Source organism: Stegodyphus dumicola, chromosome 2 (assembly GCF_044657685.1).
Source record: "Stegodyphus dumicola isolate Sdum_Otavi_A_Nest chromosome 2, ASM4465768v1".
In the NCBI taxonomy this organism is placed as follows: domain Eukaryota; kingdom Metazoa; phylum Arthropoda; class Arachnida; order Araneae; family Eresidae; genus Stegodyphus; species Stegodyphus dumicola.
In genome coordinates, this window is record NC_140769.1 from 89017393 (window position 1) to 89089481 (window position 72089).

Genomic DNA, 72089 nt, shown 5'->3' on the forward strand with positions numbered 1-72089 from the left:
CACGTCTCTCTCTTTACCCAATCTCATGATATTCTTTAAGAATTTCTTAGCCATTTGGCAAAGAACGGGACTATAGTTGAAGAATGTATGAATTTGGGAACATGTCACCCATGGCAAATCTAAAATCTTGGAAGTGGATACTGGAAAGCCCCGCTCTGATTATAATTCTGAGTTCTAGCATGGGACATTTTTTAAATCAATAAGCTAAACTATTCCGCGTTTCACTTCAGATCCGTGTGGGCTGTGGAAGAGGCAACACGTCTCTCTCTTTACCCAATCTCATGATATTCTTTAAGAATTTCTTAGCCATTTGTCAAAGAAGGGGACTATAATTGAAGAATTTATGAATTTGGGAACATGTCACCCATGGCAAATCTAAAATCTTGGAAGTGGATACTGGAAAGCCCCGCTCTGATTATAATTCTGAGTTCTAGCATGGGACATTTTTTAAATCAATAAGCTAAACTATTCCGCGTTTCACTTCAGATTCGTGTGGGCTGTGGAAGAGGCAACACGTCTCTCTCTTTACCCAATCTCATGATATTCTTTAAGAATTTCTTAGCCATTTGTCAAAGAAGGGGACTATAATTGAAGAATTTATGAATTTGGGAACATGTCACCCATGGCAAATCTAAAATCTTGGAAGTGGATACTGGAAAGCGCCGCTCTGATTATAATTCTGAGTTCTAGCATGGGACATTTTTTAAATCAATAAGCTAAACTATTCCGCGTTTCACTTCAGATCCGTGTGGGCTGTGGAAGAGGCAACACGTCTCTCTCTTTACCCAATCTCATGATATTCTTTAAGAATTTCTTAGCCATTTGTCAAAGAAGGGGACTATAATTGAAGAATTTATGAATTTGGGAACATGTCACCCATGGCAAATCTAAAATCTTGGAAGTGGATACTGGAAAGCCCCGCTCTGATTATAATTCTGAGTTCTAGCATGGGACATTTTTTAAATCAATAAGCTAAACTATTCCGCGTTTCACTTCAGATCCGTGTGGGCTGTGGAAGAGGAAACACGTCTCTCTCTTTACCCAATCTCATGATATTCTTTAAGAATTTCTTAGCCATTTGTCAAAGAAGGGGACTATAATTGAAGAATTTATGGATTTGGGAACATGTAACCCATGGCAAATCTAAAATCTTGGAAGTGGATACTGGAAAGCGCCGCTCTGATTATAATTCTGAGTTCTAGCATGGGACATTTTTTAAATCAATAAGCTAAACTATTCCGCGTTTCACTTCAGATCCGTGTGGGCTGTGGAAGAGGCAACACGTCTCTCTCTTTACCCAATCTCATGATATTCTTTAAGAATTTCTTAGCCATTTGTCAAAGAAGGGGACTATAATTGAAGAATTTATGAATTTGGGAACATGTCACCCATGGCAAATCTAAAATCTTGGAAGTGGATACTGGAAAGCGCCGCTCTGATTATAATTCTGAGTTCTAGCATGGGACATTTTTTAAATCAATAAGCTAAACTATTCCGCGTTTCACTTCGGATCCGTGTGGGCTGTGGAAGAGGCAACACGTCTCTCTCTTTACCCAATCTCATGATATTCTTTAAGAATTTCTTAGCCATTTGTCAAAGAAGGGGACTATAATTGAAGAATTTATGAATTTGGGAACATGTCACCCATGGCAAATCTAAAATCTTGGAAGTGGATACTGGAAAGCGCCGCTCTGATTTTAATTCTGAGTTCTAGCATGGGACATTTTTTAAATCAATAAGCTAAACTATTCCGCGTTTCACTTCAGATCCGCGTGGGCTGTGGAAGAGGCAACACGTCTCTCTCTTTACCCAATCTCATGATATTCTTTAAGAATTTCTTAGCCATTTGTCAAAGAAGGGGACTATAATTGAAGAATTTATGAATTTGGGAACATGTCACCCATGGCAAATCTAAAATCTCTGAAGTGGATACTGGAAAGCCCCGCTCTGATTATAATTCTGAGTTCTAGCATGAGATATTTTTTAAATCAATAAGCTAAACTATTCCGCGTTTCACTTCAGATCCGTGTGGGCTGTGGAAGAGGCAACACGTCTCTCTCTTTACCCAATCTCATGATATTCTTTAAGAATTTCTTAGCCATTTGTCAAAAAAGGGGACTATAATTGAAGAATTTATGAATTTGGAAACATGTCACCCATGGCAAATCTAAAATCTTGGAAGTGGATACTGGAAAGCCCCGCTCTGATTATAATTCTGAGTTCTAGCATGGGACATTTTTTAAATCAATAAGCTAAACTATTCCGCGTTTCACTTCAGATCCGTGTGGGCTGTGGAAGAGGCAACACGTCTCTCTCTTTACCCAATCTCATGATATTCTTTAAGAATTTCTTAGCCATTTGTCAAAGAAGGGGACTATAATTGAAGAATTTATGAATTTGGGAACATGTCACCCATGGCAAATCTAAAATCTTGGAAGTGGATACTGGAAAGCCCCGCTCTGATTATAATTCTGAGTTCTAGCATGGGACATTTTTTAAATCAATAAGCTAAACTATTCCGCGTTTCACTTCAGATCCGTGTGGGCTGTGGAAGAGGCAACACGTCTCTCTCTTTACCCAATCTCATGATATTCTTTAAGAATTTCTTAGCCATTTGTCAAAGAAGGGGACTATAATTGAAGAATTTATGAATTTGGGAACATGTCACCCATGGCAAATCTAAAATCTTGGAAGTGGATACTGGAAAGCGCCGCTCTGATTATAATTCTGAGTTCTAGCATGGGACATTTTTTAAATCAATAAGCTAAACTATTCCGCGTTTCACTTCAGATCCGTGTGGGCTGTGGAAGAGGCAACACGTCTCTCTCTTTACCCAATCTCATGATATTCTTTAAGAATTTCTTAGCCATTTGTCAAAGAAGGGGACTATAATTGAAGAATTTATGAATTTGGGAACATGTCACCCATGGCAAATCTAAAATCTTGGAAGTGGATACTGGAAAGCCCCGCTCTGATTATAATTCTGAGTTCTAGCATGGGACATTTTTTAAATCAATAAGCTAAACTATTCCGCGTTTCACTTCAGATCCGTGTGGGCTGTGGAAGAGGCAACACGTCTCTCTCTTTACCCAATCTCATGATATTCTTTAAGAATTTCTTAGCCATTTGTCAAAGAAGGGGACTATAATTGAAGAATTTATGAATTTGGGAACATGTCACCCATCGCAAATCTAAAATCTTGGAAGTGGATACTGGAAAGCACCACTCTGATTATAATTCTGAGTTCTAGCATGGGACATTTTTTAAATCAATAAGCTAAACTATTCCGCGTTTCACTTCAGATCCGTGTGGGCTGTGGAAGAGGCAACACGTCTCTCTCTTTACCCAATCTCATGATATTCTTTAAGAATTTCTTAGCCATTTGTCAAAGAAGGGGACTATAATTGAAGAATTTATGGATTTGGGAACATGTAACCCATGGCAAATCTAAAATCTTGGAAGTGGATACTGGAAAGCGCCGCTCTGATTATAATTCTGAGTTCTAGCATGGGACATTTTTTAAATCAATAAGCTAAACTATTCCGCGTTTCACTTCGGATCCGTGTGGGCTGTGGAAGAGGCAACACGTCTCTCTCTTTACCCAATCTCATGATATTCTTTAAGAATTTCTTAGCCATTTGTCAAAGAAGGGGACTATAATTGAAGAATTTATGAATTTGGGAACATGTCACCCATGGCAATCTAAAATCTTGGAAGTGGATACTGGAAAGCGCCGCTCTGATTATAATTCTGAATTCTAGCATGGGACATTTTTTAAATCAATAAGCTAAACTATTCCGCGTTTCACTTCAGATCCGTGTGGGCTGTGGAAGAGGCAACACGTCTCTCTCTTTACCCAATCTCATGATATTCTTTAAGAATTTCTTAGCCATTTGTCAAAGAAGGGGACTATAATTGAAGAATTTATGAATTTGGGAACATGTCACCCATGGCAAATCTAAAATCTCTGAAGAGGATACTGGAAAGCCCCGCTCTGATTATAATTCTGAGTTCTAGCATGGGACATTTTTTAAATCAATAAGCTAAACTATTCCGCGTTTCACTTCAGATCCGTGTGGGCTGTGGAAGAGGCAACACGTCTCTCTCTTTACCCAATCTCATGATATTCTTTAAGAATTTCTTAGCCATTTGTCAAAGAAGGGGACTATAATTGAAGAATTTATGAATTTGGGAACATGTCACCCATGGCAAATCTAAAACCTCTGAAGTGGATACTGGAAAGCCCCGCTCTGATTATAATTCTGAGTTCTAGCATGGGACATTTTTTTAAATCAATAAGCTAAACTATTCCGCGTTTCACTTCGGATCCGTGTGGGCTGTGGAAGAGGCAACACGTCTCTCTGTTTACCCAATCTCATGATATTCTTTAAGAATTTCTTAGCCATTTGGCAAAGAACGGGACTATAGTTGAAGAATGTATGAATTTGGGAACATGTCACCCATGGCAAATCTAAAATCTTGGAAGTGGATACTGGAAAGCGCCGCTCTGATTATAATTCTGAGTTCTAGCATGGGACATTTTTTAAATCAATAAGCTAAACTATTCCGCGTTTCACTTCAGATCCGTGTGGGCTGTGGAAGAGGCAACACGTCTCTCTCTTTACCCAATCTCATGATATTCTTTAAGAATTTCTTAGCCATTTGTCAAAGAAGGGGACTATAATTGAAGAATTTATGAATTTGGGAACATGTCACCCATCGCAAATCTAAAATCTTGGAAGTGGATACTGGAAAGCGCCGCTCTGATTATAATTCTGAGTTCTAGCATGGGACATTTTTTAAATCAATAAGCTAAACTATTCCGCGTTTCACTTCAGATCCGTGTGAGCTGTGGAAGAGGCAACACGTCTCTCTCTTTACCCAATCTCATGATATTCTTTAAGAATTTCTTAGCCATTTGTCAAAGAAGGGGACTATAATTGAAGAATTTATGAATTTGGGAACATGTCACCCATGGCAAATCTAAAATCTCTGAAGTGGATACTGGAAAGCCCCGCTCTGATTATAATTCTGAGTTCTAGCATGAGATATTTTTTAAATCAATAAGCTAAACTATTCCGCGTTTCACTTCAGATCCGTGTGGGCTGTGGAAGAGGCAACACGTCTCTCTCTTTACCCAATCTCATGATATTCTTTAAGAATTTCTTAGCCATTTGTCAAAGAAGGGGACTATAATTGAAGAATTTATGAATTTGGGAACATGTCACCCATGGCAAATCTAAAATCTTGGAAGTGGATACTGGAAAGCCCCGCTCTGATTATAATTCTGAGTTCTAGCATGGGACATTTTTTAAATCAATAAGCTAAACTATTCCGCGTTTCACTTCAGATCCGTGTGGGCTGTGGAAGAGGCAACACGTCTCTCTCTTTACCCAATCTCATGATATTCTTTAAGAATTTCTTAGCCATTTGTCAAAGAAGGGGACTATAATTGAAGAATTTATGAATTTGGGAACATGTCACCCATCGCAAATCTAAAATCTTGGAAGTGGATACTGGAAAGCGCCGCTCTGATTATAATTCTGAGTTCTAGCATGGGACATTTTTTAAATCAATAAGCTAAACTATTCCGCGTTTCACTTCAGATCCGTGTGGGCTGTGGAAGAGGCAACACGTCTCTCTCTTTACCCAATCTCATGAGATTCTTTAAGAATTTCTTAGCCATTTGTCAAAGAAGGGGACTATAATTGAAGAATTTATGAATTTGGGAACATGTCACCCATGGCAAATCTAAAATCTTGGAAGTGGATACTGGAAAGCGCCGCTCTGATTATAATTCTGAGTTCTAGCATGGGACATTTTTAAATCAATAAGCTAAACTATTCCGCGTTTCACTTCGGATCCGTGTGGGCTGTGGAAGAGGCAACACGTCTCTCTCTTTACCCAATCTCATGATATTCTTTAAGAATTTCTTAGCCATTTGGCAAAGAACGGGACTATAGTTGAAGAATGTATGAATTTGGGAACATGTCACCCATGGCAAATCTAAAATCTTGGAAGTGGATACTTTAAAGCCCCGCTCTGATTATAATTCTGAGTTCTAGCATGGGACATTTTTTAAATCAATAAGCTAAACTATTCCGCGTTTCACTTCAGATCCGTGTGGGCTGTGGAAGAGGCAACACGTCTCTCTCTTTACCCAATCTCATGATATTCTTTAAGAATTTCTTAGCCATTTGTCAAAGAAGGGGACTATAATTGAAGAATTTATGAATTTGGGAACATGTCACCCATGGCAAATCTAAAATCTTGGAAGTGGATACTGGAAAGCCCCGCTCTGATTATAATTCTGAGTTCTAGCATGGGACATTTTTTAAATCAATAAGCTAAACTATTCCGCGTTTCACTTCAGATTCGTGTGGGCTGTGGAAGAGGCAACACGTCTCTCTCTTTACCCAATCTCATGATATTCTTTAAGAATTTCTTAGCCATTTGTCAAAGAAGGGGACTATAATTGAAGAATTTATGAATTTGGGAACATGTCACCCATGGCAAATCTAAAATCTTGGAAGTGGATACTGGAAAGCGCCGCTCTGATTATAATTCTGAGTTCTAGCATGGGACATTTTTTAAATCAATAAGCTAAACTATTCCGCGTTTCACTTCAGATCCGTGTGGGCTGTGGAAGAGGCAACACGTCTCTCTCTTTACCCAATCTCATGATATTCTTTAAGAATTTCTTAGCCATTTGTCAAAGAAGGGGACTATAATTGAAGAATTTATGAATTTGGGAACATGTCACCCATGGCAAATCTAAAATCTTGGAAGTGGATACTGGAAAGCCCCGCTCTGATTATAATTCTGAGTTCTAGCATGGGACATTTTTTAAATCAATAAGCTAAACTATTCCGCGTTTCACTTCAGATCCGTGTGGGCTGTGGAAGAGGCAACACGTCTCTCTCTTTACCCAATCTCATGATATTCTTTAAGAATTTCTTAGCCATTTGTCAAAGAAGGGGACTATAATTGAAGAATTTATGAATTTGGGAACATGTCACCCATGGCAAATCTAAAATCTTGGAAGTGGATACTGGAAAGCCCCGCTCTGATTATAATTCTGAGTTCTAGCATGGGACATTTTTTAAATCAATAAGCTAAACTATTCCGCGTTTCACTTCAGATCCGTGTGGGCTGTGGAAGAGGCAACACGTCTCTCTCTTTACCCAATCTCATGATATTCTTTAAGAATTTCTTAGCCATTTGTCAAAGAAGGGGACTATAATTGAAGAATTTATGAATTTGGGAACATGTCACCCATGGCAAATCTAAAATCTTGGAAGTGGATACTGGAAAGCGCCGCTCTGATTATAATTCTGAGTTCTAGCATGGGACATTTTTTAAATCAATAAGCTAAACTATTCCGCGTTTCACTTCAGATCCGTGTGGGCTGTGGAAGAGGCAACACGTCTCTCTCTTTACCCAATCTCATGATATTCTTTAAGAATTTCTTAGCCATTTGTCAAAGAAGGGGACTATAATTGAAGAATTTATGAATTTGGGAACATGTCACCCATGGCAAATCTAAAATCTTGGAAGTGGATACTGGAAAGCCCCGCTCTGATTATAATTCTGAGTTCTAGCATGGGACATTTTTTAAATCAATAAGCTAAACTATTCCGCGTTTCACTTCAGATCCGTGTGGGCTGTGGAAGAGGCAACACGTCTCTCTCTTTACCCAATCTCATGATATTCTTTAAGAATTTCTTAGCCATTTGTCAAAGAAGGGGACTATAATTGAAGAATTTATGAATTTGGGAACATGTCACCCATGGCAAATCTAAAATCTTGGAAGTGGATACTGGAAAGCCCCGCTCTGATTATAATTCTGAGTTCTAGCATGGGACATTTTTTAAATCAATAAGCTAAACTATTCCGCGTTTCACTTCAGATCCGTGTGGGCTGTGGAAGAGGCAACACGTCTCTCTCTTTACCCAATCTCATGATATTCTTTAAGAATTTCTTAGCCATTTGTCAAAGAAGGGGACTATAATTGAAGAATTTATGAATTTGGGAACATGTCACCCATGGCAAATCTAAAATCTTGGAAGTGGATACTGGAAAGCGCCGCTCTGATTATAATTCTGAGTTCTAGCATGGGACATTTTTTAAATCAATAAGCTAAACTATTCCGCGTTTCACTTCAGATCCGTGTGGGCTGTGGAAGAGGCAACACGTCTCTCTCTTTACCCAATCTCATGATATTCTTTAAGAATTTCTTAGCCATTTGTCAAAGAAGGGGACTATAATTGAAGAATTTATGAATTTGGGAACATGTCACCCATGGCAAATCTAAAATCTCTGAAGTGGATACTGGAAAGCCCCGCTCTGATTATAATTCTGAGTTCTAGCATGGGACATTTTTTAAATCAATAAGCTAAACTATTCCGCGTTTCACTTCAGATCCGTGTGGGCTGTGGAAGAGGCAACACGTCTCTCTCTTTACCCAATCTCATGATATTCTTTAAGAATTTCTTAGCCATTTGTCAAAGAAGGGGACTATAATTGAAGAATTTATGGATTTGGGAACATGTCACCCATGGCAAATCTAAAATCTTGGAAGTGGATACTGGAAAGCCCCGCTCTGATTATAATTCTGAGTTCTAGCATGGGACATTTTTTAAATCAATAAGCTAAACTATTCCGCGTTTCACTTCAGATCCGTGTGGGCTGTGGAAGAGGCAACACGTCTCTCTCTTTACCCAATCTCATGATATTCTTTAAGAATTTCTTAGCCATTTGTCAAAGAAGGGGACTATAATTGAAGAATTTATGAATTTGGGAACATGTCACCCATGGCAAATCTAAAATCTTGGAAGTGGATACTGGAAAGCACCACTCTGATTATAATTCTGAGTTCTAGCATGGGACATTTTTTAAATCAATAAGCTAAACTATTCCGCGTTTCACTTCAGATCCGTGTGGGCTGTGGAAGAGGCAACACGTCTCTCTCTTTACCCAATCTCATGATATTCTTCAAGAATTTCTTAGCCATTTGTCAAAGAAGGGGACTATAATTGAAGAATTTATGGATTTGGGAACATGTAACCCATGGCAAATCTAAAATCTTGGAAGTGGATACTGGAAAGCGCCGCTCTGATTATAATTCTGAGTTCTAGCATGGGACATTTTTTAAATCAATAAGCTAAACTATTCCGCGTTTCACTTCAGATTCGTGTGGGCTGTGGAAGAGGCAACACGTCTCTCTCTTTACCCAATCTCATGATATTCTTTAAGAATTTCTTAGCCATTTGTCAAAGAAGGGGACTATAATTGAAGAATTTATGAATTTGGGAACATGTCACCCATGGCAAATCTAAAATCTTGGAAGTGGATACTGGAAAGCCCCGCTCTGATTATAATTCTGAGTTCTAGCATGGGACATTTTTTAAATCAATAAGCTAAACTATTCCGCGTTTCACTTCAGATTCGTGTGGGCTGTGGAAGAGGCAACACGTCTCTCTCTTTACCCAATCTCATGATATTCTTTAAGAATTTCTTAGCCATTTGTCAAAGAAGGGGACTATAATTGAAGAATTTATGAATTTGGGAACATGTCACCCATGGCAAATCTAAAATCTTGGAAGTGGATACTGGAAAGCCCCGCTCTGATTATAATTCTGAGTTCTAGCATGGGACATTTTTTAAATCAATAAGCTAAACTATTCCGCGTTTCACTTCAGATCCGTGTGGGCTGTGGAAGAGGCAACACGTCTCTCTCTTTACCCAATCTCATGATATTCTTTAAGAATTTCTTAGCCATTTGTCAAAGAAGGGGACTATAATTGAAGAATTTATGAATTTGGGAACATGTCACCCATGGCAAATCTAAAATCTTGGAAGTGGATACTGGAAAGCCCCGCTCTGATTATAATTCTGAGTTCTAGCATGGGACATTTTTTAAATCAATAAGCTAAACTATTCCGCGTTTCACTTCAGATCCGTGTGGGCTGTGGAAGAGGCAACACGTCTCTCTCTTTACCCAATCTCATGATATTCTTTAAGAATTTCTTAGCCATTTGTCAAAGAAGGGGACTATAATTGAAGAATTTATGAATTTGGGAACATGTCACCCATGGCAAATCTAAAATCTTGGAAGTGGATACTGGAAAGCGCCGCTCTGATTATAATTCTGAGTTCTAGCATGGGACATTTTTTAAATCAATAAGCTAAACTATTCCGCGTTTCACTTCAGATCCGTGTGGGCTGTGGAAGAGGCAACACGTCTCTCTCTTTACCCAATCTCATGATATTCTTTAAGAATTTCTTAGCCATTTGTCAAAGAAGGGGACTATAATTGAAGAATTTATGAATTTGGGAACATGTCACCCATGGCAAATCTAAAATCTTGGAAGTGGATACTGGAAAGCCCCGCTCTGATTATAATTCTGAGTTCTAGCATGGGACATTTTTTAAATCAATAAGCTAAACTATTCCGCGTTTCACTTCAGATCCGTGTGGGCTGTGGAAGAGGCAACACGTCTCTCTCTTTACCCAATCTCATGATATTCTTTAAGAATTTCTTAGCCATTTGTCAAAGAAGGGGACTATAATTGAAGAATTTATGAATTTGGGAACATGTCACCCATCGCAAATCTAAAATCTTGGAAGTGGATACTGGAAAGCACCACTCTGATTATAATTCTGAGTTCTAGCATGGGACATTTTTTAAATCAATAAGCTAAACTATTCCGCGTTTCACTTCAGATCCGTGTGGGCTGTGGAAGAGGCAACACGTCTCTCTCTTTACCCAATCTCATGATATTCTTTAAGAATTTCTTAGCCATTTGTCAAAGAAGGGGACTATAATTGAAGAATTTATGGATTTGGGAACATGTAACCCATGGCAAATCTAAAATCTTGGAAGTGGATACTGGAAAGCGCCGCTCTGATTATAATTCTGAGTTCTAGCATGGGACATTTTTTAAATCAATAAGCTAAACTATTCCGCGTTTCACTTCGGATCCGTGTGGGCTGTGGAAGAGGCAACACGTCTCTCTCTTTACCCAATCTCATGATATTCTTTAAGAATTTCTTAGCCATTTGTCAAAGAAGGGGACTATAATTGAAGAATTTATGAATTTGGGAACATGTCACCCATGGCAAATCTAAAACCTCTGAAGTGGATACTGGAAAGCCCCGCTCTGATTATAATTCTGAGTTCTAGCATGGGACATTTTTTAAATCAATAAGCTAAACTATTCCGCGTTTCACTTCGGATCCGTGTGGGCTGTGGAAGAGGCAACACGTCTCTCTGTTTACCCAATCTCATGATATTCTTTAAGAATTTCTTAGCCATTTGGCAAAGAACGGGACTATAGTTGAAGAATGTATGAATTTGGGAACATGTCACCCATGGCAAATCTAAAATCTTGGAAGTGGATACTGGAAAGCGCCGCTCTGATTATAATTCTGAGTTCTAGCATGGGACATTTTTTAAATCAATAAGCTAAACTATTCCGCGTTTCACTTCAGATCCGTGTGGGCTGTGGAAGAGGCAACACGTCTCTCTCTTTACCCAATCTCATGATATTCTTTAAGAATTTCTTAGCCATTTGTCAAAGAAGGGGACTATAATTGAAGAATTTATGAATTTGGGAACATGTCACCCATTGCAAATCTAAAATCTTGGAAGTGGATACTGGAAAGCGCCGCTCTGATTATAATTCTGAGTTCTAGCATGGGACATTTTTTAAATCAATAAGCTAAACTATTCCGCGTTTCACTTCAGATCCGTGTGGGCTGTGGAAGAGGCAACACGTCTCTCTCTTTACCCAATCTCATGATATTCTTTAAGAATTTCTTAGCCATTTGTCAAAGAAGGGGACTATAATTGAAGAATTTATGAATTTGTGAACATGTCACCCATGGCAAATCTAAAATCTTGGAAGTGGATACTGGAAAGCCCCGCTCTGATTATAATTCTGAGTTCTAGCATGGGACATTTTTTAAATCAATAAGCTAAACTATTCCGCGTTTCACTTCAGATCCGTGTGGGCTGTGGAAGAGGCAACACGTCTCTCTCTTTACCCAATCTCATGATATTCTTTAAGAATTTCTTAGCCATTTGTCAAAGAAGGGGACTATAATTGAAGAATTTATGACATTGGGAACATGTCACCCATCGCAAATCTAAAATCTTGGAATTGGATACTGGAAAGCACCACTCTGATTATAATTCTGAGTTCTAGCATGGGACATTTTTTAAATCAATAAGCTAAACTATTCCGCGTTTCACTTCAGATCCGTGTGGGCTGTGGAAGAGGCAACACGTCTCTCTCTTTACCCAATCTCATGATATTCTTTAAGAATTTCTTAGCCATTTGTCAAAGAAGGGGACTATAATTGAAGAATTTATGGATTTGGGAACATGTAACCCATGGCAAATCTAAAATCTTGGAAGTGGATACTGGAAAGCGCCGCTCTGATTATAATTCTGAGTTCTAGCATGGGACATTTTTTAAATCAATAAGCTAAACTATTCCGCGTTTCACTTCGGATCCGTGTGGGCTGTGGAAGAGGCAACACGTCTCTCTCTTTACCCAATCTCATGATATTCTTTAAGAATTTCTTAGCCATTTGTCAAAGAAGGGGACTATAATTGAAGAATTTATGAATTTGGGAACATGTCACCCATGGCAATCTAAAATCTTGGAAGTGGATACTGGAAAGCGCCGCTCTGATTATAATTCTGAATTCTAGCATGGGACATTTTTTAAATCAATAAGCTAAACTATTCCGCGTTTCACTTCAGATCCGTGTGAGCTGTGGAAGAGGGAACACGTCTCTCTCTTTACCCAATCTCATGATATTCTTTAAGAATTTCTTAGCCATTTGTCAAAGAAGGGGACTATAATTGAAGAATTTATGAATTTGGGAACATGTCACCCATGGCAAATCTAAAATCTCTGAAGTGGATACTGGAAAGCCCCGCTCTGATTATAATTCTGAGTTCTAGCATGGGACATTTTTTAAATCAATAAGCTAAACTATTCCGCGTTTCACTTCAGATCCGTGTGGGCTGTGGAAGAGGCAACACGTCTCTCTCTTTACCCAATCTCATGATATTCTTTAAGAATTTCTTAGCCATTTGTCAAAGAAGGGGACTATAATTGAAGAATTTATGAATTTGGGAACATGTCACCCATGGCAAATCTAAAATCTCTGAAGTGGATACTGGAAAGCCCCGCTCTGATTATAATTCTGAGTTCTAGCATGGGACATTTTTTAAATCAATAAGCTAAACTATTCCGCGTTTCACTTCGGATCCGTGTGGGCTGTGGAAGAGGCAACACGTCTCTCTCTTTACCCAATCTCATGATATTCTTTAAGAATTTCTTAGCCATTTGGCAAAGAACGGGACTATAGTTGAAGAATGTATGAATTTGGGAACATGTCACCCATGGCAAATCTAAAATCTTGGAAGTGGATACTGGAAAGCGCCGCTCTGATTATAATTCTGAGTTCTAGCATGGGACATTTTTTAAATCAATAAGCTAAACTATTCCGCGTTTCACTTCAGATCCGTGTGGGCTGTGGAAGAGGCAACACGTCTCTCTCTTTACCCAATCTCATGATATTCTTTAAGAATTTCTTAGCCATTTGTCAAAGAAGGGGACTATAATTGAAGAATTTATGAATTTGGAAACATGTCACCCATGGCAAATCTAAAATCTTGGAAGTGGATACTGGAAAGCCCCGCTCTGATTATAATTCTGAGTTCTAGCATGGGATATTTTTTAAATCAATAAGCTAAACTATTCCGCGTTTCACTTCAGATCCGTGTGGGCTGTGGAAGAGGCAACACGTCTCTCTCTTTACCCAATCTCATGATATTCTTTAAAAATTTCTTAGCCATTTGTCAAAGAAGGGGACTATAATTGAAGAATTTATGAATTTGGGAACATGTCACCCATGGCAAATCTAAAATCTTGGAAGTGGATACTGGAAAGCCCCGCTCTGATTATAATTCTGAGTTCTAGCATGGGACATTTTTTAAATCAATAAGCTAAACTATTCCGCGTTTCACTTCGGATCCGTGTGGGCTGTGGAAGAGGCAACACGTCTCTCTCTTTACCCAATCTCATGATATTTTTTAAGAATTTCTTAGGCATTTGTCAAAGAAGGGACTATAATTGAAGAATTTATGAATTTGGGAACATGTCACCCATGGCAAATCTAAAATCTTGGAAGTGGATACTGGAAAGCCCCGCTCTGATTATAATTCTGAGTTCTAGCATGGGACATTTTTTAAATCAATAAGCTAAACTATTCCGCGTTTCACTTCAGATCCGTGTGGGCTGTGGAAGAGGCAACACGTCTCTCTCTTTACCCAATCTCATGATATTCTTTAAGAATTTCTTAGCCATTTGTCAAAGAAGGGGACTATAATTGAAGAATTTATGAATTTGGGAACATGTCACCCATGGCAAATTTAAAATCTTGGAAGTGGATACTGGAAAGCGCCGCTCTGATTATAATTCTGAGTTCTAGCATGGGACATTTTTTAAATCAATAAGCTAAACTATTCCGCGTTTCACTTCAGATCCGTGTGGGCTGTGGAAGAGGCAACACGTCTCTCTCTTTACCCAATCTCATGATATTCTTTAAGAATTTCTTAGCCATTTGTAAAAGAAGGGGACTGTAATTGAAGAATTTATGAATTTGGGAACATGTCACCCATGGCAAATCTAAAATCTTGGAAGTGGATACTGGAAAGCGCCGCTCTGATTACAATTCTGAGTTCTAGCATGGGACATTTTTTAAATAAATAAGCTAAACTATTCCGCGTTTCACTTCAGATCCGTGTGGGCTGTGGAAGAGGCAACACGTCTCTCTCTTTACCCATTCTCATGATATTCTTTAAGAATTTCTTAGCCATTTGTCAAAGAAGGGGACTATAATTGAAGAATTTATGAATTTGGGAACATGTCACCCATGGCAAATCTAAAATCTTGGAAGTGGATACTGGAAAGCGCCGCTCTGATTATAATTCTGAGTTCTAGCATGGGACATTTTTTAAATCAATAAGCTAAACTATTCCGCGTTTCACTTCAGATCCGTGTGGGCTGTGGAAGAGGCAACACGTCTCTCTCTTTACCCAATCTCATGATATTCTTTAAGAATTTCTTAGCCATTTGTCAAAGAAGGGGACTATAATTGAAGAATTTATGAATTTGGGAACATGTCACCCATGGCAAATCTAAAATCTTGGAAGTGGATACTGGAAAGCCCCGCTCTGATTATAATTCTGAGTTCTAGCATGGGACATTTTTTAAATCAATAAGCTAAACTATTCCGCGTTTCACTTCAGATCCGTGTGGGCTGTGGAAGAGGCAACACGTCTCTCTCTTTACCCAATCTCATGATATTCTTTAAGAATTTCTTAGCCATTTGTCAAAGAAGGGGACTATAATTGAAGAATTTATGAATTTGGGAACATGTCACCCATCGCAAATCTAAAATCTTGGAAGTGGATACTGGAAAGCACCACTCTGATTATAATTCTGAGTTCTAGCATGGGACATTTTTTAAATCAATAAGCTAAACTATTCCGCGTTTCACTTCAAATCCGTGTGGGCTGTGGAAGAGGCAACACGTCTCTCTCTTTACCCAATCTCATGATATTCTTTAAGAATTTCTTAGCCATTTGTCAAAGAAGGGGACTATAATTGAAGAATTTATGGATTTGGGAACATGTAACCCATGGCAAATCTAAAATCTTGGAAGTGGATACTGGAAAGCGCCGCTCTGATTATAATTCTGAGTTCTAGCATGGGACATTTTTTAAATCAATAAGCTAAACTATTCCGCGTTTCACTTCGGATCCGTGTGGGCTGTGGAAGAGGCAACACGTCTCTCTCTTTACCCAATCTCATGATATTCTTTAAGAATTTCTTAGCCATTTGTCAAAGAAGGGGACTATAATTGAAGAATTTATGAATTTGGGAACATGTCACCCATGGCAATCTAAAATCTTGGAAGTGGATACTGGAAAGCGCCGCTCTGATTATAATTCTGAATTCTAGCATGGGACATTTTTTAAATCAATAAGCTAAACTATTCCGCGTTTCACTTCAGATCCGTGTGGGCTGTGGAAGAGGCAACACGTCTCTCTCTTTACCCAATCTCATGATATTCTTTAAGAATTTCTTAGCCATTTGTCAAAGAAGGGGACTATAATTGAAGAATTTATGAATTTGGGAACATGTCACCCATGGCAAATCTAAAACCTCTGAAGTGGATACTGGAAAGCCCCGCTCTGATTATAATTCTGAGTTCTAGCATGGGACATTTTTTAAATCAATAAGCTAAACTATTCCGCGTTTCACTTCGGATCCGTGTGGGCTGTGGAAGAGGCAACACGTCTCTCTGTTTACCCAATCTCATGATATTCTTTAAGAATTTCTTAGCCATTTGGCAAAGAACGGGACTATAGTTGAAGAATGTATGAATTTGGGAACATGTCACCCATGGCAAATCTAAAATCTTGGAAGTGGATACTGGAAAGCGCCGCTCTGATTATAATTCTGAGTTCTAGCATGGGACATTTTTTAAATCAATAAGCTAAACTATTCCGCGTTTCACTTCAGATCCGTGTGGGCTGTGGAAGAGGCAACACGTCTCTCTCTTTACCCAATCTCATGATATTCTTTAAGAATTTCTTAGCCATTTGTCAAAGAAGGGGACTATAATTGAAGAATTTATGAATTTGGGAACATGTCACCCATTGCAAATCTAAAATCTTGGAAGTGGATACTGGAAAGCGCCGCTCTGATTATAATTCTGAGTTCTAGCATGGGACATTTTTTAAATCAATAAGCTAAACTATTCCGCGTTTCACTTCAGATCCGTGTGGGCTGTGGAAGAGGCAACACGTCTCTCTCTTTACCCAATCTCATGATATTCTTTAAGAATTTCTTAGCCATTTGTCAAAGAAGGGGACTATAATTGAAGAATTTATGAATTTGGGAACATGTCACCCATGGCAAATCTAAAATCTTGGAAGTGGATACTGGAAAGCCCCGCTCTGATTATAATTCTGAGTTCTAGCATGGGACATTTTTTAAATCAATAAGCTAAACTATTCCGCGTTTCACTTCAGATCCGTGTGGGCTGTGGAAGAGGCAACACGTCTCTCTCTTTACCCAATCTCATGATATTCTTTAAGAATTTCTTAGCCATTTGTCAAAGAAGGGGACTATAATTGAAGAATTTATGAATTTGGGAACATGTCACCCATCGCAAATCTAAAATCTTGGAATTGGATACTGGAAAGCACCACTCTGATTATAATTCTGAGTTCTAGCATGGGACATTTTTTAAATCAATAAGCTAAACTATTCCGCGTTTCACTTCAGATCCGTGTGGGCTGTGGAAGAGGCAACACGTCTCTCTCTTTACCCAATCTCATGATATTCTTTAAGAATTTCTTAGCCATTTGTCAAAGAAGGGGACTATAATTGAAGAATTTATGGATTTGGGAACATGTAACCCATGGCAAATCTAAAATCTTGGAAGTGGATACTGGAAAGCGCCGCTCTGATTATAATTCTGAGTTCTAGCATGGGACATTTTTTAAATCAATAAGCTAAACTATTCCGCGTTTCACTTCGGATCCGTGTGGGCTGTGGAAGAGGCAACACGTCTCTCTCTTTACCCAATCTCATGATATTCTTTAAGAATTTCTTAGCCATTTGTCAAAGAAGGGGACTATAATTGAAGAATTTATGAATTTGGGAACATGTCACCCATGGCAATCTAAAATCTTGGAAGTGGATACTGGAAAGCGCCGCTCTGATTATAATTCTGAATTCTAGCATGGGACATTTTTTAAATCAATAAGCTAAACTATTCCGCGTTTCACTTCAGATCCGTGTGAGCTGTGGAAGAGGGAACACGTCTCTCTCTTTACCCAATCTCATGATATTCTTTAAGAATTTCTTAGCCATTTGTCAAAGAAGGGGACTATAATTGAAGAATTTATGAATTTGGGAACATGTCACCCATGGCAAATCTAAAATCTCTGAAGTGGATACTGGAAAGCCCCGCTCTGATTATAATTCTGAGTTCTAGCATGGGACATTTTTTAAATCAATAAGCTAAACTATTCCGCGTTTCACTTCAGATCCGTGTGGGCTGTGGAAGAGGCAACACGTCTCTCTCTTTACCCAATCTCATGATATTCTTTAAGAATTTCTTAGCCATTTGTCAAAGAAGGGGACTATAATTGAAGAATTTATGAATTTGGGAACATGTCACCCATGGCAAATCTAAAATCTCTGAAGTGGATACTGGAAAGCCCCGCTCTGATTATAATTCTGAGTTCTAGCATGGGACATTTTTTAAATCAATAAGCTAAACTATTCCGCGTTTCACTTCGGATCCGTGTGGGCTGTGGAAGAGGCAACACGTCTCTCTCTTTACCCAATCTCATGATATACTTTAAGAATTTCTTAGCCATTTGGCAAAGAACGGGACTATAGTTGAAGAATGTATGAATTTGGGAACATGTCACCCATGGCAAATCTAAAATCTTGGAAGTGGATACTGGAAAGCGCCGCTCTGATTATAATTCTGAGTTCTAGCATGGGACATTTTTTAAATCAATAAGCTAAACTATTCCGCGTTTCACTTCAGATCCGTGTGGGCTGTGGAAGAGGCAACACGTCTCTCTCTTTACCCAATCTCATGATATTCTTTAAGAATTTCTTAGCCATTTGTAAAAGAAGGGGACTATAATTGAAGAATTTATGGATTTGGGAACATGTAACCCATGGCAAATCTAAAATCTTGGAAGTGGATACTGGAAAGCGCCGCTCTGATTATAATTCTGAGTTCTAGCATGGGACATTTTTTAAATCAATAAGCTAAACTATTCCGCGTTTCACTTCGGATCCGTGTGGGCTGTGGAAGAGGCAACACGTCTCTCTCTTTACCCAATCTCATGATATTCTTTAAGAATTTCTTAGCCATTTGTCAAAGAAGGGGACTATAATTGAAGAATTTATGAATTTGGGAACATGTCACCCATGGCAATCTAAAATCTTGGAAGTGGATACTGGAAAGCGCCGCTCTGATTATAATTCTGAATTCTAGCATGGGACATTTTTTAAATCAATAAGCTAAACTATTCCGCGTTTCACTTCAGATCCGTGTGAGCTGTGGAAGAGGGAACACGTCTCTCTCTTTACCCAATCTCATGATATTCTTTAAGAATTTCTTAGCCATTTGTCAAAGAAGGGGACTATAATTGAAGAATTTATGAATTTGGGAACATGTCACCCATGGCAAATCTAAAATCTCTGAAGTGGATACTGGAAAGCCCCGCTCTGATTATAATTCTGAGTTCTAGCATGGGACATTTTTTAAATCAATAAGCTAAACTATTCCGCGTTTCACTTCAGATCCGTGTGGGCTGTGGAAGAGGCAACACGTCTCTCTCTTTACCCAATCTCATGATATTCTTTAAGAATTTCTTAGCCATTTGTCAAAGAAGGGGACTATAATTGAAGAATTTATGAATTTGGGAACATGTCACCCATGGCAAATCTAAAATCTCTGAAGTGGATACTGGAAAGCCCCGCTCTGATTATAATTCTGAGTTCTAGCATGGGACATTTTTTAAATCAATAAGCTAAACTATTCCGCGTTTCACTTCGGATCCGTGTGGGCTGTGGAAGAGGCAACACGTCTCTCTCTTTACCCAATCTCATGATATACTTTAAGAATTTCTTAGCCATTTGGCAAAGAACGGGACTATAGTTGAAGAATGTATGAATTTGGGAACATGTCACCCATGGCAAATCTAAAATCTTGGAAGTGGATACTGGAAAGCGCCGCTCTGATTATAATTCTGAGTTCTAGCATGGGACATTTTTTAAATCAATAAGCTAAACTATTCCGCGTTTCACTTCAGATCCGTGTGGGCTGTGGAAGAGGCAACACGTCTCTCTCTTTACCCAATCTCATGATATTCTTTAAGAATTTCTTAGCCATTTGTCAAAGAAGGGGACTATAATTGAAGAATTTATGAATTTGGAAACATGTCACCCATGGCAAATCTAAAATCTTGGAAGTGGATACTGGAAAGCCCCGCTCTGATTATAATTCTGAGTTCTAGCATGGGACATTTTTTAAATCAATAAGCTAAACTATTCCGCGTTTCACTTCAGATCCGTGTGGGCTGTGGAAGAGGCAACACGTCTCTCTCTTTACCCAATCTCATGATATTCTTTAAAAATTTCTTAGCCATTTGTCAAAGAAGGGGACTATAATTGAAGAATTTATGAATTTGGGAACATGTCACCCATGGCAAATCTAAAATCTTGGAAGTGGATACTGGAAAGCCCCGCTCTGATTATAATTCTGAGTTCTAGCATGGGACATTTTTTAAATCAATAAGCTAAACTATTCCGCGTTTCACTTCGGATCCGTGTGGGCTGTGGAAGAGGCAACACGTCTCTCTCTTTACCCAATCTCATGATATTTTTTAAGAATTTCTTAGGCATTTGTCAAAGAAGGGACTATAATTGAAGAATTTATGAATTTGGGAACATGTCACCCATGGCAAATCTAAAATCTTGGAAGTGGATACTGGAAAGCCCCGCTCTGATTATAATTCTGAGTTCTAGCATGGGACATTTTTTAAATCAATAAGCTAAACTATTCCGCGTTTCACTTCAGATCCGTGTGGGCTGTGGAAGAGGCAACACGTCTCTCTCTTTACCCAATCTCATGATATTCTTTAAGAATTTCTTAGCCATTTGTCAAAGAAGGGGACTATAATTGAAGAATTTATGAATTTGGGAACATGTCACCCATGGCAAATTTAAAATCTTGGAAGTGGATACTGGAAAGCGCCGCTCTGATTATAATTCTGAGTTCTAGCATGGGACATTTTTTAAATCAATAAGCTAAACTATTCCGCGTTTCACTTCAGATCCGTGTGGGCTGTGGAAGAGGCAACACGTCTCTCTCTTTACCCAATCTCATGATATTCTTTAAGAATTTCTTAGCCATTTGTAAAAGAAGGGGACTGTAATTGAAGAATTTATGAATTTGGGAACATGTCACCCATGGCAAATCTAAAATCTTGGAAGTGGATACTGGAAAGCGCCGCTCTGATTACAATTCTGAGTTCTAGCATGGGACATTTTTTAAATAAATAAGCTAAACTATTCCGCGTTTCACTTCAGATCCGTGTGGGCTGTGGAAGAGGCAACACGTCTCTCTCTTTACCCATTCTCATGATATTCTTTAAGAATTTCTTAGCCATTTGTCAAAGAAGGGGACTATAATTGAAGAATTTATGAATTTGGGAACATGTCACCCATGGCAAATCTAAAATCTCTGAAGTGGATACTGGAAAGCCCCGCTCTGATTATAATTCTGAGTTCTAGCATGGGACATTTTTTAAATCAATAAGCTAAACTATTCCGCGTTTCACTTCAGATCCGTGTGGGCTGTGGAAGAGGCAACACGTCTCTCTCTTTACCCAATCTCATGATATTCTTTAAGAATTTCTTAGCCATTTGTAAAAGAAGGGGACTGTAATTGAAGAATTTATGAATTTGGGAACATGTCACCCATGGCAAATCTAAAATCTTGGAAGTGGATACTGGAAAGCGCCGCTCTGATTACAATTCTGAGTTCTAGCATGGGACATTTTTTAAATCAATAAGCTAAACTATTCCGCGTTTCACTTCAGATCCGTGTGGGCTGTGGAAGAGGCAACACGTCTCTCTCTTTACCCATTCTCATGATATTCTTTAAGAATTTCTTAGCCATTTGTCAAAGAAGGGGACTATAATTGAAGAATTTATGAATTTGGGAACATGTCACCCATGGCAAATCTAAAATCTCTGAAGTGGATACTGGAAAGCCCCGCTCTGATTATAATTCTGAGTTCTAGCATGGGACATTTTTTAAATCAATAAGCTAAACTATTCCGCGTTTCACTTCAGATCCGTGTGGGCTGTGGAAGAGGCAACACGTCTCTCTCTTTACCCAATCTCATGATATTCTTTAAGAATTTCTTAGCCATTTGTCAAAGAAGGGGACTATAATTGAAGAATTTATGAATTTGGGAACATGTCACCCATGGCAAATCTAAAATCTTGGAAGTGGATACTGGAAAGCCCCGCTCTGATTATAATTCTGAGTTCTAGCATGGGACATTTTTTAAATCAATAAGCTAAACTATTCCGCGTTTCACTTCAGATCCGTGTGGGCTGTGGAAGAGGCAACACGTCTCTCTCTTTACCCAATCTCATGATATTCTTTAAGAATTTCTTAGCCATTTGTCAAAGAAGGGGACTATAATTGAAGAATTTATGAATTTGGGAACATGTCACCCATCGCAAATCTAAAATCTTGGAAGCGGATACTGGAAAGCGCCACTCTGATTATAATTCTGAGTTCTAGCATGGGACATTTTTTAAATCAATAAGCTAAACTATTCCGCGTTTCACTTCAGATCCGTGTGGGCTGTGGAAGAGGCAACACGTCTCTCTCTTTACCCAATCTCATGATATACTTTAAGAATTTCTTAGCCATTTGTCAAAGAAGGGGACTATAATTGAAGAATTTATGAATTTGGGAACATGTCACCCATCGCAAATCTAAAATCTTGGAAGTGGATACTGGAAAGCACCACTCTGATTATAATTCTGAGTTCTAGCATGGGACATTTTTTAAATCAATAAGCTAAACTATTCCGCGTTTCACTTCAGATCCGTGTGGGCTGTGGAAGAGGCAACACGTCTCTCTCTTTACCCAATCTCATGATATTCTTTAAGAATTTCTTAGCCATTTGTAAAAGAAGGGGACTGTAATTGAAGAATTTATGAATTTGGGAACATGTCACCCATGGCAAATCTAAAATCTTGGAAGTGGATACTGGAAAGCGCCGCTCTGATTACAATTCTGAGTTCTAGCATGGGACATTTTTTAAATAAATAAGCTAAACTATTCCGCGTTTCACTTCAGATCCGTGTGGGCTGTGGAAGAGGCAACACGTCTCTCTCTTTACCCATTCTCATGATATTCTTTAAGAATTTCTTAGCCATTTGTCAAAGAAGGGGACTATAATTGAAGAATTTATGAATTTGGGAACATGTCACCCATGGCAAATCTAAAATCTCTGAAGTGGATACTGGAAAGCCCCGCTCTGATTATAATTCTGAGTTCTAGCATGGGACATTTTTTAAATCAATAAGCTAAACTATTCCGCGTTTCACTTCAGATCCGTGTGGGCTGTGGAAGAGGCAACACGTCTCTCTCTTTACCCAATCTCATGATATTCTTTAAGAATTTCTTAGCCATTTGTAAAAGAAGGGGACTGTAATTGAAGAATTTATGAATTTGGGAACATGTCACCCATGGCAAATCTAAAATCTTGGAAGTGGATACTGGAAAGCGCCGCTCTGATTACAATTCTGAGTTCTAGCATGGGACATTTTTTAAATCAATAAGCTAAACTATTCCGCGTTTCACTTCAGATCCGTGTGGGCTGTGGAAGAGGCAACACGTCTCTCTCTTTACCCATTCTCATGATATTCTTTAAGAATTTCTTAGCCATTTGTCAAAGAAGGGGACTATAATTGAAGAGTTTATGAATTTGGGAACATGTCACCCATGGCAAATCTAAAATCTCTGAAGTGGATACTGGAAAGCCCCGCTCTGATTATAATTCTGAGTTCTAGCATGGGACATTTTTTAAATCAATAAGCTAAACTATTCCGCGTTTCACTTCAGATCCGTGTGGGCTGTGGAAGAGGCAACACGTCTCTCTCTTTACCCAATCTCATGATATTCTTTAAGAATTTCTTAGCCATTTGTCAAAGAAGGGGACTATAATTGAAGAATTTATGAATTTGGGAACATGTCACCCATCGCAAATCTAAAATCTTGGAAGTGGATACTGGAAAGCGCCGCTCTGATTATAATTCTGAGTTCTAGCATGGGACATTTTTTAAATCAATAAGCTAAACTATTCCGCGTTTCACTTCAGATCCGTGTGGGCTGTGGAAGAGGCAACACGTCTCTCTCTTTACCCAATCTCATGATATTCTTTAAGAATTTCTTAGCCATTTGTCAAAGAAGGGGACTATAATTGAAGAGTTTATGAATTTGGGAACATGTCACCCATGGCAAATCTAAAATCTCTGAAGTGGATACTGGAAAGCCCCGCTCTGATTATAATTCTGAGTTCTAGCATGGGACATTTTTTAAATCAATAAGCTAAACTATTCCGCGTTTCACTTCAGATCCGTGTGGGCTGTGGAAGAGGCAACACGTCTCTCTCTTTACCCAATCTCATGATATTCTTTAAGAATTTCTTAGCCATTTGTCAAAGAAGGGGACTATAATTGAAGAATTTATGAATTTGGGAACATGTCACCCATCGCAAATCTAAAATCTTGGAAGTGGATACTGGAAAGCGCCGCTCTGATTATAATTCTGAGTTCTAGCATGGGACATTTTTTAAATCAATAAGCTAAACTATTCCGCGTTTCACTTCAGATCCGTGTGGGCTGTGGAAGAGGCAACACGTCTCTCTCTTTACCCAATCTCATGATATTCTTTAAGAATTTCTTAGCCATTTTTCAAAGAAGGGGACTATAATTGAAGAATTTATGAATTTGGGAACATGTCACCCATGGCAAATCTAAAATCTTGGAAGTGGATACTGGAAAGCCCCGCTCTGATTATAATTCTGAGTTCTAGCATGGGACATTTTTTAAATCAATAAGCTAAACTATTCCGCGTTTCACTTCAGATCCGTGTGGGCTGTGGAAGAGGCAACACGTCTCTCTCTTTACCCAATCTCATGATATTCTTTAAGAATTTCTTAGCCATTTGTCAAAGAAGGGGACTATAATTGAAGAATTTATGAATTTGGGAACATGTCACCCATCGCAAATCTAAAATCTTGGAAGCGGATACTGGAAAGCGCCACTCTGATTATAATTCTGAGTTCTAGCATGGGACATTTTTTAAATCAATAAGCTAAACTATTCCGCGTTTCACTTCAGATCCGTGTGGGCTGTGGAAGAGGCAACACGTCTCTCTCTTTACCCAATCTCATGATATTCTTTAAGAATTTCTTAGCCATTTGTCAAAGAAGGGGACTATAATTGAAGAATTTATGAATTTGGGAACATGTCACCCATGGCAAATCTAAAATCTTGGAAGTGGATACTGGAAAGCCCCGCTCTGATTATAATTCTGAGTTCTAGCATGGGACATTTTTTAAATCAATAAGCTAAACTATTCCGCGTTTCACTTCAGATCCGTGTGGGCTGTGGAAGAGGCAACACGTCTCTCTCTTTACCCAATCTCATGATATTCTTTAAGAATTTCTTAGGCATTTGTCAAAGAAGGGGACTATAATTGAAGAATTTATGAATTTGGGAACATGTCACCCATCGCAAATCTAAAATCTTGGAAGTGGATACTGGAAAGCGCCACTCTGATTATAATTCTGAGTTCTAGCATGGGACATTTTTTAAATCAATAAGCTAAACTATTCCGCGTTTCACTTCAGATCCGTGTGGGCTGTGGAAGAGGCAACACGTCTCTCTCTTTACCCAATCTCATGATATTCTTTAAGAATTTCTTAGCCATTTGTCAAAGAAGGGGACTATAATTGAAGAATTTATGAATTTGGGAACATGTCACCCATGGCAAATATAAAATCTTGGAAGTGGATACTGGAAAGCGCCGCTCTGATTATAATTCTGAGTTCTAGCATGGGACATTTTTTAAATCAATAAGCTAAACTATTCCGCGTTTCACTTCAGATCCGTGTGGGCTGTGGAAGAGGCAACACGTCTCTCTCTTTACCCAATCTCATGATATTCTTTAAGAATTTCTTAGCCATTTGTAAAAGAAGGGGTCTGTAATTGAAGAATTTATGAATTTGGGAACATGTCACCCATGGCAAATCTAAAATCTTGGAAGTGGATACTGGAAAGCGCCGCTCTGATTATAATTCTGAGTTCTAGCATGGGACATTTTCTAAATCAATAAGCTAAACTATTCCGCGTTTCACTTCAGATCCGTGTGGGCTGTGGAAGAGGCAACACGTCTCTCTCTTTACCCAATCTCATGATATTCTTTAAGAATTTCTTAGCCATTTGTCAAAGAAGGGGACTATAATTGAAGAATTTATGAATTTGGGAACATGTCACCCATGGCAAATCTAAAATCTTGGAAGTGGATACTGGAAAGCGCCGCCCTGATTATAATTCTGAGTTCTAGCATGGGACATTTTTTAAATCAATAAGCTAAACTATTCCGCGTTTCACTTCAGATCCGTGTGGGCTGTGGAAGAGGCAACACGTCTCTCTCTTTACCCAATCTCATGATATTCTTTAAGAATTTCTTAGCCATTTGTCAAAGAAGGGGACTATAATTGAAGAATTTATGAATTTGGGAACATGTCACCCATGGCAAATCTAAAATCTTGGAAGTGGATACTGGAAAGCCCCGCTCTGATTATAATTCTGAGTTCTAGCATGGGACATTTTTTAAATCAATAAGCTAAACTATTCCGCGTTTCACTTCGGATCCGTGTGGGCTGTGCAAGAGGCAACACGTCTCTCTCTTTACCCAATCTCATGATATTTTTTAAGAATTTCTTAGGCATTTGTCAAAGAAGGGACTATAATTGAAGAATTTATGAATTTGGGAACATGTCACCCATGGCAAATCTAAAATCTTGGAAGTGGATACTGGAAAGCGCCGCTCTGATTACAATTCTGAGTTCTAGCATGGGACATTTTTTAAATAAATAAGCTAAACTATTCCGCGTTTCACTTCAGATCCGTGTGGGCTGTGGAAGAGGCAACACGTCTCTCTCTTTACCCATTCTCATGATATTCTTTAAGAATTTCTTAGCCATTTGTCAAAGAAGGGGACTATAATTGAAGAATTTATGAATTTGGGAACATGTCACCCATGGCAAATCTAAAATCTCTGAAGTGGATACTAAAAAGCCCCGCTCTGATTATAATTCTGAGTTCTAGCATGGGACATTTTTTAAATCAATAAGCTAAACTATTCCGCGTTTCACTTCAGATCCGTGTGGGCTGTGGAAGAGGCAACACGTCTCTCTCTTTACCCAATCTCATGATATTCTTTAAGAATTTCTTAGCCATTTGTAAAAGAAGGGGACTATAATTGAAGAATTTATGAATTTGGGAACATGTCACCCATCGCAAATCTAAAATCTTGGAAGTGGATACTGGAAAGCGCCACTCTGATTATAATTCTGAGTTCTAGCATGGGACATTTTTTAAATCAATAAGCTAAACTATTCCGCGTTTCACTTCAGATCCGTGTGGGCTGTGGAAGAGGCAACACGTCTCTCTCTTTACCCAATCTCATGATATTCTTTAAGAATTTCTTAGCCATTTGTCAAAGAAGGGGACTATAATTGAAGAATTTATGAATTTGGGAACATGTCACCCATGGCAAATCTAAAATCTTGGAAGTGGATACTGGAAAGCGCCGCTCTGATTATAATTCTGAGTTCTAGCATGGGACATTTTTTAAATCAATAAACTAAACTATTCCGCGTTTCACTTCAGATCCGTGTGGGCTGTGGAAGAGGCAACACGTCTCTCTCTTTACCCAATGTCATGATATTCTTTAAGAATTTCTTAGCCATTTGTAAAAGAAGGGGACTGTAATTGAAGAATTTATGAATTTGGGAACATGTCACCCATGGCAAATCTAAAATCTTGGAAGTGGATACTGGAAAGCGCCGCTCTGATTATAATTCTGAGTTCTAGCATGGGACATTTTTTAAATCAATAAGCTAAACTATTCCGCGTTTCACTTCAGATCCGTGTGGGCTGTGGAAGAGGCAACACGTCTCTCTCTTTACCCAATCTCATGATATTCTTTAAGAATTTCTTAGCCATTTGTCAAAGAAGGGGACTATAATTGAAGAATTTATGAATTTGGGAACATGTCACCCATGGCAAATCTAAAATCTTGGAAGTGGATACTGGAAAGCGCCGCTCTGATTATAATTCTGAGTTCTAGCATGGGACATTTTTTAAATCAATAAGCTAAACTATTCCGCGTTTCACTTCAGATCCGTGTGGGCTGTGGAAGAGGCAACACGTCTCTCTCTTTACCCAATCTCATGATATTCTTTAAGAATTTCTTAGCCATTTGTCAAAGAAGGGGACTATAATTGAAGAATTTATGAATTTGGGAACATGTCACCCATGGCAAATCTAAAATCTTGGAAGTGGATACTGGAAACCCCCCTCTGATTATAATTCTGAGTTCTAGCATGGGACATTTTTTAAATCAATAAGCTAAACTATTCCGCGTTTCACTTCGGATCCGTGTGGGCTGTGGAAGAGGCAACACGTCTCTCTCTTTACCCAATCTCATGATATTTTTTAAGAATTTCTTAGGCATTTGTCAAAGAAGGGACTATAATTGAAGAATTTATGAATTTGGGAACATGTCACCCATGGCAAATCTAAAATCTTGGAAGTGGATACTGGAAAGCCCCGCTCTGATTATAATTCTGAGTTCTAGCATGGGACATTTTTTAAATCAATAAGCTAAACTATTCCGCGTTTCACTTCAGATCCGTGTGGGCTGTGGAAGAGGCAACACGTCTCTCTCTTTACCCAATCTCATGATATTCTTTAAGAATTTCTTAGCCATTTGTCAAAGAAGGGCACTATAATTGAAGAATTTATGAATTTGGGAACATGTCACCCATCGCAAATCTAAAATCTTGGAAGTGGATACTGGAAAGCACCACTCTGATTATAATTCTGAGTTCTAGCATGGGACATTTTTTAAATCAATAAGCTAAACTATTCCGCGTTTCACTTCAGATCCGTGTGGGCTGTGGAAGAGGCAACACGTCTCTCTCTTTACCCAATCTCATGATATTCTTTAAGAATTTCTTAGCCATTTGTAAAAGAAGGGGACTGTAATTGAAGAATTTATGAATTTGGGAACATGTCACCCATGGCAAATCTAAAATCTTGGAAGTGGATACTGGAAAGCGCCGCTCTGATTACAATTCTGAGTTCTAGCATGGGACATTTTTTAAATAAATAAGCTAAACTATTCCGCGTTTCACTTCAGATCCGTGTGGGCTGTGGAAGAGGCAACACGTCTCTCTCTTTACCCATTCTCATGATATTCTTTAAGAATTTCTTAGCCATTTGTCAAAGAAGGGGACTATAATTGAAGAATTTATGAATTTGGGAACATGTCACCCATGGCAAATCTAAAATCTCTGAAGTGGATACTGGAAAGCCCCGCTCTGATTATAATTCTGAGTTCTAGCATGGGACATTTTTTAAATCAATAAGCTAAACTATTCCGCGTTTCACTTCAGATCCGTGTGGGCTGTGGAAGAGGCAACACGTCTCTCTCTTTACCCAATCTCATGATATTCTTTAAGAATTTCTTAGCCATTTGTAAAAGAAGGGGACTGTAATTGAAGAATTTATGAATTTGGGAACATGTCACCCATGGCAAATCTAAAATCTCTGAAGTGGATACTGGAAAGCCCCGCTCTGATTATAATTCTGAGTTCTAGCATGGGACATTTTTTAAATCAATAAGCTAAACTATTCCGCGTTTCACTTCAGATCCGTGTGGGCTGTGGAAGAGGCAACACGTCTCTCTCTTTACCCAATCTCATGATATTCTTTAAGAATTTCTTAGCCATTTGTAAAAGAAGGGGACTGTAATTGAAGAATTTATGAATTTGGGAACATGTCACCCATGGCAAATCTAAAATCTTGGAAGTGGATACTGGAAAGCGCCGCTCTGATTACAATTCTGAGTTCTAGCATGGGACATTTTTTAAATAAATAAGCTAAACTATTCCGCGTTTCACTTCAGATCCGTGTGGGCTGTGGAAGAGGCAACACGTCTCTCTCTTTACCCATTCTCATGATATTCTTTAAGAATTTCTTAGCCATTTGTCAAAGAAGGGGACTATAATTGAAGAATTTATGAATTTGGGAACATGTCACCCATGGCAAATCTAAAATCCCTGAAGTGGATACTAAAAAGCCCCGCTCTGATTATAATTCTGAGTTCTAGCATGGGACATTTTTTAAATCAATAAGCTAAACTATTCCGCGTTTCACTTCAGATCCGTGTGGGCTGTGGAAGAGGCAACACGTCTCTCTCTTTACCCAATCTCATGATATTCTTTAAGAATTTCTTAGCCATTTGTAAAAGAAGGGGACTATAATTGAAGAATTTATGAATTTGGGAACATGTCACCCATGGCAAATCTAAAATCTCTGAAGTGGATACTAAAAAGCCCCGCTCTGATTATAATTCTGAGTTCTAGCATGGGACATTTTTTAAATCAATAAGCTAAACTATTCCGCGTTTCACTTCAGATCCGTGTGGGCTGTGGAAGAGGCAACACGTCTCTCTCTTTACCCAATCTCATGATATTCTTTAAGAATTTCTTAGCCATTTGTCAAAGAAGGGGACTATAATTGAAGAATTTATGAATTTGGGAACATGTCACCCATGGCAAATATAAAATCTTGGAAGTGGATACTGGAAAGCGCCGCTCTGATTATAATTCTGAGTTCTAGCATGGGACATTTTTTAAATCAATAAGCTAAACTATTCCGCGTTTCACTTCAGATCCGTGTGGGCTGTGGAAGAGGCAACACGTCTCTCTCTTTACCCAATCTCATGATATTCTTTAAGAATTTCTTAGCCATTTGTAAAAGAAGGGGTCTGTAATTGAAGAATTTATGAATTTGGGAACATGTCACCCATGGCAAATCTAAAATCTTGGAAGTGGATACTGGAAAGCGCCGCTCTGATTATAATTCTGAGTTCTAGCATGGGACATTTTCTAAATCAATAAGCTAAACTATTCCGCGTTTCACTTCAGATCCGTGTGGGCTGTGGAAGAGGCAACACGTCTCTCTCTTTACCCAATCTCATGATATTCTTTAAGAATTTCTTAGCCATTTGTCAAAGAAGGGGACTATAATTGAAGAATTTATGAATTTGGGAACATGTCACCCATGGCAAATCTAAAATCTTGGAAGTGGATACTGGAAAGCGCCGCCCTGATTATAATTCTGAGTTCTAGCATGGGACATTTTTTAAATCAATAAGCTAAACTATTCCGCGTTTCACTTCAGATCCGTGTGGGCTGTGGAAGAGGCAACACGTCTCTCTCTTTACCCAATCTCATGATATTCTTTAAGAATTTCTTAGCCATTTGTCAAAGAAGGGGACTATAATTGAAGAATTTATGAATTTGGGAACATGTCACCCATGGCAAATCTAAAATCTTGGAAGTGGATACTGGAAAGCCCCGCTCTGATTATAATTCTGAGTTCTAGCATGGGACATTTTTTAAATCAATAAGCTAAACTATTCCGCGTTTCACTTCGGATCCGTGTGGGCTGTGCAAGAGGCAACACGTCTCTCTCTTTACCCAATCTCATGATATTTTTTAAGAATTTCTTAGGCATTTGTCAAAGAAGGGACTATAATTGAAGAATTTATGAATTTGGGAACATGTCACCCATGGCAAATCTAAAATCTTGGAAGTGGATACTGGAAAGCCCCGCTCTGATTATAATTCTGAGTTCTAGCATGGGACATTTTTTAAATCAATAAGCTAAACTATTCCGCGTTTCACTTCAGATCCGTGTGGGCTGTGGAAGAGGCAACACGTCTCTCTCTTTACCCAATCTCATGATATTCTTTAAGAATTTCTTAGCCATTTGTCAAAGAAGGGGACTATAATTGAAGAATTTATGAATTTGGGAACATGTCACCCATCGCAAATCTAAAATCTTGGAAGTGGATACTGGAAAGCACCACTCTGATTATAATTCTGAGTTCTAGCATGGGACATTTTTTAAATCAATAAGCTAAACTATTCCGCGTTTCACTTCAGATCCGTGTGGGCTGTGGAAGAGGCAACACGTCTCTCTCTTTACCCAATCTCATGATATTCTTTAAGAATTTCTTAGCCATTTGTAAAAGAAGGGGACTGTAATTGAAGAATTTATGAATTTGGGAACATGTCACCCATGGCAAATCTAAAATCTTGGAAGTGGATACTGGAAAGCGCCGCTCTGATTACAATTCTGAGTTCTAGCATGGGACATTTTTTAAATAAATAAGCTAAACTATTCCGCGTTTCACTTCAGATCCGTGTGGGCTGTGGAAGAGGCAACACGTCTCTCTCTTTACCCATTCTCATGATATTCTTTAAGAATTTCTTAGCCATTTGTCAAAGAAGGGGACTATAATTGAAGAATTTATGAATTTGGGAACATGTCACCCATGGCAAATCTAAAATCTCTGAAGTGGATACTAAAAAGCCCCGCTCTGATTATAATTCTGAGTTCTAGCATGGGACATTTTTTAAATCAATAAGCTAAACTATTCCGCGTTTCACTTCAGATCCGTGTGGGCTGTGGAAGAGGCAACACGTCTCTCTCTTTACCCAATCTCATGATATTCTTTAAGAATTTCTTAGCCATTTGTCAAAGAAGGGGACTATAATTGAAGAATTTATGAATTTGGGAACATGTCACCCATGGCAAATCTAAAATCTTGGAAGTGGATACTGGAAAGCGCCGCTCTGATTATAATTCTGAGTTCTAGCATGGGACATTTTTTAAATCAATAAACTAAACTATTCCGCGTTTCACTTCAGATCCGTGTGGGCTGTGGAAGAGGCAACACGTCTCTCTCTTTACCCAATGTCATGATATTCTTTAAGAATTTCTTAGCCATTTGTAAAAGAAGGGGACTGTAATTGAAGAATTTATGAATTTGGGAACATGTCACCCATGGCAAATCTAAAATCTTGGAAGTGGATACTGGAAAGCGCCGCTCTGATTATAATTCTGAGTTCTAGCATGGGACATTTTTTAAATCAATAAGCTAAACTATTCCGCGTTTCACTTCAGATCCGTGTGGGCTGTGGAAGAGGCAACACGTCTCTCTCTTTACCCAATCTCATGATATTCTTTAAGAATTTCTTAGCCATTTGTCAAAGAAGGGGACTATAATTGAAGAATTTATGAATTTGGGAACATGTCACCCATGGCAAATCTAAAATCTTGGAAGTGGATACTGGAAAGCGCCGCTCTGATTATAATTCTGAGTTCTAGCATGGGACATTTTTTAAATCAATAAGCTAAACTATTCCGCGTTTCACTTCAGATCCGTGTGGGCTGTGGAAGAGGCAACACGTCTCTCTCTTTACCCAATCTCATGATATTCTTTAAGAATTTCTTAGCCATTTGTCAAAGAAGGGGACTATAATTGAAGAATTTATGAATTTGGGAACATGTCACCCATGGCAAATCTAAAATCTTGGAAGTGGATACTGGAAACCCCCCTCTGATTATAATTCTGAGTTCTAGCATGGGACATTTTTTAAATCAATAAGCTAAACTATTCCGCGTTTCACTTCGGATCCGTGTGGGCTGTGGAAGAGGCAACACGTCTCTCTCTTTACCCAATCTCATGATATTTTTTAAGAATTTCTTAGGCATTTGTCAAAGAAGGGACTATAATTGAAGAATTTATGAATTTGGGAACATGTCACCCATGGCAAATCTAAAATCTTGGAAGTGGATACTGGAAAGCCCCGCTCTGATTATAATTCTGAGTTCTAGCATGGGACATTTTTTAAATCAATAAGCTAAACTATTCCGCGTTTCACTTCAGATCCGTGTGGGCTGTGGAAGAGGCAACACGTCTCTCTCTTTACCCAATCTCATGATATTCTTTAAGAATTTCTTAGCCATTTGTCAAAGAAGGGCACTATAATTGAAGAATTTATGAATTTGGGAACATGTCACCCATCGCAAATCTAAAATCTTGGAAGTGGATACTGGAAAGCACCACTCTGATTATAATTCTGAGTTCTAGCATGGGACATTTTTTAAATCAATAAGCTAAACTATTCCGCGTTTCACTTCAGATCCGTGTGGGCTGTGGAAGAGGCAACACGTCTCTCTCTTTACCCAATCTCATGATATTCTTTAAGAATTTCTTAGCCATTTGTAAAAGAAGGGGACTGTAATTGAAGAATTTATGAATTTGGGAACATGTCACCCATGGCAAATCTAAAATCTTGGAAGTGGATACTGGAAAGCGCCGCTCTGATTACAATTCTGAGTTCTAGCATGGGACATTTTTTAAATAAATAAGCTAAACTATTCCGCGTTTCACTTCAGATCCGTGTGGGCTGTGGAAGAGGCAACACGTCTCTCTCTTTACCCATTCTCATGATATTCTTTAAGAATTTCTTAGCCATTTGTCAAAGAAGGGGACTATAATTGAAGAATTTATGAATTTGGGAACATGTCACCCATGGCAAATCTAAAATCTCTGAAGTGGATACTGGAAAGCCCCGCTCTGATTATAATTCTGAGTTCTAGCATGGGACATTTTTTAAATCAATAAGCTAAACTATTCCGCGTTTCACTTCAGATCCGTGTGGGCTGTGGAAGAGGCAACACGTCTCTCTCTTTACCCAATCTCATGATATTCTTTAAGAATTTCTTAGCCATTTGTAAAAGAAGGGGACTGTAATTGAAGAATTTATGAATTTGGGAACATGTCACCCATGGCAAATCTAAAATCTCTGAAGTGGATACTGGAAAGCCCCGCTCTGATTATAATTCTGAGTTCTAGCATGGGACATTTTTTAAATCAATAAGCTAAACTATTCCGCGTTTCACTTCAGATCCGTGTGGGCTGTGGAAGAGGCAACACGTCTCTCTCTTTACCCAATCTCATGATATTCTTTAAGAATTTCTTAGCCATTTGTAAAAGAAGGGGACTGTAATTGAAGAATTTATGAATTTGGGAACATGTCACCCATGGCAAATCTAAAATCTTGGAAGTGGATACTGGAAAGCGCCGCTCTGATTACAATTCTGAGTTCTAGCATGGGACATTTTTTAAATAAATAAGCTAAACTATTCCGCGTTTCACTTCAGATCCGTGTGGGCTGTGGAAGAGGCAACACGTCTCTCTCTTTACCCATTCTCATGATATTCTTTAAGAATTTCTTAGCCATTTGTCAAAGAAGGGGACTATAATTGAAGAATTTATGAATTTGGGAACATGTCACCCATGGCAAATCTAAAATCCCTGAAGTGGATACTAAAAAGCCCCGCTCTGATTATAATTCTGAGTTCTAGCATGGGACATTTTTTAAATCAATAAGCTAAACTATTCCGCGTTTCACTTCAGATCCGTGTGGGCTGTGGAAGAGGCAACACGTCTCTCTCTTTACCCAATCTCATGATATTCTTTAAGAATTTCTTAGCCATTTGTAAAAGAAGGGGACTATAATTGAAGAATTTATGAATTTGGGAACATGTCACCCATGGCAAATCTAAAATCTCTGAAGTGGATACTAAAAAGCCCCGCTCTGATTATAATTCTGAGTTCTAGCATGGGACATTTTTTAAATCAATAAGCTAAACTATTCCGCGTTTCACTTCAGATCCGTGTGGGCTGTGGAAGAGGCAACACGTCTCTCTCTTTACCCAATCTCATGATATTCTTTAAGAATTTCTTAGCCATTTGTCAAAGAAGGGGACTATAATTGAAGAATTTATGAATTTGGGAACATGTCACCCATGGCAAATATAAAATCTTGGAAGTGGATACTGGAAAGCGCCGCTCTGATTATAATTCTGAGTTCTAGCATGGGACATTTTTTAAATCAATAAGCTAAACTATTCCGCGTTTCACTTCAGATCCGTGTGGGCTGTGGAAGAGGCAACACGTCTCTCTCTTTACCCAATCTCATGATATTCTTTAAGAATTTCTTAGCCATTTGTAAAAGAAGGGGTCTGTAATTGAAGAATTTATGAATTTGGGAACATGTCACCCATGGCAAATCTAAAATCTTGGAAGTGGATACTGGAAAGCGCCGCTCTGATTATAATTCTGAGTTCTAGCATGGGACATTTTCTAAATCAATAAGCTAAACTATTCCGCGTTTCACTTCAGATCCGTGTGGGCTGTGGAAGAGGCAACACGTCTCTCTCTTTACCCAATCTCATGATATTCTTTAAGAATTTCTTAGCCATTTGTCAAAGAAGGGGACTATAATTGAAGAATTTATGAATTTGGGAACATGTCACCCATGGCAAATCTAAAATCTTGGAAGTGGATACTGGAAAGCGCCGCCCTGATTATAATTCTGAGTTCTAGCATGGGACATTTTTTAAATCAATAAGCTAAACTATTCCGCGTTTCACTTCAGATCCGTGTGGGCTGTGGAAGAGGCAACACGTCTCTCTCTTTACCCAATCTCATGATATTCTTTAAGAATTTCTTAGCCATTTGTCAAAGAAGGGGACTATAATTGAAGAATTTATGAATTTGGGAACATGTCACCCATGGCAAATCTAAAATCTTGGAAGTGGATACTGGAAAGCCCCGCTCTGATTATAATTCTGAGTTCTAGCATGGGACATTTTTTAAATCAATAAGCTAAACTATTCCGCGTTTCACTTCGGATCCGTGTGGGCTGTGCAAGAGGCAACACGTCTCTCTCTTTACCCAATCTCATGATATTTTTTAAGAATTTCTTAGGCATTTGTCAAAGAAGGGACTATAATTGAAGAATTTATGAATTTGGGAACATGTCACCCATGGCAAATCTAAAATCTTGGAAGTGGATACTGGAAAGCCCCGCTCTGATTATAATTCTGAGTTCTAGCATGGGACATTTTTTAAATCAATAAGCTAAACTATTCCGCGTTTCACTTCAGATCCGTGTGGGCTGTGGAAGAGGCAACACGTCTCTCTCTTTACCCAATCTCATGATATTCTTTAAGAATTTCTTAGCCATTTGTCAAAGAAGGGGACTATAATTGAAGAATTTATGAATTTGGGAACATGTCACCCATCGCAAATCTAAAATCTTGGAAGTGGATACTGGAAAGCACCACTCTGATTATAATTCTGAGTTCTAGCATGGGACATTTTTTAAATCAATAAGCTAAACTATTCCGCGTTTCACTTCAGATCCGTGTGGGCTGTGGAAGAGGCAACACGTCTCTCTCTTTACCCAATCTCATGATATTCTTTAAGAATTTCTTAGCCATTTGTAAAAGAAGGGGACTGTAATTGAAGAATTTATGAATTTGGGAACATGTCACCCATGGCAAATCTAAAATCTTGGAAGTGGATACTGGAAAGCGCCGCTCTGATTACAATTCTGAGTTCTAGCATGGGACATTTTTTAAATAAATAAGCTAAACTATTCCGCGTTTCACTTCAGATCCGTGTGGGCTGTGGAAGAGGCAACACGTCTCTCTCTTTACCCATTCTCATGATATTCTTTAAGAATTTCTTAGCCATTTGTCAAAGAAGGGGACTATAATTGAAGAATTTATGAATTTGGGAACATGTCACCCATGGCAAATCTAAAATCTCTGAAGTGGATACTAAAAAGCCCCGCTCTGATTATAATTCTGAGTTCTAGCATGGGACATTTTTTAAATCAATAAGCTAAACTATTCCGCGTTTCACTTCAGATCCGTGTGGGCTGTGGAAGAGGCAACACGTCTCTCTCTTTACCCAATCTCATGATATTCTTTAAGAATTTCTTAGCCATTTGTAAAAGAAGGGGACTATAATTGAAGAATTTATGAATTTGGGAACATGTCACCCATCGCAAATCTAAAATCTTGGAAGTGGATACTGGAAAGCGCCACTCTGATTATAATTCTGAGTTCTAGCATGGGACATTTTTTAAATCAATAAGCTAAACTATTCCGCGTTTCACTTCAGATCCGTGTGGGCTGTGGAAGAGGCAACACGTCTCTCTCTTTACCCAATCTCATGATATTCTTTAAGAATTTCTTAGCCATTTGTCAAAGAAGGGGACTATAATTGAAGAATTTATGAATTTGGGAACATGTCACCCATGGCAAATCTAAAATCTTGGAAGTGGATACTGGAAAGCGCCGCTCTGATTATAATTCTGAGTTCTAGCATGGGACATTTTTTAAATCAATAAACTAAACTATTCCGCGTTTCACTTCAGATCCGTGTGGGCTGTGGAAGAGGCAACACGTCTCTCTCTTTACCCAATGTCATGATATTCTTTAAGAATTTCTTAGCCATTTGTAAAAGAAGGGGACTGTAATTGAAGAATTTATGAATTTGGGAACATGTCACCCATGGCAAATCTAAAATCTTGGAAGTGGATACTGGAAAGCGCCGCTCTGATTATAATTCTGAGTTCTAGCATGGGACATTTTTTAAATCAATAAGCTAAACTATTCCGCGTTTCACTTCAGATCCGTGTGGGCTGTGGAAGAGGCAACACGTCTCTCTCTTTACCCAATCTCATGATATTCTTTAAGAATTTCTTAGCCATTTGTCAAAGAAGGGGACTATAATTGAAGAATTTATGAATTTGGGAACATGTCACCCATGGCAAATCTAAAATCTTGGAAGTGGATACTGGAAAGCGCCGCTCTGATTATAATTCTGAGTTCTAGCATGGGACATTTTTTAAATCAATAAGCTAAACTATTCCGCGTTTCACTTCAGATCCGTGTGGGCTGTGGAAGAGGCAACACGTCTCTCTCTTTACCCAATCTCATGATATTCTTTAAGAATTTCTTAGCCATTTGTCAAAGAAGGGGACTATAATTGAAGAATTTATGAATTTGGGAACATGTCACCCATGGCAAATCTAAAATCTTGGAAGTGGATACTGGAAACCCCCCTCTGATTATAATTCTGAGTTCTAGCATGGGACATTTTTTAAATCAATAAGCTAAACTATTCCGCGTTTCACTTCGGATCCGTGTGGGCTGTGGAAGAGGCAACACGTCTCTCTCTTTACCCAATCTCATGATATTTTTTAAGAATTTCTTAGGCATTTGTCAAAGAAGGGACTATAATTGAAGAATTTATGAATTTGGGAACATGTCACCCATGGCAAATCTAAAATCTTGGAAGTGGATACTGGAAAGCCCCGCTCTGATTATAATTCTGAGTTCTAGCATGGGACATTTTTTAAATCAATAAGCTAAACTATTCCGCGTTTCACTTCAGATCCGTGTGGGCTGTGGAAGAGGCAACACGTCTCTCTCTTTACCCAATCTCATGATATTCTTTAAGAATTTCTTAGCCATTTGTCAAAGAAGGGCACTATAATTGAAGAATTTATGAATTTGGGAACATGTCACCCATCGCAAATCTAAAATCTTGGAAGTGGATACTGGAAAGCACCACTCTGATTATAATTCTGAGTTCTAGCATGGGACATTTTTTAAATCAATAAGCTAAACTATTCCGCGTTTCACTTCAGATCCGTGTGGGCTGTGGAAGAGGCAACACGTCTCTCTCTTTACCCAATCTCATGATATTCTTTAAGAATTTCTTAGCCATTTGTAAAAGAAGGGGACTGTAATTGAAGAATTTATGAATTTGGGAACATGTCACCCATGGCAAATCTAAAATCTTGGAAGTGGATACTGGAAAGCGCCGCTCTGATTACAATTCTGAGTTCTAGCATGGGACATTTTTTAAATAAATAAGCTAAACTATTCCGCGTTTCACTTCAGATCCGTGTGGGCTGTGGAAGAGGCAACACGTCTCTCTCTTTACCCATTCTCATGATATTCTTTAAGAATTTCTTAGCCATTTGTCAAAGAAGGGGACTATAATTGAAGAATTTATGAATTTGGGAACATGTCACCCATGGCAAATCTAAAATCTCTGAAGTGGATACTGGAAAGCCCCGCTCTGATTATAATTCTGAGTTCTAGCATGGGACATTTTTTAAATCAATAAGCTAAACTATTCCGCGTTTCACTTCAGATCCGTGTGGGCTGTGGAAGAGGCAACACGTCTCTCTCTTTACCCAATCTCATGATATTCTTTAAGAATTTCTTAGCCATTTGTAAAAGAAGGGGACTGTAATTGAAGAATTTATGAATTTGGGAACATGTCACCCATGGCAAATCTAAAATCTCTGAAGTGGATACTGGAAAGCCCCGCTCTGATTATAATTCTGAGTTCTAGCATGGGACATTTTTTAAATCAATAAGCTAAACTATTCCGCGTTTCACTTCAGATCCGTGTGGGCTGTGGAAGAGGCAACACGTCTCTCTCTTTACCCAATCTCATGATATTCTTTAAGAATTTCTTAGCCATTTGTAAAAGAAGGGGACTGTAATTGAAGAATTTATGAATTTGGGAACATGTCACCCATGGCAAATCTAAAATCTTGGAAGTGGATACTGGAAAGCGCCGCTCTGATTACAATTCTGAGTTCTAGCATGGGACATTTTTTAAATAAATAAGCTAAACTATTCCGCGTTTCACTTCAGATCCGTGTGGGCTGTGGAAGAGGCAACACGTCTCTCTCTTTACCCATTCTCATGATATTCTTTAAGAATTTCTTAGCCATTTGTCAAAGAAGGGGACTATAATTGAAGAATTTATGAATTTGGGAACATGTCACCCATGGCAAATCTAAAATCTCTGAAGTGGATACTAAAAAGCCCCGCTCTGATTATAATTCTGAGTTCTAGCATGGGACATTTTTTAAATCAATAAGCTAAACTATTCCGCGTTTCACTTCAGATCCGTGTGGGCTGTGGAAGAGGCAACACGTCTCTCTCTTTACCCAATCTCATGATATTCTTTAAGAATTTCTTAGCCATTTGTAAAAGAAGGGGACTATAATTGAAGAATTTATGAATTTGGGAACATGTCACCCATGGCAAATCTAAAATCTCTGAAGTGGATACTAAAAAGCCCCGCTCTGATTATAATTCTGAGTTCTAGCATGGGACATTTTTTAAATCAATAAGCTAAACTATTCCGCGTTTCACTTCAGATCCGTGTGGGCTGTGGAAGAGGCAACACGTCTCTCTCTTTACCCAATCTCATGATATTCTTTAAGAATTTCTTAGCCATTTGTAAAAGAAGGGGACTATAATTGAAGAATTTATGAATTTGGGAACATGTCACCCATCGCAAATCTAAAATCTTGGAAGTGGATACTGGAAAGCGCCACTCTGATTATAATTCTGAGTTCTAGCATGGGACATTTTTTAAATCAATAAGCTAAACTATTCCGCGTTTCACTTCAGATCCGTGTGGGCTGTGGAAGAGGCAACACGTCTCTCTCTTTACCCAATCTCATGATATTCTTTAAGAATTTCTTAGCCATTTGTCAAAGAAGGGGACTATAATTGAAGAATTTATGAATTTGGGAACATGTCACCCATCGCAAATCTAAAATCTTGGAAGTGGATACTGGAAAGCGCCGCCCTGATTATAATTCTGAGTTCTAGCATGGGACATTTTTTAAATCAATAAGCTAAACTATTCCGCGTTTCACTTCAGATCCGTGTGGGCTGTGGAAGAGGCAACACGTCTCTCTCTTTATCCAATCTCATGATATTCTTTAAGAATTTCTTAGCCATTTGTCAAAGAAGGGGACTATAATTGAAGAATTTATGAATTTGGGAACATGTCACCCATGGCAAATCTAAAATCTTGGAAGTGGATACTGGAAAGCCCCGCTCTGATTATAATTCTGAGTTCTAGCATGGGACATTTTTTAAATCAATAAGCTAAACTATTCCGCGTTTCACTTCGGATCCGTGTGGGCTGTGGGAGAGGCAACACGTCTCTCTCTTTACCCAATCTCATGATATTTTTTAAGAATTTCTTAGGCATTTGTCAAAGAAGGGACTATAATTGAAGAATTTATGAATTTGGGAACATGTCACCCATGGCAAATCTAAAATCTTGGAAGTGGATACTGGAAAGCCCCGCTCTGATTATAATTCTGAGTTCTAGCATGGGACATTTTTTAAATCAATAAGCTAAACTATTCCGCGTTTCACTTCAGATCCGTGTGGGCTGTGGAAGAGGCAACACGTCTCTCTCTTTACCCAATCTCATGATATTCTTTAAGAATTTCTTAGCCATTTGTCAAAGAAGGGGACTATAATTGAAGAATTTATGAATTTGGGAACATGTCACCCATCGCAAATCTAAAATCTTGGAAGTGGATACTGGAAAGCACCACTCTGATTATAATTCTGAGTTCTAGCATGGGACATTTTTTAAATCAATAAGCTAAACTATTCCGCGTTTCACTTCAGATCCGTGTGGGCTGTGGAAGAGGCAACACGTCTCTCTCTTTACCCAATCTCATGATATTCTTTAAGAATTTCTTAGCCATTTGTAAAAGAAGGGGACTGTAATTGAAGAATTTATGAATTTGGGAACATGTCACCCATGGCAAATCTAAAATCTTGGAAGTGGATACTGGAAAGCGCCGCTCTGATTACAATTCTGAGTTCTAGCATGGGACATTTTTTAAATAAATAAGCTAAACTATTCCGCGTTTCACTTCAGATCCGTGTGGGCTGTGGAAGAGGCAACACGTCTCTCTCTTTACCCATTCTCATGATATTCTTTAAGAATTTCTTAGCCATTTGTCAAAGAAGGGGACTATAATTGAAGAATTTATGAATTTGGGAACATGTCACCCATGGCAAATCTAAAATCTCTGAAGTGGATACTAAAAAGCCCCGCTCTGATTATAATTCTGAGTTCTAGCATGGGACATTTTTTAAATCAATAAGCTAAACTATTCCGCGTTTCACTTCAGATCCGTGTGGGCTGTGGAAGAGGCAACACGTCTCTCTCTTTACCCAATCTCATGATATTCTTTAAGAATTTCTTAGCCATTTGTAAAAGAAGGGGACTATAATTGAAGAATTTATGAATTTGGGAACATGTCACCCATCGCAAATCTAAAATCTTGGAAGTGGATACTGGAAAGCGCCACTCTGATTATAATTCTGAGTTCTAGCATGGGACATTTTTTAAATCAATAAGCTAAACTATTCCGCGTTTCACTTCAGATCCGTGTGGGCTGTGGAAGAGGCAACACGTCTCTCTCTTTACCCAATCTCATGATATTCTTTAAGAATTTCTTAGCCATTTGTCAAAGAAGGGGACTATAATTGAAGAATTTATGAATTTGGGAACATGTCACCCATGGCAAATCTAAAATCTTGGAAGTGGATACTGGAAAGCGCCGCTCTGATTATAATTCTGAGTTCTAGCATGGGACATTTTTTAAATCAATAAACTAAACTATTCCGCGTTTCACTTCAGATCCGTGTGGGCTGTGGAAGAGGCAACACGTCTCTCTCTTTACCCAATGTCATGATATTCTTTAAGAATTTCTTAGCCATTTGTAAAAGAAGGGGACTGTAATTGAAGAATTTATGAATTTGGGAACATGTCACCCATGGCAAATCTAAAATCTTGGAAGTGGATACTGGAAAGCGCCGCTCTGATTATAATTCTGAGTTCTAGCATGGGACATTTTTTAAATCAATAAGCTAAACTATTCCGCGTTTCACTTCAGATCCGTGTGGGCTGTGGAAGAGGCAACACGTCTCTCTCTTTACCCAATCTCATGATATTCTTTAAGAATTTCTTAGCCATTTGTCAAAGAAGGGGACTATAATTGAAGAATTTATGAATTTGGGAACATGTCACCCATGGCAAATCTAAAATCTTGGAAGTGGATACTGGAAAGCGCCGCTCTGATTATAATTCTGAGTTCTAGCATGGGACATTTTTTAAATCAATAAGCTAAACTATTCCGCGTTTCACTTCAGATCCGTGTGGGCTGTGGAAGAGGCAACACGTCTCTCTCTTTACCCAATCTCATGATATTCTTTAAGAATTTCTTAGCCATTTGTCAAAGAAGGGGACTATAATTGAAGAATTTATGAATTTGGGAACATGTCACCCATGGCAAATCTAAAATCTTGGAAGTGGATACTGGAAAGCCCCGCTCTGATTATAATTCTGAGTTCTAGCATGGGACATTTTTTAAATCAATAAGCTAAACTATTCCGCGTTTCACTTCGGATCCGTGTGGGCTGTGGAAGAGGCAACACGTCTCTCTCTTTACCCAATCTCATGATATTTTTTAAGAATTTCTTAGGCATTTGTCAAAGAAGGGACTATAATTGAAGAATTTATGAATTTGGGAACATGTCACCCATGGCAAATCTAAAATCTTGGAAGTGGATACTGGAAAGCCCCGCTCTGATTATAATTCTGAGTTCTAGCATGGGACATTTTTTAAATCAATAAGCTAAACTATTCCGCGTTTCACTTCAGATCCGTGTGGGCTGTGGAAGAGGCAACACGTCTCTCTCTTTACCCAATCTCATGATATTCTTTAAGAATTTCTTAGCCATTTGTCAAAGAAGGGGACTATAATTGAAGAATTTATGAATTTGGGAACATGTCACCCATCGCAAATCTAAAATCTTGGAAGTGGATACTGGAAAGCACCACTCTGATTATAATTCTGAGTTCTAGCATGGGACATTTTTTAAATCAATAAGCTAAACTATTCCGCGTTTCACTTCAGATCCGTGTGGGCTGTGGAAGAGGCAACACGTCTCTCTCTTTACCCAATCTCATGATATTCTTTAAGAATTTCTTAGCCATTTGTAAAAGAAGGGGACTGTAATTGAAGAATTTATGAATTTGGGAACATGTCACCCATGGCAAATCTAAAATCTTGGAAGTGGATACTGGAAAGCGCCGCTCTGATTACAATTCTGAGTTCTAGCATGGGACATTTTTTAAATAAATAAGCTAAACTATTCCGCGTTTCACTTCAGATCCGTGTGGGCTGTGGAAGAGGCAACACGTCTCTCTCTTTACCCATTCTCATGATATTCTTTAAGAATTTCTTAGCCATTTGTCAAAGAAGGGGACTATAATTGAAGAATTTATGAATTTGGGAACATGTCACCCATGGCAAATCTAAAATCTCTGAAGTGGATACTAAAAAGCCCCGCTCTGATTATAATTCTGAGTTCTAGCATGGGACATTTTTTAAATCAATAAGCTAAACTATTCCGCGTTTCACTTCAGATCCGTGTGGGCTGTGGAAGAGGCAACACGTCTCTCTCTTTACCCAATCTCATGATATTCTTTAAGAATTTCTTAGCCATTTGTAAAAGAAGGGGACTATAATTGAAGAATTTATGAATTTGGGAACATGTCACCCATCGCAAATCTAAAATCTTGGAAGTGGATACTGGAAAGCGCCACTCTGATTATAATTCTGAGTTCTAGCATGGGACATTTTTTAAATCAATAAGCTAAACTATTCCGCGTTTCACTTCAGATCCGTGTGGGCTGTGGAAGAGGCAACACGTCTCTCTCTTTACCCAATCTCATGATATTCTTTAAGAATTTCTTAGCCATTTGTCAAAGAAGGGGACTATAATTGAAGAATTTATGAATTTGGGAACATGTCACCCATGGCAAATCTAAAATCTTGGAAGTGGATACTGGAAAGCGCCGCTCTGATTATAATTCTGAGTTCTAGCATGGGACATTTTTTAAATCAATAAACTAAACTATTCCGCGTTTCACTTCAGATCCGTGTGGGCTGTGGAAGAGGCAACACGTCTCTCTCTTTACCCAATGTCATGATATTCTTTAAGAATTTCTTAGCCATTTGTAAAAGAAGGGGACTGTAATTGAAGAATTTATGAATTTGGGAACATGTCACCCATGGCAAATCTAAAATCTTGGAAGTGGATACTGGAAAGCGCCGCTCTGATTATAATTCTGAGTTCTAGCATGGGACATTTTTTAAATCAATAAGCTAAACTATTCCGCGTTTCACTTCAGATCCGTGTGGGCTGTGGAAGAGGCAACACGTCTCTCTCTTTACCCAATCTCATGATATTCTTTAAGAATTTCTTAGCCATTTGTCAAAGAAGGGGACTATAATTGAAGAATTTATGAATTTGGGAACATGTCACCCATGGCAAATCTAAAATCTTGGAAGTGGATACTGGAAAGCGCCGCTCTGATTATAATTCTGAGTTCTAGCATGGGACATTTTTTAAATCAATAAGCTAAACTATTCCGCGTTTCACTTCAGATCCGTGTGGGCTGTGGAAGAGGCAACACGTCTCTCTCTTTACCCAATCTCATGATATTCTTTAAGAATTTCTTAGCCATTTGTCAAAGAAGGGGACTATAATTGAAGAATTTATGAATTTGGGAACATGTCACCCATGGCAAATCTAAAATCTTGGAAGTGGATACTGGAAAGCCCCGCTCTGATTATAATTCTGAGTTCTAGCATGGGACATTTTTTAAATCAATAAGCTAAACTATTCCGCGTTTCACTTCAGATCCGTGTGGGCTGTGGAAGAGGCAACACGTCTCTCTCTTTACCCAATCTCATGATATTCTTTAAGAATTTCTTAGCCATTTGTCAAAGAAGGGGACTATAATTGAAGAATTTATGAATTTGGGAACATGTCACCCATCGCAAATCTAAAATCTTGGAAGTGGATACTGGAAAGCACCACTCTGATTATAATTCTGAGTTCTAGCATGGGACATTTTTAAATCAATAAGCTAAACTATTCCGCGTTTCACTTCAGATCCGTGTGGGCTGTGGAAGAGGCAACACGTCTCTCTCTTTACCCAATCTCATGATATTCTTTAAGAATTTCTTAGCCATTTGTAAAAGAAGGGGACTGTAATTGAAGAATTTATGAATTTGGGAACATGTCACCCATGGCAAATCTAAAATCTTGGAAGTGGATACTGGAAAGCGCCGCTCTGATTACAATTCTGAGTTCTAGCATGGGACATTTTTTAAATAAATAAGCTAAACTATTCCGCGTTTCACTTCAGATCCGTGTGGGCTGTGGAAGAGGCAACACGTCTCTCTCTTTACCCATTCTCATGATATTCTTTAAGAATTTCTTAGCCATTTGTCAAAGAAGGGGACTATAATTGAAGAATTTATGAATTTGGGAACATGTCACCCATGGCAAATCTAAAATCTCTGAAGTGGATACTGGAAAGCCCCGCTCTGATTATAATTCTGAGTTATAATAATGAGCATGGGACATTTTTTAAATCAATAAGCTAAACTATTCCGCGTTTCACTTCAGATCCGTGTGGGCTGTGGAAGAGGCAACACGTCTCTCTCTTTACCCAATCTCATGATATTCTTTAAGAATTTCTTAGCCATTTGTAAAAGAAGGGGACTGTAATTGAAGAATTTATGAATTTGGGAACATGTCACCCATGGCAAATCTAAAATCTTGGAAGTGGATACTGGAAAGCGCCGCTCTGATTACAATTCTGAGTTCTAGCATGGGACATTTTTTAAATAAATAAGCTAAACTATTCCGCGTTTCACTTCAGATCCGTGTGGGCTGTGGAAGAGGCAACACGTCTCTCTCTTTACCCATTCTCATGATATTCTTTAAGAATTTCTTAGCCATTTGTCAAAGAAGGGGACTATAATTGAAGAATTTATGAATTTGGGAACATGTCACCCATGGCAAATCTAAAATCTCTGAAGTGGATACTAAAAAGCCCCGCTCTGATTATAATTCTGAGTTCTAGCATGGGACATTTTTTAAATCAATAAGCTAAACTATTCCGCGTTTCACTTCAGATCCGTGTGGGCTGTGGAAGAGGCAACACGTCTCTCTCTTTACCCAATCTCATGATATTCTTTAAGAATTTCTTAGCCATTTGTAAAAGAAGGGGACTATAATTGAAGAATTTATGAATTTGGGAACATGTCACCCATCGCAAATCTAAAATCTTGGAAGTGGATACTGGAAAGCGCCACTCTGATTATAATTCTGAGTTCTAGCATGGGACATTTTTTAAATCAATAAGCTAAACTATTCCGCGTTTCACTTCAGATCCGTGTGGGCTGTGGAAGAGGCAACACGTCTCTCTCTTTACCCAATCTCATGATATTCTTTAAGAATTTCTTAGCCATTTGTCAAAGAAGGGGACTATAATTGAAGAATTTATGAATTTGGGAACATGTCACCCATGGCAAATCTAAAATCTTGGAAGTGGATACTGGAAAGCGCCGCTCTGATTATAATTCTGAGTTCTAGCATGGGACATTTTTTAAATCAATAAACTAAACTATTCCGCGTTTCACTTCAGATCCGTGTGGGCTGTGGAAGAGGCAACACGTCTCTCTCTTTACCCAATGTCATGATATTCTTTAAGAATTTCTTAGCCATTTGTAAAAGAAGGGGACTGTAATTGAAGAATTTATGAATTTGGGAACATGTCACCCATGGCAAATCTAAAATCTTGGAAGTGGATACTGGAAAGCGCCGCTCTGATTATAATTCTGAGTTCTAGCATGGGACATTTTTTAAATCAATAAGCTAAACTATTCCGCGTTTCACTTCAGATCCGTGTGGGCTGTGGAAGAGGCAACACGTCTCTCTCTTTACCCAATCTCATGATATTCTTTAAGAATTTCTTAGCCATTTGTCAAAGAAGGGGACTATAATTGAAGAATTTATGAATTTGGGAACATGTCACCCATGGCAAATCTAAAATCTTGGAAGTGGATACTGGAAAGCGCCGCTCTGATTATAATTCTGAGTTCTAGCATGGGACATTTTTTAAATCAATAAGCTAAACTATTCCGCGTTTCACTTCAGATCCGTGTGGGCTGTGGAAGAGGCAACACGTCTCTCTCTTTACCCAATCTCATGATATTCTTTAAGAATTTCTTAGCCATTTGTCAAAGAAGGGGACTATAATTGAAGAATTTATGAATTTGGGAACATGTCACCCATGGCAAATCTAAAATCTTGGAAGTGGATACTGGAAAGCCCCGCTCTGATTATAATTCTGAGTTCTAGCATGGGACATTTTTTAAATCAATAAGCTAAACTATTCCGCGTTTCACATCGGATCCGTGTGGGCTGTGGAAGAGGCAACACGTCTCTCTCTTTACCCAATCTCATGATATTTTTTAAGAATTTCTTAGGCATTTGTCAAAGAAGGGACTATAATTGAAGAATTTATGAATTTGGGAACATGTCACCCATGGCAAATCTAAAATCTTGGAAGTGGATACTGGAAAGCCCCGCTCTGATTATAATTCTGAGTTCTAGCATGGGACATTTTTTAAATCAATAAGCTAAACTATTCCGCGTTTCACTTCAGATCCGTGTGGGCTGTGGAAGAGGCAACACGTCTCTCTCTTTAACCAATCTCATGATATTCTTTAAGAATTTCTTAGCCATTTGTCAAAGAAGGGGACTATAATTGAAGAATTTATGAATTTGGGAACATGTCACCCATCGCAAATCTAAAATCTTGGAAGTGGATACTGGAAAGCACCACTCTGATTATAATTCTGAGTTCTAGCATGGGACATTTTTTAAATCAATAAGCTAAACTATTCCGCGTTTCACTTCAGATCCGTGTGGGCTGTGGAAGAGGCAACACGTCTCTCTCTTTACCCAATCTCATGATATTCTTTAAGAATTTCTTAGCCATTTGTAAAAGAAGGGGACTGTAATTGAAGAATTTATGAATTTGGGAACATGTCACCCATGGCAAATCTAAAATCTTGGAAGTGGATACTGGAAAGCGCCGCTCTGATTACAATTCTGAGTTCTAGCATGGGACATTTTTTAAATAAATAAGCTAAACTATTCCGCGTTTCACTTCAGATCCGTGTGGGCTGTGGAAGAGGCAACACGTCTCTCTCTTTACCCATTCTCATGATATTCTTTAAGAATTTCTTAGCCATTTGTCAAAGAAGGGGACTATAATTGAAGAATTTATGAATTTGGGAACATGTCACCCATGGCAAATCTAAAATCTCTGAAGTGGATACTGGAAAGCCCCGCTCTGATTATAATTCTGAGTTCTAGCATGGGACATTTTTTAAATCAATAAGCTAAACTATTCCGCGTTTCACTTCAGATCCGTGTGGGCTGTGGAAGAGGCAACACGTCTCTCTCTTTACCCAATCTCATGATATTCTTTAAGAATTTCTTAGCCATTTGTCAAAGAAGGGGACTATAATTGAAGAATTTATGAATTTGGGAACATGTCACCCATGGCAAATCTAAAATCTTGGAAGTGGATACTGGAAAGCCCCGCTCTGATTATAATTCTGAGTTCTAGCATGGGACATTTTTTAAATCAATAAGCTAAACTATTCCGCGTTTCACTTCGGATCCGTGTGGGCTGTGGAAGAGGCAACACGTCTCTCTCTTTACCCAATCTCATGATATTTTTTAAGAATTTCTTAGGCATTTGTCAAAGAAGGGACTATAATTGAAGAATTTATGAATTTGGGAACATGTCACCCATGGCAAATCTAAAATCTTGGAAGTGGATACTGGAAAGCCCCGCTCTGATTATAATTCTGAGTTCTAGCATGGGACATTTTTTAAATCAATAAGCTAAACTATTCCGCGTTTCACTTCAGATCCGTGTGGGCTGTGGAAGAGGCAACACGTCTCTCTCTTTAACCAATCTCATGATATTCTTTAAGAATTTCTTAGCCATTTGTCAAAGAAGGGGACTATAATTGAAGAATTTATGAATTTGGGAACATGTCACCCATCGCAAATCTAAAATCTTGGAAGTGGATACTGGAAAGCACCACTCTGATTATAATTCTGAGTTCTAGCATGGGACATTTTTTAAATCAATAAGCTAAACTATTCCGCGTTTCACTTCAGATCCGTGTGGGCTGTGGAAGAGGCAACACGTCTCTCTCTTTACCCAATCTCATGATATTCTTTAAGAATTTCTTAGCCATTTGTAAAAGAAGGGGACTGTAATTGAAGAATTTATGAATTTGGGAACATGTCACCCATGGCAAATCTAAAATCTTGGAAGTGGATACTGGAAAGCGCCGCTCTGATTACAATTCTGAGTTCTAGCATGGGACATTTTTTAAATCAATAAGCTAAACTATTCCGCGTTTCACTTCAGATCCGTGTGGGCTGTGGAAGAGGCAACACGTCTCTCTCTTTACCCATTCTCATGATATTCTTTAAGAATTTCTTAGCCATTTGTCAAAGAAGGGGACTATAATTGAAGAATTTATGAATTTGGGAACATGTCACCCATCGCAAATCTAAAATCTTGGAAGCGGATACTGGAAAGCCCCGCTCTGATTATAATTCTGAGTTCTAGCATGGGACATTTTTTAAATCAATAAACTAAACTATTCCGCGTTTCACTTCAGATCCGTGTGGGCTGTGGAAGAGGCAACACGTCTCTCTCTTTACCCAATCTCATGATATTCTTTAAGAATTTCTTAGCCATTTGTAAAAGAAGGGGACTGTAATTGAAGAATTTATGAATTTGGGAACATGTCACCCATGGCAAATCTAAAATCTTGGAAGTGGATACTGGAAAGCGCCGCTCTGATTACAATTCTGAGTTCTAGCATGGGACATTTTTTAAATCAATAAGCTAAACTATTCCGCGTTTCACTTCAGATCCGTGTGGGCTGTGGAAGAGGCAACACGTCTCTCTCTTTACCCATTCTCATGATATTCTTTAAGAATTTCTTAGCCATTTGTCAAAGAAGGGGCTATAATTGAAGAATTTATGAATTTGGGAACATGTCACCCATGGCAAATCTAAAATCTCTGAAGTGGATACTGGAAAGCCCCGCTCTGATTATAATTCTGAGTTCTAGCATGGGACATTTTTTAAATCAATAAGCTAAACTATTCCGCGTTTCACTTCGGATCCGTGTGGGCTGTGGAAGAGGCAACACGTCTCTCACTTTACCCAATCTCATGATATTCTTTAAGAATTTCTTAGCCATTTGTCAAAGAAGGGGACTATAATTGAAGAATTTATGAATTTGGGAACATGTCACCCATGGCAAATCTAAAATCTTGGAAGTGGATACTGGAAAGCGCCGCTCTGATTATAATTCTGAGTTCTAGCATGGGACATTTTTTAAATCAATAAGCTAAACTATTCCGCGTTTCACTTCAGATCCGTGTGGGCTGTGGAAGAGGCAACACGTCTCTCTCTTTACCCAATCTCATGATATTCTTTAAGAATTTCTTAGCCATTTGTAAAAGAAGGGGACTGTAATTGAAGAATTTATGAATTTGGGAACATGTCACCCATGGCAAATCTAAAATCTTGGAAGTGGATACTGGAAAGCGCCGCTCTGATTATAATTCTGAGTTCTAGCATGGGACATTTTTTAAATCAATAAGCTAAACTATTCCGCGTTTCACTTCAGATCCGTGTGGGCTGTGGAAGAGGCAACACGTCTCTCTCTTTACCCATTCTCATGATATTCTTTAAGAATTTCTTAGCCATTTGTCAAAGAAGGGGACTATAATTGAAGAATTTATGAATTTGGGAACATGTCACCCATGGCAAATCTAATATCTCTGAAGTGGATACTGGAAAGCCCCGCTCTGATTATAATTCTGAGTTCTAGCATGGGACATTTTTTAAATCAATAAGCTAAACTATTCCGCGTTTCACTTCAGATCCGTGTGGGCTGTGGAAGAGGCAACACGTCTCTCTCTTTACCCAATCTCATGATATTCTTTAAGAATTTCTTAGCCATTTGTCAAAGAAGGGGACTATAATTGAAGAATTTATGAATTTGGGAACATGTCACCCATCGCAAATCTAAAATCTTGGAAGTGGATACTGGAAAGCGCCGCTCTGATTATAATTCTGAGTTCTAGCATGGGACATTTTTTAAATCAATAAGCTAAACTATTCCGCGTTTCACTTCAGATCCGTGTGGGCTGTGGAAGAGGCAACACGTCTCTCTCTTTACCCAATCTCATGATATTCTTTAAGAATTTCTTAGCCATTTGTCAAAGAAGGGGACTATAATTGAAGAATTTATGAATTTGGGAACATGTCACCCATGGCAAATCTAAAATCTTGGAAGTGGATACTGGAAAGCCCCGCTCTGATTATAATTCTGAGTTCTAGCATGGGACATTTTTTAAATCAATAAGCTAAACTATTCCGCGTTTCACTTCAGATCCGTGTGGGCTGTGGAAGAGGCAACACGTCTCTCTCTTTACCCAATCTCATGATATTCTTTAAGAATTTCTTAGCCATTTGTCAAAGAAGGGGACTATAATTGAAGAATTTATGAATTTGGGAACATGTCACCCATCGCAAATCTAAAATCTTGGAAGTGGATACTGGAAAGCGCCACTCTGATTATAATTCTGAGTTCTAGCATGGGACATTTTTTAAATCAATAAGCTAAACTATTCCGCGTTTCACTTCAGATCCGTGTGGGCTGTGGAAGAGGCAACACGTCTCTCTCTTTACCCAATCTCATGATATTCTTTAAGAATTTCTTAGCCATTTGTCAAAGAAGGGGACTATAATTGAAGAATTTATGAATTTGGGAACATGTCACCCATGGCAAATCTAAAATCTTGGAAGTGGATACTGGAAAGCGCCGCTCTGATTATAATTCTGAGTTCTAGCATGGGACATTTTTTAAATCAATAAGCTAAACTATTCCGCGTTTCACTTCAGATCCGTGTGGGCTGTGGAAGAGGCAACACGTCTCTCTCTTTACCCAATCTCATGATATTCTTTAAGAATTTCTTAGCCATTTGTAAAAGAAGGGGACTGTAATTGAAGAATTTATGAATTTGGGAACATGTCACCCATGGCAAATCTAAAATCTTGGAAGTGGATACTGGAAAGCGCCGCTCTGATTATAATTCTGAGTTCTAGCATGGGACATTTTTTAAATCAATAAGCTAAACTATTCCGCGTTTCACTTCAGATCCGTGTGGGCTGTGGAAGAGGCAACACGTCTCTCTCTTTACCCATTCTCATGATATTCTTTAAGAATTTCTTAGCCATTTGTCAAAGAAGGGGACTATAATTGAAGAATTTATGAATTTGGGAACATGTCACCCATGGCAAATCTAAAATCTCTGAAGTGGATACTGGAAAGCCCCGCTCTGAATATAATTCTGAGTTCTAGCATGGGACATTTTTTAAATCAATAAGCTAAACTATTCCGCGTTACACTTCAGATCCGTGTGGGCTGTGGAAGAGGCAACACGTCTCTCTCTTTACCCAAACTCATGATATTCTTTAAGAATTTCTTAGCCATTTGTCAAAGAAGGGGACTATAATTGAAGAATTTATGAATTTGGGAACATGTCACCCATCGCAAATCTAAAATCTTGGAAGTGGATACTGGAAAGCGCCGCTCTGATTATAATTCTGAGTTCTAGCATGGGACATTTTTTAAATCAATAAGCTAAACTATTCCGCGTTTCACTTCAGATCCGTGTGGGCTGTGGAAGAGGCAACACGTCTCTCTCTTTACCCAATCTCATGATATTCTTTAAGAATTTCTTAGCCATTTGTCAAAGAAGGGGACTATAATTGAAGAATTTATGAATTTGGGAACATGTCACCCATGGCAAATCGAAAATCTTGGAAGTGGATACTGGAAAGCCCCGCTCTGATTATAATTCTGAGTTCTAGCATGGGACATTTTTCAAATCAATAAGCTAAACTATTCCGCGTTTCACTTCAGATCCGTGTGGGCTGTGGAAGAGGCAACACGTGTCTCTCTTTACCCAATCTCATGATATTCTTTAAGAATTTCTTAGCCATTTGTCAAAGAAGGGGACTATAATTGAAGAATTTATGAATTTGGGAACATGTCACCCATCGCAAATCTAAAATCTTGGAAGTGGATACTGGAAAGCGCCACTCTGATTATTATTCTGAGTTCTAGCATGGGACATTTTTTAAATCAATAAGCTAAACTATTCCGCGTTTCACTTCAGATCCGTGTGGGCTGTGGAAGAGGCAACACGTCTCTCTTTTTACCCAATCTCATGATATTCTTTAAGAATTTCTTAGCCATTTGTCAAAGAAGGGGACTATAATTGAAGAATTTATGAATTTGGGAACATGTCACCCATGGCAAATCTAAAATCTTGGAAGTGGATACTGGAAAGCGCCGCTCTGATTATAATTCTGAGTTCTAGCATGGGACATTTTTTAAATCAATAAGCTAAACTATTCCGCGTTTCACTTCAGATCCGTGTGGGCTGTGGAAGAGGCAACACGTCTCTCTCTTTACCCAATCTCATGATATTCTTTAAGAATTTCTTAGCCATTTGTAAAAGAAGGGGACTGTAATTGAAGAATTTATGAATTTGGGAACATGTCACCCATGGCAAATCTAAAATCTTGGAAGTGGATACTGGAAAGCGCCGCTCTGATTATAATTCTGAGTTCTAGCATGGGACATTTTTTAAATCAATAAGCTAAACTATTCCGCGTTTCACTTCAGATCCGTGTGGGCTGTGGAAGAGGCAACACGTCTCTCTCTTTACCCATTCTCATGATATTCTTTAAGAATTTCTTAGCCATTTGTCAAAGAAGGGGACTATAATTGAAGAATTTATGAATTTGGGAACATGTCACCCATGGCAAATCTAAAATCTTGGAAGTGGATACTGGAAAGCGCCGCTCTGATTATAATTCTGAGTTCTAGCATGGGACATTTTTTAAATCAATAAGCTAAACTATTCCGCGTTTCACTTCAGATCCGTGTGGGCTGTGGAAGAGGCAACACGTCTCTCTCTTTACCCAATCTCATGATATTCTTTAAGAATTTCTTAGCCATTTGTAAAAGAAGGGGACTGTAATTGAAGAATTTATGAATTTGGGAACATGTCACCCATGGCAAATCTAAAATCTTGGAAGTGGATACTGGAAAGCCCCGCTCTGATTATAATTCTGAGTTCTAGCATGGGACATTTTTTAAATCAATAAGCTAAACTATTCCGCGTTTCACTTCAGATCCGTGTGGGCTGTGGAAGAGGCAACACGTCTCTCTCTTTACCCAATCTCATGATATTCTTTAAGAATTTCTTAGCCATTTGTCAAAGAAGGGGACTATAATTGAAGAATTTATGAATTTGGGAACATGTCACCCATGGCAAATCGAAAATCTTGGAAGTGGATACTGGAAAGCCCCGCTCTGATTATAATTCTGAGTTCTAGCATGGGACATTTTTTAAATCAATAAGCTAAACTATTTTTCTAGTCTCATATTCTCTCGTGACTAGGGTTCCAGATTTGGGTAGAGAGAGACATGTTGCCTCATCAACAGCCCGCACAGTTCTGAACAGAAACGTGGAATGCTTTTATAGAAAAGTGAAGAGTTGAAAGTGAAAGTCGAAAAACGAAATGGGATCGGCTAGGAAAAATTTCTCAGAGCTCAGAAAAAAATTCTGAGATGTAAAAAAAAAAAAAAAAAAAAAAAATCTTTTTGTTAATTTTTATCATGTCTTCTAGACATGATTTTTTTTTTACATCTCAGAATTTTTTTCTGAGCTCTGAAAATATTTTCCCAGCCGATCTCATTTCGTTTTTCGACTTTCACTTTCAACTCTTCTCTTTTCTATAAAAGTATTTCGAGTTTCTGTTCAGAACACTGTGGGCTGTTGAAAAGGCAACACGTCTCCCTCTCTACATTAATTGGGAATCCATCATGTTCTAAAGCAGAATTCTTTGAGAATCTCTTAACCTTTCTGAACTTTAGAAGAGCTAGCTGGATATTTCTTCATTTCTTTTTCAAGTATGGGTTCAAAGGATTCTTTTAAATAGTTGCAAGTAAGACGTTGTATCATTTTCTGTTGATCATGAATCTATTAAAAAATTTCAATGCCTAGTTTTAGGGCTACCTATACCCAACATGATTCATATGTTTTACTCTACGTTTTAGATGAGACCCTCTCTTAAAAACATGATTTTCCTATTCAAAGTTGAAATGAGTTTCCAAAAGCATGATCCTTTTAAAAAAAACATGTGTGTTTGTGTAGGTGTGGTGGGACGGTTAGCTTTCTTTCTTACGAGATAGTCATCTCCACGAGATGTGTTTTGGATATCTTCTCCACCCTCTCGTGGTCGCTGAAATCTCGTGATGGCTCAAGTGAAAAGGGTTCGTTTATTTTGACTCACAACCACGTTATATTTTTTTGGATATCTCCTCCAACGACTAGTGGAACTCTTTTCCCTGAAATCAGGTATGTTTAGCAAGCCCTCTGAAGTGAAGCTCGGAATACTTTGACAAATCCTGTCGAGTGGATTCTGAAACCATTTTTAAAGGATCTCAGAGAAACACCTATGAAGACAATAGCAACGTGTCGTTTTTTTCGGAAAGGATGAAGCAGGCTCATGGTGAGAGATGTTGCTGTAAAATGTTTTTTTTTCTTAGAAATTTGAAAAAAAATAGAGAGTAGTAAGACACAGTCTCTTTTTTCGAAACTGAGTAGGAGGGTCATTTTGAGATGAGCTGGAAAATATTTTCTGAGAGATTTGAAAAAAATTTTTAAAAAATTAAACAATATATATATTATATAATATATATTATAAATACTTTTTGTTCATTTTTATCATGTCTTCAGACATGATAAAAATGAACGACATATCTCTTTTCTCTTTGAAACCTCTTTCAACCTATCTCGTCATGTTTCTCAAGTAACATTTCTTTCCTGAAAAGCTAATTTCTTTAGAAACCTAAGACAACTCCTTTCCTGAAAAGCTAATTTCTTTAGACACCTAAGGCAACAGGTAGAGACATACTTCGAACCAAAAAGAGAGTAGAGATCCTTTTGAATAATGTCGAATAGACAAAAGACGAGTAGCCATTTCCACGTTTTTTTACTTTCACTTTCAATTCTTCTCTTATCTATAAAAGCATTCTACGTTTCTGTTCAGAACATTGTGGGCTGTTGGAAAGGCAACACGTCAATATTTTTCCCCTCGACTCGATGAGTCAAATGAGACCTATCTAAAGGGTTATTAGAACGAATTCATACTTGTGTATTGAAATCACTCGAGTTTCGACTTAACATCAGTCTGTGCTGTGTATTCTGCTTGAATACATACTTTTCCCTCCTAGAAACAGCTTTTGTGAAGGTAGGCCATCCATTCTTCACAGCTCTTAGACATTTATTTCCAGCTGATTTGATCGACGAGACATCACCTTATTTTTAAGCATCCACTCTCTAGGATCTATGAAAGTTTTTATGGTTTTGTTTCTGTTGAGTCTGTGCTGTAGAGTCCCCAAATGTCTACAAGGGTTCTTATTCTAGAACGTGTGCACAGTTTTGACGTTTCATTTCATAGCTGGGGTGATGGGTGGGTCACCTTACTTTCAAACTGTACCGTGGAGGTAGAGATGTTAGAAAGTTTCGAGCCTACGTGTTTAATTCATGGGTGAACCACGCTTCGTGAACAAAACAGGAACCTTCGTGGATCGTCCCTAGGAAAAAGCATAGAACGGAAATGGCTACTCGTCTTTTGTCTATTCGACATTATTCAAAAGGATCTCTACTCTCTTTTTGGTTCGAAGTATGTCTCTACCTGTTGTCTTAGGTGTCTAAAGAAATTAGCTTTTCAGGAAAGGAGTTGTCTTAGGTTTCTAAAGAAATTAGCTTTTCAGGAAAGAAATGTTACTTGAGAAATATGACGAGATAGGTTGAAAGAGGTATCAAAGAGAAAAGAGATATGTCGTTCATTTTTATCATGTCTGAAGACATGATAAAAATGAACAAAAAGTATTTATAATATATATTATATAATATATATATTTTTTAATTTTTTAAAAAATTTTTTCAAATCTCTCAGAAAATATTTTCCAGCTCATCTCAAAATGACCCTCCTACTCAGTTTCGAAAAAAGAGACTGTGTCTTACTACTCTCTATTTTTTTTCAAATTTCTAAGAAAAAAAAACATTTTACAGCAACATCTCTCACCATGAGCCTTTCCGAAAAAAAACGACACGTTGCTATTGTCTTCATAGGTGTTTCTCTGAGATCCTTTAAAAATGGTTTCAGAATCCACTCGACAGGATTTGTCAAAGTATTCCGAGCTTCACTTCAGAGGGCTTGCTAAACATACCTGATTTCAGGGAAAAGAGTTCCACGAGTCGTTGGAGGAGATATCCAAAAAAATATAACATGGTTGTGAGTCAAAATAAACGAACCCTTTTCACTTGAGCCATCACGAGATTTCAGCGACCACGAGAGGGTGGAGAAGATATCCAAAACACATCTCGTGGAGATGACTATCTCGTAAGAAAGAAAGCTAACCGTCCCACCACACCTACACAAACACACATGTTTTTTTTAAAAGGATCATGCTTTTGGAAACTCATTTCAACTTTGAATAGGAAAATCATGTTTTTAAGAGAGGGTCTCATCTAAAACGTAGAGTAAAACATATGAATCATGTTGGGTATAGGTAGCCCTAAAACTAGGCATTGAAATTTTTTAATAGATTCATGATCAACAGAAAATGATACAACGTCTTACTTGCAACTATTTAAAAGAATCCTTTGAACCCATACTTGAAAAAGAAATAAAGAAATATCCAGCTAACTCTTCTAAAGTTCAGAAAGGTTAAGAGATTCTCAAAGAATTCTTCTTTAGAACATCATGGATTCCCAATCAATGTAGAGAGGGAGACGTGTTGCCTTTTCAACAGCCCACAGTGTTCTGAACAGAAACTCGAAATACTTTTATAGAAAAGAGAAGAGTTGAAAGTGAAAGTCGAAAAACGAAATGAGATCGGCTGGGAAAATATTTTCAGAGCTCAGAAAAAAATTCTGAGATGTAAAAAAAAAAAAAAAAAAAAAAAAAAAAAACCTTTTTGTTAATTTTTATCATGCCTTCTAGACATGATAGAAGTTAACTCATCCCCCTATTGTATGGGAATGTTGTCTCCCACTTTCTAAAAATAGACCATGACTCATCCAATCTTTTCTTCGAATTCTATTCTTTAGAAAGAATGAGTCATGGTCTATTTTTAGAAAGTGGGAGACAACATTCCCAGACAAAAAGAGAAGGGAGTTAATTTTTATCATGTCTAGAAGACATGATAAAAATTAACAAAAAGATTTTTTTTTTTTTTTTACATGTCAGAATTTTTTTCTGAGCTCTGAGAAATTTTTCCTAGCCGATCCCATTTCGTTTTTCAACTTTCACTTTCAACTCTTCACTTTTCTATAAAAGCATTCCACGTTTCTGTTCAGAACAGTGTGGGCTGTTGATGAGGCAACATGTCTCTCTCTACCCAAATCTGGAACCCTAGTCACGAGAGAATATGAGACTAGAAAAATAGTTTAGCTTATTGATTTAAAAAATGTCCCATGCTAGAACTCAGAATTATAATCAGAGCGGGGCTTTCCAGTATCCACTTCCAAGATTTTAGATTTGCCATGGGTGACATGTTCCCAAATTCATAAATTCTTCAATAAAGTCCCCTTCTTTGACAAATGGCTAAGAAATTCTTAAAGAATATCATGAGATTGGGTAAAGAGAGAGACGTGTTGCCTCTTCCACAGCCCACACGGATCTGAAGTGAAACGCGGAATAGTTTAGCTTATTGATTTAAAAAATGTCCCATGCTAGAACTCAGAATTATAATCAGAGCGGGGCTTTCCAGTATCCACTTCCAAGATTTTAGATTTGCCATGGGTGACATGTTCCCAAATTCATAAATTCTTCAATTATAGTCCCCTTCTTTGACAAATGGGTAAGAAATTCTTAAAGAATATCATGAGATTGGGTAAAGAGAGAGACGTGTTGCCTCTTCCACAGCCCACACGGATCTGAAGTGAAACGCGGAATAGTTTAGCTTATTGATTTAAAAAATGTCCCATGCTAGAACTCAGAATTATAATCAGAGCGGCGCTTTCCAGTATCCACTTCCAAGATTTTAGATTTGCGATGGGTGACATGTTCCCAAATTCATAAATTCTTCAATTATAGTCCCCTTCTTTGACAAATGGCTAAGAAATTCTTAAAGAATATCATGAGATTGGGTAAACAGAGAGACGTGTTGCCTCTTCCACAGACCACACGGATCTGAAGTGAAACGCGGAATGCTTTTATAGATAACTGGGGAATTGAAACAAATTCAAAACCCAATCGAAAGTAAAAGCCCAACAGAATTCCACAAGAATGAGTCATAGTCTATTTTTAGAAAGAGTGAGACAACATTCCGAGACAAAAACAGAAGGGAGTTAATTTTTATCATGTCTAGAAGACATGATAAAAATTAACAAAAAGATTTTTTTTTTTTTTTACGTCTCAGAATTTTTTTCTGAGCTCTGAGAATTTTTCCCAGTCGGCTTGATTCACAAAACCAGATATATTCAAATTATCTCTATAGAGGGTTCTCATCTATTTAAACCACTCGCGTTTCAGCTTTAAATCAGTCTGTGCTGTGCACTGGAGCTGAATACACGCTTCCTCCTCCTGGAAAGAGGTTTTGTGAAGGTGTGTGGAGATATTGTTTTCAGCTGTCAGACATTTTTTTCCAACAGCCGACTCGATAGTTCAAATGACACCGTGGAAGTTGGAGAGAGGTCAAGTCGATTCGGAGGACGGTAAAGCATTTGAGGGCTATTTGCCTTAAGAAATGCCTTCGTGGAGGACTTTGGAAGGGAAACTGGCTCGTATTCACGTTACACATGGGGAAAAACCACGAAAAAAAACACCCATGCAGCCAGCTTGAAAGTCAGTCGTTCACGTTTTACAAAATATGAAATGTATTTTATAAATACATATTGGGATCGTATTCAAAATTGGATCATTCTGTTGTTTTATCAGAATATGCCAGTATACGGTTGAACAATTCTATTGAATCACATGATCTTACCTTCTTGAAAGTCATTTGTTAACGTTTCACAAAATATATATCAGTATAAGATGGAACCATCATGATCCGTTATCCTGACTGATGGAGTCAGCTGTGGATCATGGGATCTTTTGCCTTGTTGAAAACGATTTGTTAAAGTTCCACAAAATATATCAGTATACAATGGAACTATCGTGATCCGTTAATTCTGATGTGTCTAGTCAGCTGTGGATCACGAGATCTTGCCTTCTTGAAAGTCATTTGTTAAAGAAGTTTCACAAAATATATCAGTATACAATGGAACAATCGTGATCCGTTAATCCTGACTGATTGAGTCAGCTCTGGATCACGAGATCTTGCCTTCTTGAAAGTCATTTGTTAAAGAAGTTTCACAAAATATATCAGTATACAATGGAACAATCATGATCCGTTAATCCTGACTGATTGAGTCAGTTCTGGATCACGAGATCTTGCCTTCTTGAAAGTCATTTGTTAAAATTTCACAAAATATATCAGTATACGAGGGAACAGTCGTGATCCCATTATACTGACTGCTCTAGCCAGCTGTGGATCACGAGATCTTGCCTTATTGAAAAGGATTTGTTAAAGAAGTTTCACAAAATATATCAGTATACGATTGATAAAATCGTGATCCGTTAATCCTGACTAGTCTACCCAGCTGTGGATCACGAGATCTTGCCTTGTTAAAGTTTCACAAAATATATCAGAATACGATGGAATCATCGTGATCCGTTGATCCTGACTGCTCTAGCCAGCTATGGATCACGAGACCTTGCCCTGTTGAAAGGGATTTGTTAAAGTTTCACAAAATATATCAGTATACGATTGATAAAAGCGTGATCCGTTTTTCCTGACTAATGGAGTCAGCTGTGGATCACGAGATCTTGGCTTCTTGAAAGAAATTTGTTAAAGTTTCACAAAATATATAAGTATATGATGGAACAATCGTGATCCGATTACAATGACGGATCTAGCCAGCTGTGGATCACGAGATCTTGGCTTCTTGAAAGGAATTTGTTAAAGTTTCACAAAATATATCAGTATATGATGGAACAATCGTGATCCGATTACACTGACGTATCTAGCCAGCTGTGGATCACGAGATCTTGGCTTCTTGAAAGGAATTTGTTAAAGTTTCACAAAATATATCAGTATATGAAATAATAGCATGTTTTCTATAAAAAACAGCTATTGAGTAAAACATTTCTAGCCTTGAAAAACAAAAACAGTAGCAGGGGGAAAAATATTACCCTACCTCAAAGTATTGAAAAGAAATAAGAATACATTTCTATAAAATGGGTGACTCAATAAATATTTGTAGTCTATGAAATACAAAAGAGTAACAAAAAATGTTCACATACCTTCACAGAAGCTCTTCCCAGGAGAGTGAGAAGCGTGTATCCTTGTTGAGTGCACAGCACAGACTGATCTGAAGCCGAAACGCGAGTGGTTTAAATACATTAACGAGTTGCTTCTAGAAATCGACTGGGAAAAATTCTCAGAGCTCTGGAAAAATTTTCACACATTAAAAAATAAAAAAAAAATAAATAAAAAAAAAAAAAAAACAACCTTCTTTTTTTCTTTCTTAATTTGATGTCTTCACTTTTTTTATTTCTACAAGGTCAAAAGAATGAAGACATCAAATTAAGAAAGAAAAAGGAAGTGTTTTTTTTTTAATCTTTTTTGAGCTTTGAAAATTTTCTTCCCAGTCGTTAACATTTCGTTTTTGGACTTTCAGTTTCAATTCTTGGACCCATGATGTTCTTTTCTTGATGTTCTTGTAGTATATTTCTATACAAATTCACTCCTTTTCCCCAAAAAAGATATCTCTTTTTTATTTTTTTTTACCTTCCAATTTGTATAGCTATATACTGAAAACAGGCATTAAAGTCAGTTTGTAGTATATTCCTCTACAAATTCACTTAATTTCCCAGCAAAAAGATGTCTTTTTTATTTTTTTACCTTCCAATTTGCATACCTATATGCTGAAAACAGGCTTTAAAGTCCGTTTGTAGTATATTCCTATACAAATTCACTGCCTTCCCCCCCGAAAAAAAAGATATCTTTTTTTTATTTTTTTTACTTTCCAATTTGTATAGCTATATAGTGAAAACAGGCTTTAAATTCCGTTTGTAGTATATTCCTATACAAATTTACTCCCTTTTCCCCAAAAAGATGTCTTTTTTTTAATTTTACCTTCAAATTTGTATAGCTACATACTGAGAACAGGCGTTCAAGTCCGTTTGTAGTATATTGGTATACATGGTCTATTTTTAGAAACAGTGAGACAACATTCCAACACAAAAGGGGGGTAGGGTTAATTTTTATCATGTCTAGAAGACATGATAAAAATTAACAAATTTTTTTTTTTTTTTTTTTACATCTCAAATTTTTTTTCTGAGCTTTGAAAAATTTTTCCCAGTCAGCAACCAAGTGAAAATTCTCCAGCCAAGACGATTGGCCTTTTACTTTCACTTTCAACACTTTTCTATAAAAGTATTCTACGTTTTCTCTTCAGAACTGTGCGGGCTGTCCAAGGTGCAGCATGCTTTTTCTCTCTCTCTCTACCTCATCTGGACCCAGGACCACTCTTCTAGAAAGAGCTTCTGTGAACACAAGCTTTTTTCCAATTTTTGACGTCTCACAGAATAGAAATCATTTCTCCGTTTAGGGGAAATGTTTCCCATTTGAAAAGCTAGGACCCCTCGTTTGGATTTCATCAGCAACCGTTTATCAGGGTCTAGCGAAATTGGATGATCCATCCATGGATCAGAATTTCCCATCCGTGGTTTTTATGCATCAAGATTTCAACATAGTTTAAGAAAAATCCTTCAATCCTATTTGAAAGGAGATGACATGATATTGAAAGACATTTTCCCTTGACGAAATCTCTCTATCCCACACCTTCTTCTAAAGTGAAGTTAAAGAGATTTTTCATACCGGGTTTTCAATTTTCACCTCAAATCATACCGTTGACGACGTGTGACACACAAACCGTGACATAAATTTCAGTTTCCATGACAGCTAACAGTCTTGAGGTTTAAACAAATGTATGAAAGAATTTATTTTTGATCCGTTTCAGCGATTGAGTGGGCTGGGATAAAAAAGGCTCTTTCCATGACAGCTAACACGCTTGAGCTTTAAACATGTATGAAAGAATTTATTTTTAATCCATTTCAGCGATTGAGTGGGCTGTGAAAAGAAAAAGCTCTTTCCATGATACCTAACACTCTTGAGCTTTAAAAATGTATGAAAGAATTTATTTTTAATCCATTTCAGCGATTGAGGGGGCTGGGAAACATTTTCTTAGAGCTCAGGGGAAAAAAAGGATCTTTCCATGATACCTAACACGCTTGAGCTTTAAAATTGTATGAACGAATTTATTTTTAATCCATTTCAGCGATTGAGAGGACTGGGAAACATTTTCTTAGAGCTCAGGGGAAAAAAGGCTCTTTCCGTGACACCTAACACGCTTGAGCTCTAAAAATGTATGAAACAATTTATTTTTAATCCATTTCAGCGATTGAGGGGGCTCGGAAAATTTTCTGAGAGCTCAGGGAATGTGTCTCCAGGTTGAATGCATGAAAGCCAAAAGAATTCCTCATGAAAGAATATCTTTTTTTTCCTGGTTGTGGGATGGAGTAGAGTTCCTGCATCTTGAAACACCCACACTGATCTGAAGAGAAATACGAAATGTTTTTATAGATATAAGAAATGAACTGAAAGTGAAAGTAAAAATGAAATTGTATTGGCTGGAAATATTTCTTGGCTGTTGAATGGGAAAAATATTTCCAGAGCTGAAAAAAAAAAAAAATATTCTATTAATTCTATTAATTTGATGTCTTCACTTTATTTACTTAGGAATGGAGAAACACAAAGACTATCACTCATCCTTTCTAAAACATATAATTCCTAGAATGAGTCATGGTCTATTTTTAGAAACAGTGAGACAACATTCCCACACAAAAGGGGGGCAGGGTTAATTTTTATCATGTCAAGAAGACATGATGAAAATTAACAAAAAGTTTTTTTTTTTTTTTTTTTTTTTTTTTTTTTACATCTCAGATTTTTTTTCTGAGCTCTGAAAATTTTTTCCCAGTCGGCAACCAAGTGAAAATTTTCCAGCCAAGACGATTTGGCTTTTACTTTCACTTTCATCGCTTTTCTATAAAATTATTCCCCGTTTTCTATTCAGAACCGTGCGGGCTATCCAAGGTGCAGCATGCTTTTTCTCTTTCTCTATCTCATCTGGACCCAGGAACATTCTTCTAGAAAGAGCTTCTGTGAACACAAGTTTCTTTCCACTTTTTAATGTCTCACAGAATAGAAATCATTCTTCTGTTTAAGGGAAAATGTTTCCCTTTTGAAAAGCTAGGACCCCTCGTTTGGATTTCATCAGCAACCGTTTATCAGGTTCTAGCGAAATTGGATGATCCATCCATGAATCAGAATTTCCCATGCGTGGTTTGGATGCAAAAAGATTTCAACATAGTTTAAGAAAAATCCTATTTGAAAGGAGATGTCATGATATCGAAAGACACCTCAAACCATACCGTTGACGACGTGTGAGACACAAACCATGACATAAATTTCAGTTTCTATGACAGCTAACACGCTTGAGCTTTAAAAATGTATGAAAGAAGTTATTTTTAATCCATTTCAGCGATTGAGTGGGCTGGGGAAAAAAAGGCCCTTTCCATGACAGCTAACACGCTTGAGCTTTAAAAATGTATGAAAGAATTTGTTTTTAATCCATTTCAGCGATTAAGTGGACTGGGAAACATTTTCTTAGAGCTCAGGGGAAAAAAAGGCTCTTTCCATGAGAACTAACACTCTTGAGGTTTAAAAATGTATGAAAGAATTTGTTTTTAATTCATTTCAGCTATTGAGTGGGCTGGGAAACATTTTCTTAGAGCTCAGGGGAAAAAAAGGCTCTTTCCATGAGAACTAACACTCTTGAGGTTTAAAAATGTATGAAAGAATTTGTTTTTAATTCATTTCAGCTATTGAGTGGGCTGGGGAAAAAAAGGCCCTTTTCATGAGAGCTAACATGCTTGAGCTTTAAAAATATAGGAACGAATTTATTTTTAATCCATTTCAGCGATTGAGTGGGCTGGGAAACATTTTCTTAGAGCTCAGGGGAAAAAAGGTTCTTTCCATGACAGCTAACGCGCTTGAGCTTTAAAAATGTATGAAACAATTTATTTTTAATCCATTTCAGCGATTGAGTGGGCTGGGAAACATTTTCTAAGAGCTCAGGGAATGTGTGTCTAGTTTGAATGCACAGCACACACGGATGGGAAGTCGAAACTCGAGTGGCTTAAAAAATAAATATACGAAATTTGGTTCATCGAGCTCACTAGGAAAAATTCTCAGAGTTCTGGAAATAATTCTGAGTTCAATCATGGGACATGAGAACAGAAATGTATTACAATCATCATGACATCATTGTTTTCGAAAGCCAAAAGAATTCCTCATGAAAGAACATCTTTTTTTTCCTGGTTGTGGGATGGAGTAGAGTTGCTGCATCTTGAACAACCCACACTTATCTGAACAGAAACATGAAATGTTCTTATAGATATAAGAAATGAATTGAAAGTGAAAGTAAAAATGAAATTGTATTGGCTGGAAATATTTCTTGGCTGTTGAATGGGAAAAATATTTCCAAAGCTGAAAAAAAAAAAACTCTTCCTTTTTTTCTATTAATTTGATGTCTTCACTTTGTTTACTTTGGAATGGAGAAACCCAAAGACCATGACTCATCCTTTCTTAAACATATAATTCCTAGAATGAGTCATGGTCTATTTTTAGAAACAGTGAGACAACATTCCCACACAAAAGGGGGGTAGGGTTAATTTTATCATGTCTAGAAGACATGATAAAAATTAACAATTTTTTTTTTTTTTTTTACATCTCAGAATTTTTTTCTGAGCTCTGAAAATTTTTTCACAGTCGGCAACCAAGTGAAAAATTTCCAATCGGCTCTTATTTTCAACTCTTTTCTATAAAAGCATTCCACGTTTTCTGTTCAGAACCGTGCGGGCTCTCCATGGTGCAACATGCTTTTTCTCTCTCTACCTCATCTGCAGCTCTATGACAGCTAACACGCTTGAGCTTTAAAAATGTATGAAAGAAGTTATTTTTAATCCATTTCAGCGAATGAGTGGGCTGGTGAAAAAAAGGCCCTTTCCATGACAGCTAACACGCTTGAGCTTTAAAAATGTATGAAAGAATTTATTTTTAATCCATTTCAGCGATTGAGTCTGCTGGGAAACATTTTCTCAGAGCTCAGGGGGAAAAAGGCTCTTTCCATGACAGCTAACACTCTTGAGGTTTAAAAATGTATGAAAAAATTTATTTTTAATCCATTTCAGCGATTGAGTGGGCTGGGAAACATTTTCTTAGAGCTCAGGGAAAAAAAGCCTCTTTCCATGACAGCTAACACTCTTAAGCTTTAAAAATGTATGAAATAATTTATTTTTAATCCATTTCAGCGATTGAGTCTGCTGGGAAACATTTTCTTAGAGCTCAGGGGAAAAAAAGGCTCTTTCCATGACAGCTAACACTCTTAAGCTTTAAAAATGTATGAAAAAATTTATTTTTAATCCATTTCAGCGATTGAGTCTGCTGGGAAACATTTTCTCAGAGCTAAGGGGGAAAAAGGCTCTTTCCATGACAGCTAACACTCTTGAGGTTTAAAAATGTATGAAAGAATTTATTTTTAATCCATTTCAGCGATTGAGTGGGCTGGGAAACATTTTCTTAGAGCTCAAGGAAAAAAAGGCTCTTTCCATGACAGCTAACACTCTTAAGCTTTAAAAATGTATGAAAGAATTTATTTTTAATCCATTTCAGCGATTGAGTCTGCTGGGAAACATTTTCTTAGAGCTCAGGGGAAAAAAGGCTCTTTCCATGACAGCTAACACTCTTAAGCTTTAAAAATGTATGAAAGAATTTATTTTTACTCCATTTCAGCGATTGAGTCTGCTGGGAAACATTTTCTTAGAGCTCAGGAAAAAAAAGGCTCTTTCCATGACAGCTAACACTCTTGAGGTTTAAAAATGTATGAAAGAATTTATTTTTAATCCATTTCAGCGATTGAGTGGGCTGGGAAACATTTTCTTAGAGCTCAGGGGAAAAAAGGCTCTTTCCATGACAGCTAACACTCTTGAGGTTTAAAAATGTATGAAAGAATTTATTTTTAATCCATTTCAGCGATTGAGTGGGCTGGGAAACATTTTCTTAGAGCTCAGGGAATGTGTCTCCAGGTTGAATGCACAGCACACACGGATGGGAAGTCGAAACTTGAGTGGCTTAAAAAATAAATATACGAAAGTTGGGTCATCGAGCTGACTAGGAAAAATTTTCAGAGTTCTGGAAATAATTCTGAGTTCAAGCATTGGACATGAGAACAGAAATGTATTACAATCATCATGACATCATTGTTTTCGAAAGCCAAAAGAATTCCTCATGAAAGAACATCTTTTTTTTCCTGGTTGTGGGATGGAGTAGAGTTGCTGCATCTTGAACAACCCACACTTATCTGAACAGAAACATGAAATGTTCTTATAGATATAAGAAATGAATTGAAAGTGAAAGTAAAAATGAAATTGTATTGGCTGGAAATATTTCTTGGCTGTTGAATGGGAAAAATATTTCCAAAGCTGGAAAAAAAAAAAAAAACTCTTCCTTTTTTTCTATTAATTTGATGTCTTCACTTTGTTTACTTTGGAATGGAGAAACCCAAAGACCATGACTCATCCTTTCTTAAACATATAATTCCTAGAATGAGTCATGGTCTATTTTTAGAAACAGTGAGACAACATTCCCACACAAAAGGGGGGTAGGGTTAATTTTATCATGTCTAGAAGACATGATAAAAATTAACAATTTTTTTTTTTTTTTTTTACATCTCAGAATTTTTTTCTGAGCTCTGAAAATTTTTTCACAGTCGGCAACCAAGTGAAAAATTTCCAATCGGCTCTTATTTTCAACTCTTTTCTATAAAAGCATTCCACGTTTTCTGTTCAGAACCGTGCGGGCTCTCCATGGTGCAACATGCTTTTTCTCTCTCAACCTCATCTGCAGCTCTATGACAGCTAACACGCTTGAGCTTTAAAAATGTATGAAAGAAGTTATTTTTAATCCATTTCAGCGAATGAGTGGGCTGTTGAAAAAAAGGCCCTTTCCATGACAGCTAACACGCTTGAGCTTTAAAAATGTATGAAAGAATTTATTTTTAATCCATTTCAGCGATTGAGTCTGCTGGGAAACATTTTCTCAGAGCTCAGGGGGAAAAAGGCTCTTTCCATGACAGCTAACACTCTTGAGGTTTAAAAATGTATGAAAGAATTTATTTTTAATCCATTTCAGCGATTGAGTGGGCTGGGAAACATTTTCTTAGAGCTCAGGGAAAAAAAGCCTCTTTCCATGACAGCTAACACTCTTAAGCTTTAAAAATGTATGAAAGAATTTATTTTTAATCCATTTCAGCGATTGAGTCTGCTGGGAAACATTTTCTTAGAGCTCAGGGGAAAAAAAGGCTCTTTCCATGACAGCTAACACTCTTAAGCTTTAAAAATGTATGAAAAAATTTATTTTTAATCCATTTCAGCGATTGAGTCTGCTGGGAAACATTTTCTTAGAGCTCAGGGGAAAAAAGGCTCTTTCCATGACAGCTAACACTCTTAAGCTTTAAAAATGTATGAAAGAATTTATTTTTAATCCATTTCAGCGATTGAGTCTGCTGGGAAACATTTTCTTAGAGCTCAGGAAAAAAAAGGCTCTTTCCATGACAGCTAACACTCTTGAGGTTTAAAAATGTATGAAAGAATTTATTTTTAATCCATTTCAGCGATTGAGTGGGCTGGGAAACATTTTCTTAGAGCTCAGGGAAAAAAAGGCTCTTTCCATGACAGCTAACACTCTTGAGGTTTAAAAATGTATGAAAGAATTTATTTTTAATCCATTTCAGCGATTGAGTGGGCTGGGAAACATTTTCTTAGAGCTCAGGGAATGTGTCTCCAGGTTGAATGCACAGCACACACGGATGGGAAGTCGAAACTTGAGTGGCTTAAAAAATAAATATACGAAAGTTGGGTCATCGAGCTGACTAGGAAAAATTTTCAGAGTTCTGGAAATAATTCTGAGTTCAAGCATTGGACATGAGAACAGAAATGTATTACAATCATCATGACATCATTGTTTTCGAAAGCCAAAAGAATTCCTCATGAAAGAACTTTTTTTTTTCCTGGTTGTGGGATGGAGTAGAGTTGCTGCATCTTGAACAACCCACACTTATCTGAACAGAAACATGAAATGTTCTTATAGATATAATAAATGAATTGAAAGTGAAAGTAAAAATGAAATTGTATTGGCTGGAAATATTTCTTGGCTGTTGAATGGGAAAAATATTTCCAAAGCTGGAAAAAAAAAAACTCTTCCTTTTTTTCTAATAATTTGATGTCTTCACTTTGTTTACTTTGGAATGGAGAAACCCAAAGACCATGACTCATCCTTTCTTAAACATATAATTCCTAGAATGAGTCATGGTCTATTTTTAGAAACAGTGAGACAACATTCCCACACAAAAGGGGGGTAGGGTTAATTTTTATCATGTCTAGAAGACATGATAAAAATTAACAATTTTTTTTTTTTTTTTTACATCTCAGAATTTTTTTCTGAGCTCTGAAAATTTTTTCACAGTCGGCGACCAAGTGAAAAATTTCCAATCGGCTTTTATTTTCAACTCTTTTCTATAAAAGCATTCCACGTTTTCTGTTCAGAACCGTGCGGGCTCTCCATGGTGCAACATCCTTTTTCTCTCTCTACCTCATCTGCAGCTAGGGTGTTTTTCCTTCTTCAAGAAGTGGAATTCTTTGGGAATACCTTACAATTTCACGAGCTAGCTGTTTCTTATATTTCGAGGAGATTTCAATAAAATTGTTTATAGATGTCATCTATTGCAGATGGAGAAAAAGTCTATACTGGATCGCTGGAGACATCTCATCCAGATAGGTCACGTTATATTTTTTCCCACACCTAAATAAATTGGACATGAGCCATCCTTTTGTTTTCTCATCCAACAAAGATAGACACTACAGACCGTTTTGGGTTTTCACTCTTCGCGAACCGAGACGAGCCGCAGCGACACTTTGCGTTTTCTATGAGCGCAATAATGGATCACGTGAGCAGCCATTTTGTTTCCCATCTCACCCAGATAGGTCATATTGTATTTTGTTTCATGCACCTAGCCAATTTTGGACATGAGCCATCCTTTTGTTTTTTTTTTCTATCGAACCAAGATGGACTCTGGAGACAATTTTGTTTCTCAACGGAAAAGTAAATTTTCTGAATGGGTGCCGGTGTTCGAATACTTTTGTGACCGACTGTCTGATTATACTATTACAACCACGAAATCTCGAAATGGATGGGTTTTACAGTTGACTAC